General features: G+C 48.7%; 1 long non-coding RNA gene across 3 annotated transcripts; it reads right to left on the reverse strand.

Annotated features, from left to right (window-relative positions):
- Positions 1 to 32,135: 32,135 nt before the first annotated feature.
- LOC121669079 lies at positions 32,136 to 60,581 on the reverse strand. 3 transcript variants are annotated; one of them, XR_006017608.1, is made up of 14 exons: positions 60,312 to 60,581; positions 57,463 to 57,695; positions 56,832 to 56,885; positions 56,265 to 56,436; positions 53,280 to 53,351; positions 50,295 to 50,359; positions 49,466 to 49,632; positions 48,335 to 48,521; positions 46,673 to 46,840; positions 43,183 to 43,276; positions 41,159 to 41,312; positions 38,852 to 39,130; positions 38,283 to 38,510; positions 32,136 to 32,194 (listed from the first exon to the last, which is right to left on the reverse strand). It is a non-coding gene; the product is annotated as an uncharacterized LOC121669079 (long non-coding RNA). The 3 variants fall into 3 exon arrangements; XR_006017609.1 differs by lacking the exon at positions 32,136 to 32,194 and adding an exon at positions 36,376 to 38,129; XR_006017610.1 differs by lacking the exons at positions 46,673 to 46,840; positions 48,335 to 48,521.
- Between the last annotated feature and the right edge of the window lie 10,864 nt (positions 60,582 to 71,445).

Genomic DNA, 71,445 nt, shown 5'->3' on the forward strand with positions numbered 1-71,445 from the left:
TCACTGGGGCATCCCTCTCACCTCTTCACTCCCCACCACTTGTGCAGGTGACATAGAGATTGTGGTGATTTTCCTGGTCACCTCAGGCAGATGAGACCTGCAGTGTCCACAGCTGACATATGGGATGGGACATTTCAGCAGCAAATGCCAGTGGTCTCTCCCACTTTGCCATGGAAGTCATGGTTCAGAGCAGATTTACCCTGCAGGGCTGAGAAAAGGGCTTTAACCTTGTGGGGTTGTGCTCTTCAGAAGCAAGAGATACTTTACTTATCTTCTAGGAGTAGTACTTAATGCCCTTAAGGGGCAGTGCCAGGGGCCTAGGCAGCTTTCAGGGACAAAATACTCCCTGTTTGGTCCTTCATAAACTTTTCCCTTCCTGCAGAATTGTGCACCTCTGCCAGCTCTCGCCCCACCACTTCAACTTGGATGGAGCTCATCTCCATGACGCCCTGGCCAAGAAAAATCCCAACTCCACCAGGAACCACAATCTTCAAACCACGCCTGGCTCTGTGAAGCCCTTCAGAACCAAGCCCTGTTGCCCACGTGGGCTCCTGCCCTCTCAGCCCAGCACCCCTGGAGTGGCACCAGGGGGATTCTCAACTCTACCAGGCACCGCCGGAGAAGTGAAATCATCACCTCGTGTGGCTGGGCTGGGAACAGGTGTGTGAAAAGCAGCACCCAGGCACCCGCTCGACCAACGTTGTTTTTTGCTTGCGTGCCATAAATCAGAGTGCTAATCTTTCACTGTCCGGCGAGATCTCTCACTGGGAGGGTGATAAATTGCCCTCCAGCCCCTGACAGCTGCTGGGAAATCACTCACAGCCCGAGACAAACCTCTAAATCTGACATTATAGAGTGTTGAAAGGAAGAATGTCTGTTTTTATAACCTACCTCAGTTATAATAAATATTTAAAATCCACATTAACATCCTCTTATAGTTACAATCTGCCCTCTATGGAACAGTGTCCAACTTAGATTTAATTAGCAACTGAACCTTTGCAGTCCAAGCTCCTATTTAGGCTGAAGATCCAAATCTCCAGTGAAATGCTTCTGTTTTCTTAAACTACCTGCACTGTAATAAATATTCGCCATGTCGCCAGGCAGCTCTGTTGGAGACAGTGCTCTTTTTGTCTTCTCAAAGGCTAACATTTAATTTAAATGATAGGGTCTTTCCAGACTCCAGGGGGAATTTGTTTCCTGCTCTCCATAAACTTTGCCATACTTCACCTCCAAGGCACCAGGAAAACACAGGAATGGAAACACCTTGATGCAGGTATGAGACTGGAGTGATGAAAATAAAATCTGGGCACGACTGCTCTGGCTTTTGGTCATGGACACGTGCTAGAAACAGAGACCTCCCCTTCTACAAAACTGCAGAGAATTTGGGAGCTGGATTCCAAACTTCCCCAGTTGGCTTCTCTTGGAGAGAGGGAACTAAAAATACCTGCCCAGAAGTTTTTCCATGTTCACTCTTTCTCCCACCTGTTTTTGCATGTTGCCTTGTTTCCTCATTTATTATTTTACTCCAGTTTTTTCCAGAAGACAACATTCAAACTGGCTTCTCCCCTCTCTCTTGACTAGTATTTCATCAAGGTCTTTATCAAAAATATCACAGGAATAAACACAGGCAGAAGTGTTAAAAAAACCCAAAGTTTCCTGCATCTCCCGTCACAAAAATCCTACACTTGTCCATTTTGAATTTTGGTGGTTTCTTCCCTGTCCTGCCTATTTGCTGCTGCCCTATGACTGTGTCAGCCTACAGCAGAGGAACGAGGAGTGTTACATCCAGAAATCATCCTGACCCACATGCCTACAGCCCCCTGGCTCCAGAGGTGCCCTGGAGCTGCTCCACCAGCCCATCTGGATACCCTCTCTGGGCAGGCTCAGAGCGGCTGTGGCTGCAGCTCCAGGGCCAAGGTTGGCAGGGAGGTTTGCTAAAAATTCTGGAGGTGTCAACCACCCTGCCAGCACCCTGCTTGGGGGTTGTGGTTAATAGGAGAGGGGTCAAGAGGCTGCAGGCAGGATGGGGAAACAGGACAGCTGCGGTGTGTGCACATGCTTCCCCTTGGTTTCATATTTGGGCGCCCTGCGTCCATCCCAGCTGCTGCTGGAATCAATAGCAGGGTATCAATCAAGGCATCCCAGAGGAAACCCGCTGCCCACACAGAAATAAACAGACATTTTCCTTCTGCATGTCACAGAAAGCTACAGACATCTCCTGGCATTGTCTGAACTGAGGGTAAAAGGGACACAGCATCTTCAGCTGCACCATCAGAGAGTAGCTTATGGAAATTGGAGTGTGTATTATGTGCATTGGATATAAATATACATGCAGACACAGCTTGGCCTGTGTTAAAGAGACAGATAAGGGTTCCTGTTTCATTTCTAACTCTCCAAATGATGGCAGAGACACCAAAGGGTATGCAGCTTTTAAAAGAGCATCCTCTAAGCCCTGGTATTTTGCCTCCTGCGTATGTCCTGCACTGGGAGCTTAATCCAGATGCCTCCAGCAAAGGCAATCTTTGTGAAAGAAAACCCATGAGCATCCTGGTGGCACTTGCATGGTTTGATGGCCTGATTGGGAGCTTCTTATCTCTAGTATTGCAATTTATATTGTGTTTCCCTTTCATTTCCAGTTTGTTTCTGGCTTAGCCATTGCTGAGTCACTGCTGTCCTGCCAGCCTCCAAGGATGGCAGGAGATGAAAATGTAGCTGATCAGCTCTCACCTACCCTCCAAAGCAAAAGCAGAGCCTGCTTCAAACATCTCCTCACCCCAAACCACTCCTGCCTTGGTATCTGTTTGCATGAGCTGCCTGCTGTGAATCTTGCTTGGGTTTGTAGAGATAGCATCACCCCCCTTGGGAAACAGCCAGTGCATTTTACCAGGAAACCTGCTGTTTTACAAAGGGTTTACAACCAGTGGCTCCTTCCTCTGAGAAAAGTTACATTCTCGGGCATTCGAGGTTTGTTTTTTGATTATGCGGGAAGTGGTGTGAATGGAAGTCACAGAGTCCTCATGGGAGAGAGGTAACACGAATCCCCAGCAGCTTTCTTAACCTTTGCTTTTGCAGATGTTTTCAGCTTTGCACAAGGAGCTCCCAGGAAGTCTCAGATGCAGAGCACATGGGAAGAAAGATGCTGAGACGCCCACAATTCTCTCAATGCTTGCACTGTGCTGGAATGGCAAAGATGTTAGGAGGGTCTGCCTGCTCTTCCTGCCCGAAGGACCACAGAAGGATGTTCAGCACTTCTGGGATGAGCAGGGAAAGAGGTCTGGAAGAAACTGCTCTCTTACCATAGTAGAAGAGAAGGGGTTTTCAGCTCTTCCTAGACACCAAACTACTGTTTCATGCAAAACTGGTGTCCAAGGATGTATACCTCAGGATAATTCCAGTCTTCCCTGGGATTGCCAGCAGAAGAGGGAAAGCAGGAGTCTCCCTCAGCAGCAGCACAGAGTGGTGTGTAGATTTCATCACACACTGGTGTGTGGGAAAATTGACTCCTCCTGGAGAGGGTGAGGAAGGCTGAAGGACCACATCCAGGCAGCCTCAGCTCCAATTCAGCTGCTGTGCTGAGCATTTGTCATGCCTAGCTCAGCTAGACCCCCAAGGAGGGTGACCTGGAGCCACATCTCAGATGTGCCTATCATTGTCCACTGAGGAGGGACAAGGTTTTAGGTGGAGCTCAAGTCCTCAGGCCATGTTTAAATTTCTTTAGGATGACAGATATGAACAGTTAGACTCCTAAAAGAATTAAGTTCTACAACCTCTTCTCTACCTTCTTGCCCACCTTTTTGCTCCTGCAGTTGGTATTATGCAGAAAGATGGACTAGATCAACTCATGGTCTTTTGTAGCCTCAGCCATCACCTGTGGAAGCTCAGGGAGGAGCTGAGAAAACAAAGAGAAGAAGGAAGATCAGCTTTCCTGGCAGAAGCACTGCTTCAGATTCCTGAGAGCCAGCATACTGCTCAGTCTGAAACCAGACCCAGCTCAAAACAAGGTTGGTCCCCAAGGAGCAATGTGCTCAGGAAGCTGAAGGCAAAACACTGGGTGACAATGGGTGAGCAGGTGACAAAAGCAGGCAGAGATGAGGTGTGGCTTTGAAGCTCCTGCAAGCTGCTCGCCAGTTTTGTGTCTGGAAGCCTCTCATGGACAGTCGGCACCGGCTCGTTGTGAACACTGGTGCTCAGTTCCTTTAGACGCAGCTATTCCCCACGGATGGCATCAGCCGCGCTGCCAGCCAGCAGGACAGAGCTGTGCACCCCCATTAATCAACACCACGCTTCGGGAGGAACGCTGAGTTCATTCTCATGTGTCTCCCCAGACCTCTGGGGACTGACTTGTCTCTAGCTGAGGCCGGTAGTCACCTGGAACAGTTTTCCAGCCCCCCCTAAGCAGCAGGAGTGTCCATTAACTACCACGGATCGGTGGGGACGGTTTGTAAACTCCGGATACATATGGAGGGGCCCGGGCGCTTATTGGCTGGTGCTTTCCGCTCTCAGAAATGGGTCATTTAAACAGAAAACTGTAAAGTGTTCATGCCTCTGAATGCAGAGAAACTATCAAAACAAGCTCCTGTCTCCATGCCACAGACCCAGCATTCAAACAGAGACTCGGGGCATGTTCTACGGGAACGATCCAAGTGCTCCCAGCAGATTCCTTTCCTTTTTCTGATGTCTTACACAATAAACATTTCAACTCTCTGGCTCGAGAGCAGACCTACCCCAATTACCAGGACAGCTTGTTTTGTTTGGAGTAATAGTTAAGGGTCCAATCCTGCATCCCTGGAGCCAGTGAGAAAACTTTCCTTGCTCCCAGTGGGCCTGAATCCAAGGGAGCCCCACGGTACATTAGAGACACCGCTGTTACCAGGAGGATATTTTTGTCTTTCGTTATGGAAACAAAACCAGCTCAAGCAAGTTCTGCCATGGCTCCACCTACACAAGGGTGGAGACATCGTGGCTTCCCAATGAGATGCAAGGCAGAAGCTGGCATCACGAAATGGTGCTGCTGTAGGCGCATCTGTGACAGCAGGCCACCAGGGCTTCACCGTGTCCTACAGCTGAGTGACCTTTTGTCCTTGTCACTCGGACATCTGCAAGCCAGAGTGCAGCACCACAATCCCTAAGGCCTTGGAAATCTCGGCTCTGAAAGGCCACATCTCAGGAAGCTGGAGAGGGCAGGAGTCAGAAAGAGATTGGAAAGTGTTAAGGTTTGGAAATTAATGACCAACCAAAAGAAAAAAAGTGGATTTAGTAGATGAGATCTGAATATGACCAGCCAGTCAGTAATTGTTATATTCAGAGTGGGTGTTATACAAAGTTGGGCTGTTTCTCCCAGCGTGGTAAGGGATGTACAGCTGGGAAGTTCAGTGACGTGGAGAAGTGAGCTCAGGGAAAGGAGATTGTGCAGGGACTTGAACAAAGAGACAAGAGTCCAGAAATGAAACATGTCTTCGTGAGTGATTATCCAGCTCTCCTGGGGAATGTGTTAATAGAGAAGATATTTTTGAAGGGCCACAATGCCAGAGTGAAAAAGTCTTGGAGGGCTTGGAAAGAGGAAATAGGCAGCTACAGCTGCCCTGAACCCAGCTGTGTCATTTGAGCAGGTACAGTGAGAGCTTTTCTGTGAATAACCTCCAGGTCACTCAAACTCCAGGGCTAAGCAAACTCCATCTCTGCCTCGTCTGAAGGCTCCAGTGAAGCCTATCAGCTCACTCATTTACCTTGTTAAGTGCCATCTGTGCGTTATCAGCCACGTGTCACATCCAGTTATTCCTCCCAGCTCCATCACTGCGCTCAGCAAAGGTGCGTCTCTATCTGAATATTCACGAGTGAGATGAAGTCCATCTGCCCACACTACCAATATGTAGCTTGTCAGGGTGTCTTCTGTAGTATCCCACACTCATGAGGCTGATTTTTATTTTCTGAAATTTTTGGAATTACCCCTCAGCAATCCAATCCACCTTGTTATGGTCTCCAGAAGGCAGGATCAAGATAAACAGTACCAAAAGAGAGTAGACAGCTCTATGCTGTCAGAGTATCTCAGTGCAGAGAGACTTCAGGATTTTCCTCCTGTCCTTTCAGCTCTTAGGATATCCCAAAACTACACAAAATGTACCTCTTGCAAGATCCCATCTACCCAGAAAGAGAATCCAGTGGCTGTGATGTGGAAATACTCTATCACTGAGCATCTCTCTGATCCTGCTCTGGTTTTGGGTTTGCACCTGGATGGACAAATAGATGTTATGAAGACAAAGTTGATAGATATCTCCAAAACTTGTTAAAAGGAGTATGGCTGGTGCTTGTTAAGACTACAAGCAGGATATCACTACCATGGGGCTGACCCTGCATCAGGCAGGAGCATCCATGCAGCCTTCAAATTCTCCAAAATCTGTCTCTGAAAAGGGAAGGGGCAAGCATATTTTAAAAAGGAAAAATTTATAGCAAAATAATTAAAAATTAATAAAAGTATTTCTGCCTTTCCCCAATGTTTTCAACCTTTTTTCCAGGAAAGAGCTATTTTTCAAAATTTTCCCAAAAGCCTAGACTGTTTCTGAATACCCTCCAGCAACATTCTTTCCATTATTTCTTGGAAAATACATGTTTCCAGAGGTTTAGGTGAATAGCAGGACCAGTGCTGAGCTGGCAAGAAGTGGGGAGCACAATGTGAAACCCTCTGGGCCTTACCTGGAGGAAACCACGCTGCTTCACTTTCTCACACAAGCTTTGGGTTTAACATAAATCTCCTTTGTAACAGAGGCCTGAGCAAATGCCAGATGTGGGATTTAATCTGTGCATGGCCTCGACCCTCTGACCCTTGGCAAGATGTTGAGCTGGAGACCGGCATTGGTCCTAAATATCTAAAAGGATGAAACCATGGTGTGCTAAACTGGCATAAACCCTATTGCACATGCCCTCTGGGGCCATTTCTGCTTATTCTCCACTGCAAAGCAATTCTCCCAGGGGTCTGGCTTGCAGCTTGCTGCTGTCTCCTTTAACCACACGTGTTTTTGCATGGAGCAGGAGCTGCTGGGTGCTTGGGCTTGAGCATCCTCCCTGGCACCTCTCTTCCAGCACCGTGCCAGATGACGGCGTGTTGATGAGTTCTGGCTCTGCAGCCTCCATGGTCACAGGCAAGCAGGAAAGGGGCAGGGAATGATGGCTTGGACATGTCCTGAAGCTCTCTGCCCGCCTGGGCAGGGCAGACCCAGTGGCTCCACACTTTTCCATGCTGTTGGCACTGCCAAAGCGAAGGGGTCTGATGGCTGCACTCCCCTGCGCGTGCTGTCAGTCTTTCTGTCCGCCCAGATCCGTCTGCCTTTGTGCACCTTCCCTTGCAAGTGGCAATTTCTGACAGCTAATATTTCACAGAAACCGGAGCCAGCTCTCTCCCTCCCTCCTTTTTTTCCCTCTCTCTCTTCTGTTTATGAAGCTGAGGGTAAGTGTTTAATTAGTTGCCTAATTGCCTGGGTAATTGGTAGACATACTCAGCTCTCCAAGTAATCAGTCTGAACAGGCCTTGAAAATATCTGGCCCAATATTCATTAGTGCAGTTAAATCGTTAAACAGTTACTGTGTTTGGTTCCCGACAAAGCCCCGCCAAGGGCTGCGCTGGCTGCGGGGCTGCTCTCCCAGCGTGGGGGACACCGGGGACACCCCGCTTCCAGGGAAAGCTGCTCCGGCCACGCCTGCTGCCAGAGGGGCTGGGGATGCTGGAAGGGAAAACCCCAGTAAGTGCAAAGGGCAAAGTGGGAGATCTGTCCCCTGTGCAGGGGACATTGGCAGTGGGAGAGGTGCCTCCTTTTCTCTGCTTGACCTCTTGCTCCAGCCTCCCTTTCCCGTGCCGTTGGCTTCAGTCCCCTCTGCGTGTGGGCAGCTGCCCCTCTCCCTCCCTTGGCCACCGCAGGTTTGGAAGCCGGTTTTGCCCGAGCATCAATGTGAATATTGTCTCAGCAGGCTGCCCTGACCAGAGTAACTCATTAAAAGGGCCCTGGCCAGTCGTGCTCTGGCTCAGGACAAAGTCACCGTTCTGCCAAGTGCTGCCAACCCACTGCCTGCCCGCCCATCGATCTGTCCCTCTCGGTGGATGGGGTTGGCACTGGTAAGGAGCTGAAGCCTTGAAGGTGGTCTCCAAAGGGCTCCCCTTCCCCACAGCCGAGCTTCAGTCAGGGTCTAGCAGCAACTTCAGATTATAGGAAATTCCAGATGCAAATTCCTGCATGACCATCCAAGGGGCTGCGCTGCAGTAAGGAGAAAGGCATCAACGCGTCTCGCTCTGGAGGCAAAGGATTTGAGACTCAAGCAAATAATGAGGAGGAACCAGCCTCCCTCTACCTGCCTGGTCCTTGTAGTGGGTTGATTGGGCAGCATAGAGTCCACAGTAGATGTGATTAAAAGCAAGCAAGATGCAGTTGTAGCCTGGTGTGGCTGGACAGGGCTGCCAGTGAGGGAACTGCTCAGAGCGCTCCCAAATGGCTCCGAAACACATGGAACAGTGAGCCCTGAACACTGTGCCCAGCTCAGCAGGTGGTCGGCAGGGATATATGACCTCGAAGTTATTTCTAGCAATGATTCAAGGCAAATGCATGTGTTACGAATCTCTCCCTCGTTAAAAGGTTACTTGGCTGCAGATCCTTGTGCAATTAAGTGCAGAGGGGATGGGAGCCGGCTCTGCTTTCCCAGCCCAACCTCTCCAGCCAACACCCCCTTCCTTCCCTTGGTCTTGCCAGAAGCCTGTGTCCAGCAGCTCCACGTGCTTCATTTCCCACTGAGCTGGCTCATCCCCCTTTCCAGTGCTTGAGGTCACCTGTTTAGGGTCTGAGCCCATGAGTTTATTGCTCCCTACCAACTCCTGACACTCCCCAAAAACCCTGTGCAGGGCAACTCAAAGAAGGGACTGAAGTCCTGGGCAGTGGCAGAGGGGAAGATGACAACATCCAGGCATGTAAATTCCTAATCAGATCTCTCACCTTGGCTTTTGCCAGGCCAACAGTTGGGTTCCTGGCAGACAGGACACTGACCTGAAAACGAGGACAGGACACGCTCCACCAGACCCCAGGGCAGCCGGGTGGCCCCGTGCCAGCACTGCCAAGTACCAACCTCCCTGCACAGAAGGCAGGGCGGGATTTGGGGCAGGGCAAGAGGGAAATTGGAGGAAGGCACAGAAAAGATCCAGAAAGTGAAAGGGGAAATAAAAAGGTAAAGAAGGGAGAATTTGGGTGTGAGCTTTGACCCAGGGGTGAAGAGGAAATTTGAGATGGTAAGTTAAAAGGGAAAGGATGCTGAAGAGATCAGAGAAGCTTTTTGTTTCTGTGCAAGAGATATTGACAGCTGGAGGAGAAAACTTGAGATGGTAATGTAAGGATTTAGGGGAAGGCAAAACACCCTGCTGTGCAGTAAATCCAGGAGATGTGCATGTACAGAGGGTGGCATGAATGTTACCTGACCCCAAACCCCAGGAGAGCTGGCAAGGAGCACTTTGGTGTAGCTGTACCTGTTGGAGCAACCAGCCCACCAGGCAGGAGCCCTGTGCTTCATCTGCATCAGGGGCATCTTCCTCCTGTGCCCTTTCTCCTTTGTTCATGTATCTTTTGGGATTTTCAGGAGAACATCCCATCCCTTTTGGGGATGATGTACGACAGTTCCTAGAGCCTCTCTCCGCTGGGAATGGGGATGAGTGCCTGCCCAAGGGAAGGTTTTTGGGCACTGGGGAGCACCATGCCCCAATGAGTCTCCTGGGGAAGAGGAAGAGCATGCAGGGGGAGGAATGTCAGAAGTGACTAAGAAATAGGTCTGCATCCATTACTCTGCTGGGCGGTCCTTTCGAGTCACTGGCTGGCTTTGTTCTCACCAACATCTGTAAGAGATTACGGATGCCTTCCTCGCCGAGGACATGGACAGGATCTATAAATACCACGAGCCAGGGGTTGCTGCTGTCAGAGGAGAGCTCTGCCTGGGTGGCCTGGAGGCCAGCCGCACACAACAGGCCCGGGAATGCAGGCTGTGTCCCTAGCCAGGCACCTCGGGGAAGTCTGGAAGGACTAACACAAGGTGGTGACACCACTGGCAGGGTCTTCCCTGGGATGTGCTGATGCATAGCCAGAGACAGCTGGGAATGCAGCCGGGCAGTGGGAGCACAGGGCTGGGGGTCCTCAGCACCAGCTCCAGCGCAGATACCTGCTCCTCACTCGCCTTGAGCCGTTCATATCATTTTTCACCTAAAACTAAACTGACCCCTGCAAAGGGACAAGGTTTATTCAGCATTTTTAAGTGTTTCTTTTTTATTTTCGCAAGGACCTCAAGTAGCCATCCCCTGTAAAGCTGAGATAATACCTGCCCAGACGCCATGGCATGGGCACTGTTTAAACAACACAGAGCAGAGCTGTTAATGCTCCATCCTCCCAACTTCCCTGTGTCAACACCACTCCCCCGAGACCATCCTCTAATTCCTGACTCCACCCCAGGCTCTTGCTCTGAACGTCACGGGACTTGGTTCGGTTTATGCGACTTTAGCACTGTCCAGAAGGAACTGAACTCTCCAGTGACTCATTGCTTGAGCATGTCTTTGTTCACTCAGCTTTTCCCTCCAAAAACAGATCCTGATTTTATAAGCTATTAGAAGCCTGAAGATCCAGCACTACACTAACATGTTGTTAGCCACAATTATCCCCTTTCTGACAAAGGATTCCTGATTAGGGCTGTTGCATATTCATCGGTAGACTGCAGCCAAGCCTGGCTTTGTTTTTCAAGGTCGAGGATTGCATTTCTTTGGATTCAATTCCCATCCTAGACATAGATTACAAGGCAGGAGAGGAGGAGGCAGCTGAGGTTGCTGGAAGCGTTGAATCCTCCTGGTATTGCTCAGAACACTCACCAGTCGCGTGCCAGGCTTGCCATGCGAGCCAGCCGCCCCCCCAGGCTTCCTGGGCTTCCTTAGGTGAGCTGGGCAGCCTCAAAACTGAGCCTGCCTGAAGGTGTGATGTGCTGAGATCAGAGAGAGGGGACCCCTAAGATTCCCAGGTGTAAAGTGTGGCTGCTGGGCAGGGATTTCAACCCAAAACACGCTCCCAGCACTGAAGGCTTCATGAGGTCCAGTTCAACATCCTCCTGAGGGACCTGTCCCGTTGGCTACCATGGGAGAAGGGGCAAAAGGGGCACTTGGGCAGGATGGAATATTTCACAGAGGAACTTCAGCTGGTCTCCCCTGCTGATTCCACCACAAAAAAAAAAAAAAGGAAGAAAAGGAAAAAATAATTACTTCTCAGCCTCTAACCTTTCCAGCAAGTGACTTTGTAATAAATAATCCACATGTCTCTCCAGTGCAATCCATCAGCAGGAGTGCCTAATTACTTTAGACTCACTTTGAAAACCCTTCCAGTGACACTTTCAGATAAATAAAAAATTAACATGGAACTAAAGCAGTAACCGAGAGAAAGTTTCTCCACTTCTCTCAGTTCTCTCCAAGTCTGGGCTGATGCCTGGAAGGCTCCATGCCCAGGGATGTTTTCCCCTGTTATGCTGTAAGGTGAGCGTGGGTTGCAGCTCACGGGAAATCAGCCATGGAGTGTCCATGGGGACACCCTACTCCAGACATGCAGATGCTTGGAGAAATACCTGGGGACAGAGTTCAGTGCAGCTTCTGCATATGAAGACTTTTTTTTCTTAATCTCTTTCCTCTGGAAGTTTCTACTATTTGTTTCTAAGAGGCAAGGAGGCTCCAGTTTCCTTCTTGGAGTTGTTTGTTGATCCCCAGTTGCGCTGTCTTCTGCGTCTCCCCTTTCTCTCCCATTCCCAAGATTACAGCCGTGAGAAAAGCACCTAAAGGCTTGCCTAAAGTCTGGCTGAGAAGACTTTCACCCCTTGTACCCCACACCCACCCCACCAAGGCTGAGAGACACCTTCTGTGTGATTTCTGCAGTGATTCTGCACCTCACGTCTTTGGCAGCTGAAGGTTGGAGCCTTCTAAGAAGACTTTGTCCTACATCTTCTTCCTCATCTTCACACCCCACTTCTGCATTCCCTTCTTTCTCTTCTCTCATCTCTGCTTGGAGCCTTGGGCAATACCCAACAAGCATTCAGAAACTAAAAAACAAGCAAACCAAAAGCAACAAAATTAAATATCTGAGAAAAGCAGGCCCAGAACCAATAAGTTCTGATTTCACTGTAGGTTACTGCAGCCGAGGCAGTCGTCTGTCAGGGGATGAAGATGCTTAAAAAACCTCCACAGGAGAATTAATTAAACGAATTTCACTCTGCCAATTGTTTGTTATTTTTGCTGACCTCACCAAGTGGATTAATATTTAATTAGCCTTTAGGAGAAGTGGAAAGCACTTATTAACCTGTTATGTCAATCTGTCAGGCCTGGGGTCTCAGGACAGGCACTGTTACCATGAAACAATAGAAATATCGAGGTCTGTTTCTCTCCGTCTCGGCTGTTTTCCCTGTTGGAAAATGGCTTTTTGGGGGGAGCAGAGGGAGGGAACTCACTGTGCCTAACTGAGGGGTGTCTAAAAGTGAGTGTCACAAATCTAGGTGTCTTTTAGAGGCCAGAGGAAGAGCTAAGGAAGCCATATGTGCTGTCCCAGGTGCAGGTGGGAAGCACATATGGATATATTATCCCCTTGGAGGTATTTTAGAACTCAGGCTAGATCTCATTCGGTGTGATGCTGGTGACTAGGGAAAGGTTTGGGCTTTCCTTCATTTTTCTTGCTTAAAGCACTGCTTCCTTTATACTGTGTTTACAGTTATCATAGTTTAAGAAGTGCTAAACTTGGTGTTGACACATCCTCATCAGTGGGGAGATGCAGTCGGGCACTGCACGACACAGAGGTCTCGGGTGAGTCTCCATTAAAGAAAAGCTCTAAGACAGAAAACAGGATGAACACAGATGGCAGAACAAGAAACCCGTCCCCACCAGCAGCGAAGACCAGAAGGTCCCTGTCCGACGTCTGAGCTCACATAAAGCTGGTGAGTCCCACCCCGGGATAACGACCACGTCCGCTTGCCACGGGGTCTGGGTCTGGCCCAAAAGAAATAAAACCTCAAGCACAATTAAACCCATAGGAAACATCCTCAGCAAAACAGTTGCATTAATGTTGTGTACAGGTTAGTGAGGCTGGGAGGGGCTTGGAAGGAGATAATGGCTGAAGTGCCAAAGTGGGTGAATATCTTTGGTGGGAATTCTCCCAGGTGCTGGGCATGGCCACAGCCTGACATCTTCACTTACTGCTCAGAGAGGAGCCAAAGTGTCTTCTCCAAACCTCCCCAAATCCTCATGACCCTGATCATCACACACAGCTTCGACTTTGATCTGGTGAACCAAAACTAAACTTCAGGTTAAAGTAACCCACTGGGTCTCTCTCAGCATATCCAAAACCTCACCAGAAAACCCAGCAGCATCCACACCCTGGATTTGCTGTCTAGCAAGGACACCAGAGAAATGCCAACCACCACAAGAGCCAACCTCCCCTCAGAGGGGCTTCAGCAGACAGCGAAAATTACAAACCATGATCAGGACAATATGGGGCTGTTGGCAGTGGGCAGGGAGGGACTCCTGAGTCCCCTTCAGTCTCTGTATGAAGAGGCAAAATGAGCGAGCAGAGGCAGGAGTGCCTGGAGGTGAGCCCTGGGCATGTGGCATCACACAGGCTGCCAAGGGTCATGCTTCCCTCCCTGCAATCTGTGCCAGCTCTCCCAAGCTCTGTCCAAGCCTGGCCATGTCCTACCTCATCCCCCAAGGCAAGGACAGGGACAGGGACTGCCTGCAGAGCCCTCCTGCCTGGACCGGGTGCCCTTACTGCCGCTCGGTGACAGGCCGTATCATTTATTATTATTATTTTTTCAAAATTAAAATCCTCCTGAGCTTTATTAAATAGGGATGCTGATAGGTAATTAAATCGCAACTTAATTAAATCTGCCGGCTCAATCCAACCACGGCATGCTGGCTACTCTGCAATCCCTGTGAGAGGTGCTGTCGGTGGAGGAGAGAGCATTGTGAATTAAACAGCATCACGCCTGGCACTGCCACCTCCCTGCCAGGCCCAGTGGGAAGGGCACCAAGGGGCTTCTCCACACATCCAAGAACCCATTGCTACAGGGGGAGCTGGGCACCCACAGAGGACCTGACCTGCCTTTGTTAGAGCTTTTCAGGTAGGGGCTGATTCCTTCCAGTGTGGCAGGACCAAACCAAGGTGCTGGAGGCAGCTGAGGGTTTATGCCTACCTGCTTTGACATGATGTGATGTGATAGTGCTGAGCTTGAAATGGTGGGCAGGTAGGGAAGGAATTTCCTTCCTTCTGCAGCACCTCTGTGGGGTGAAGGGCATGGTGACAGGGATTGCAGAGAGCTTGCAAAGACAGGAATTTGGATGAGAGAAGGGCTCTGGCTGGGACACCGTTCCCCTGAGCTGCTTGTTCCTTCTGCACTTTGGGATAGAGCAGAAGGTGCTGTAGGATGCTGTGCATATTGATGGTGAGACTGGTGGATGCTCACTCCAAGGGTCAGGGGACAAAAAATCTGCTGGAGGAGGCTCCCGTGATCTTCTGCTTTTGCTGGTGTGTTTTGCAGATACAATCCTGCCCTGCAAGTGCCAGCCCCAGCCCTGGCTCTGCTCGCCAGACTTTGCCTTCCTGTCTCTCTGGCTCAGCTGCTCCAAACAAGGGGCCAAAGGCAGCGACATGGAAAAATAACCAGGCAGTCTTGCTAAATCATCAATCTGCTCATCCCAAGGAAAACAGACCTTGGAAAGAATTTCCCTTTTCTCTTTTCCCCCTTTTTCATTTCAACACAGGCTGAGCTCGTTGCCTTTCCCAAACCTCAGATGCTGTGGCTGCCTTTGCCCAGCCCTGGCAGGCACCAGGCAGGGATGAGCAGCCCCAAGGACAGACTCTCTCTCTTCCCACACCATGGGCTCCCCTTTGAGGAGGCATCACCTCACCTACCAGCAGAGAGTCCCCATGGCTACAGGGCTGAGAGAAAATCTTGCTCTCCACGTCTTGGTACCACCCACCCTCCTCAGATGAGCCCTGTTAAACCACACTCGTGGTTATTCCTCCACCCTACCCACTGGGCAAAATAGCCACTCCTGCACACAGAGGATTTTTTTCTCTCACACAGCTATGGCTTCCTCAAAGTGCCAGCAAAACCCTTGAGCTCTCCTTTGGCTGTGGAGCCCCATAGCAAAGGCACCTTGCTTTTGAGGGAGGTCTCACAACCACTGGGATTTCCCCAAATTTGTAAAATACTTGAAAGTGCTCCAGGTCCCCCTGTAATCCCGCAGGAGGTCATAGAAGAAAACCTAAAAAAAAAAAAAATTAAAAAAATAAATAGAGCTCAAAGGGCAGCAACATCTAATGAAAGGCAAAACCCCACAGAGATGGACAGGCTACAGGGAGCCTATTCAAGGGCAACTTTCACGCAGTAATCTTGGGAGATCAAATTCCTAATCTGCTTTCACCTCAGAGACAGAGGAGTGAGAGTCCTACCGGGATTAATGTTTAATGCTTGAGTTGGCAGGTGATGCCCCGTGTCGGGACGCTTGGGTTCCCTGCTCTGCTCTGAAAGGGGCTGGGACATGAGCTCAACCAGCACCCACCCCGGATATTGGGGATGACCCTGCTCTCAGGCAGAGGTCATGGAGGGGTTGCCAAGTTCAGGATTCCCCACAGCATTACAAAGCGTTGTTCACTGGGGCTGCAATAACAGATGAGTTGTCCTGTCTCTCTCTGCTGGGGCGTGTGAAACTTCAAACCTCCTAATTATTTTAGAGCCACTGAGGGGAACTGCTGGAACATGGCTTTGGACAGGGCAGTTGTGAGAAAAGGCAGCTCATTCCCACTGCTGGGCTGGCATTTCTGCTCCTGGTGGGGGCACACGTGGCAGGGAACTGCTCTGCCAGAAGCCCACACATGGCAGCCTCAGCTCCTGTGCTCCCCACTAGGAAGAGATAGGGGTTGAAGGAGAAATGGGTCAGCTGCAGAGGGACACAGGGGGACACAGCCTGTGAGACAAGAAAAGACCTTAATGAAGATAAAGGCATAGGCAGACTCCAGGACACACAGACAAGCAGCTGTAAGCCCGGAGTAACTCTCTGAAACAAGGGTCATGTTAACAGGGCCACCTGTGGAGAAGACTTTATTTTCACTTCTCTACTACCAGTAGACTTTCTCCCTTGGGACTACATAGCCTTATTTTGAGGGTCTGCTTTGAAGACCAGACATCCAATGTTGCAAGGTTTCCAAAAATATTTTACAGGGATTCCCAAACCCTTAACTCTGGGGCAGCAGATCACCTTCAAGTAATGAATGGCCAGCAGGTTCTCAGAACAGAGTTATTTTTTTCATTAACAGCTATGTGTGACCTGAATTTAGCTTCTCCAGGAAAGCAATGGGAAGTACCAGAAGGGCTTTTCTGAGTATGTGTCCTACTGTGCTCTGAAGCTCTGGGAGACACTGATGATGAACCTTCTTCTATCTCTTGAGAATAGATGTGTGCAGAGTAGCTCAGACCTCTAAGCAGTAAGACAGAAAGGTTAGTTAATAGGCAGATGTTTTCTGAACTTCACAGCCAAAAGCCTTGTTGAAAACAGGGTGCTCAAGTCACATTTTTGAAATAAGAAAGTTCTGATCTGTGTCTTAATGTCACCATTGCTCTATCACATGAGAGCAAATCTATTAAATCTTGATCCAGGAATCTGACAATTAGGGTTTAGGTCCAGAAAAGAATCCACATTCTGCAGAGTAGCCCTTCTCTTCTTTGACAGATTGTTTTGTATTCTTTCATGTGTCCCAGGTGGTGCTGGGACATGTCAGACAGCAGGGCAGCTGGAAGTTATGGGACAAATCATAGGTAATTTGGCAGGAGAACATTAAAAAGCAAGAGGAGGAAACTATAAATTCAGAGTGTAACCACCATAAAGTATTCCCTTAATTCCCAGCCAACCTCTTAAAAGCATAGATAGCTCTTCCCCCTTCCCACAGGATGCCTTTCCCTCCCTGTAGGGTGTCATGTTATGGCTCAGACAACAGAATGCCATGGGAATGGTGACCCTGATGGGTTTCACATGTGTTGTGAGACCTGGTGGAGACTCTGCCCTTTCCCATGCTGGGCTTCCCTTCTGTGCAGTATCAAAGGTTTGTCCTCTCAAGGCCCTGCTTCATTCCTCCCTCTGCTGAAGGGCTTCATCTCATCCCTCCTCTTCTCATTGGTGAAGATGATCCATCTGCCTTTAGAGGTGGGAATGTACCACAACCCAGAGATCTAAACAGGCTGTAAATCCCATGACGACATCTATGAACATTTATGAGGCTCCTTTCTGAGAAAGTAACACAGAAGAGCCATCAAAACCTTGCTTTGTCTCCTTCTTGTGTCTTCCCAGCGCTGTGGACCCTGAAGAAGCTGTGTGTGAGGCTGAGATCTGCTTCCAGAAAGTCAAGACCAAAAAAGTGTCCTAACTTTATTACAAGTTGTTCATGGAATTGTTCCTTCCACTTAACCAGAGTTGAATTTCTTCCACCTAAAAAGCACTGAAGTGCCTAAATCACATTTTCAATAGTCAGGCATGTCTAAACCCAAATCTCACAGATTTTCCTTCCAAACTGTTACCCTAACAAAGCCTTTTTCTCCCAGCTAGACCAGTATCTTCTCATTTGCACTTTCTCTCCATTTACCCCCCTTCTGGTTATCTTTTAACCAAAGATCATTGCCTGATTCTCATTCTTGGTCATGCTTTAAGGGCCAGCTTTTGCTCTGTGAGGAGAAACAGGAAACACTCCGACCATTTCCATCCCCTTTTAGCTGGTCACTTCCCTGTCCCATGCTGAGCCAAACCAGTAAACCAGTGCTCTCCTGTCTTGCAGGCACATCTGCCTGGCCCTGTGACCATGGGGTCAAGTGCACAGCAACCACTGGTTGGGAAATTAGCCATATTTCTTGTGAACTTCATAGTATGAAATAGAAAATGAGTTTCTGAGGGAAATTGATGGAAATCTGTTTGTAGTTTTGCTTCAAAAAGAAATGATAAGTAGTAACTTAAAAATGACACAAAAGGAACTGCAGTGGAATTAATTTTTAAAAGGCCCCTTTTTAAGAGAAATTTGAAAGATTTTTTCAAGAAAACACTCCACTGATCTGGCCATCTTATCTCACTTGCTGAATATGACTGGTGAGCCTTCCATTTCTGCTTCAGAGCCTATTTATCTCCACTGCTGCCCTTAAAGGCAAGCACCTCTGATGAGGATTTAGTTCTAGCATACAGATTGTTGAAGAGGAACTCACATTCAAGGCTTTCTTGTGAATATATAGATGTTTTAAACCTGGTCATATAGCTGAGACAAGTTTTCTGATATCAAATATTAGCTAGTGCTAAAGAGTTGAGCATGCACAGGCAACAGCAGAAGAATGAAAAAAGTCAGGGAAGACCAAACAGAAGGGGACTTTTTGAAAGCCAGAAACAGCTGGAGCCAAGCATGGAGGAGCAGAAAGATAGTAGTGCAAGGCAAATGGAGTATGACATGAGAAATGGTGATTGGAAATAAGAAATGGGACCTGGCAGACTATGGGGAAGGTAAAGACAGAGAGAAAGAGTGAGAGCAAATGGATGGAGTAGCCAGGCACAAGAAAACAGAGAGAAAATCTGGTATTTGTTGTCTTTGGAAAGCAACAAAGAATTTGCTTTCTGCAAAGCTATTTTTGGATGTAGGCATGTTGCAGAAGAGTAAGAGAAGATGTACGAGAAGGCAGTATGTCTGAGTGCTGCCAGTAAAGGGATGGTATGCTAGGTGAATGTTCTCCACCTAGGAATTTCTAGGTCTTCAGGTTCCAAATCGTGTTGGGACCTTGTATCTATCTCACTGTAGCTGGTATCACCTGCTGCCATCACTGACTTTGGTGTTGTTGAGCCTCTGAACCAGCTGCTGGCAGCGGGGACTGCCCTGTGTGTGGAGCACAATGTCTCACAAACCTTGAAAAAGTGCAGAGGCCTCCCAGCTGCCCGTGTGCATGAAGCATGCTCCTTCTCCAACGCCGATCCCAAGGGAACAGCCAGGAGGAGCTCCGGAAGGTCAGGATGCAATTAAAACCCATGAGATTTTCTGCTACTTAATGGGTGCATAAGAAAATGACTCTGCCTCTCGGGTCGTGCCTCTCCCACCCTCTCCAGCCACCCCAGACTCTCCTGAGTCTCCTCTCTTTCCCTGTTGCTCCTCTTGTGGCCCTTCTCATTCATAACATCAGCCCCTCTGATGTCCAGGTGCAGTGACTGTGGGGACAGTTGGGTAAATGTATAAGTTCTGAGGGGAGGGGATTTACACCTCCTGTTGCCCTTGCAATGAATTACCAGGGCTGTTAATGGGCTGGTGCCCCAGTGCCTCGTAAATCGTGCGACTGTGGCCGAGCAGGGACGGGTGGCTTTGATCTGGACACGCTGCCCTGCCATGAACAGGAAAAGGAAGAGGTGATTTTTCATGGGTTACTACTCCTGCCTCCAAGTTTTCCACTCTGCTGAAACTTTGACAGTGCCTAATAATCCATCAGTGAGTCTTTCCTTGTTCTGCTTCCACTCCATTACCACCTTCGTGTTCCCATTTAGCCTCTTTCTCACAGACCCCGGAAGAGCTGGCTGTCTCCCACCATTCCAAAGCAGTTTGGAGGGTGGGAGCAAGGGCTGGGGTCACTCCACACACTTGCTCTGAGGAGAGGAATCAAAAGGTGGATGCTGAGATGAAGGGAAAGAGTTACGTCATGTCTACAAAGCTGGGAAGAAACTCATTGGTGAAACCTTTAAGAGTCTCAGAGGAAAAGCAAAACAAGGCTGGGATGTGATGATGTGATGATGTGAGAGGGTTAGATCTCTTAGGGTTCATTTGAGCTGCTCTAGAGCATCTGCCCTGCTGGGAGAATATAGGTTTTGTACAGGTCTCGTCACATCTTCCAGCCATGCCTGGTGTCTTGGATACTTTAAGATGTCTCGAGTAGTGCAATCCATTTGGGTACCTGAGCAGAGTCTTTTGTCACCTCCTTTTTCACCAAGGGCTGCTGTTCAGATTTATTCTCCAGGCTCATCATTTCTCTTGACTGTCCCTTCCTTCTACCTCCTATGGATTAGACCGAGAGGTCGCATGCATTCAATTTTGTGCGTTCTGCCTTCTGAATGGAACTGAATCCTCAGAACTGCACTGTTTTCTTAGACTAATGAATTCTTTGAGGGGAGTAAAAACCACCTCAGTAATAAATCCAGACTGTGAAGGCTTGATGTATCTGTTTTTCTGTTCGTCTCCACTGCTGCTAGACAGAATTAGCCCTCACCTAATACAGAGTGCAGACTTGATACAACCTTGTTTAGCACAATTGGTTTGAATCCATTATATTGACAATATCAATTTGTGTAATTCCTGCATTAGGATTTTGTACTAAACTGTATTTGAAAGGAGCTGTTGACCTTGATTAGCTCTTTAATTGTGGTTAAAATCCAAAGTAATTCAGATATCAGCCCTGACTGTGGAAGGAAAGGGCCACGCCACGAGACAGTGCAGTCAATATCTGCCACGTTCCCCACGGACACAGCTCCCCTGTTTTATGGGCTCTGGGTCTCACCACTTTCAGAGTGCATCCAGTTGCCTCCACTTTGACCATACCCTTGGGGCTTCACCTCTCAGGAGCGTGTTGTAGGAGCAGGCACTCCAGGTCTCCTGGACACATTCCAGCTGAGTTATCCTTGTGGCTCACACCATCACTGCTTCTGCATGCAGGTGGGATTTTTTCCTTCGTTTTCCATCCTAAACAGGACTGTAACAAGGCTGGGAACTACACAAGGGCTGCTCAGGAAGGGGTAGGGAGGGGCCTGTCTACAAAGAGAAATTTCAGTGGCAAACATTGCCTGACTCCCCCCGTTGTCTCTTAGCGTCAGAAGAAAGAGAAGAGCATGATTAGAGCGCATTGAGAAGTCTGCACCTGCCTTTCAGAGCCCAGGTGACTGCAGGGGATGTGCAGTGGGGTTATGGACACCCTGGAGAAGGGATGGATGGGCCTGCAGGCACCAAGCTCTTACTGAAACTCAGCAGGAGATGGGTGCCTCATTCTCCCAGGTCTGCAGGAGAAGATCAGCTGTGTGCCCTGAGGTCTGTGCTGCTGCAAGTTTTCTGTGTGAAAAAATGCCAGGCGGGAGGAAAGGCCATTTCCAGGACTCCCATGTGCTGAAAGGGAAAATGGATGGGATGAAGCCTGGAGGGGGGGGGAACCCTTTTAAGTCAGTGAGGAATTCTGCCAGAAAACAGCAGAAGGAGCAGTTCAGCAGGAATTACAGAGAAGAAAAAAAATCTGGCAAGAGATACGGCCTGGAAGATGGAGCACTTCATTTTGGGCAAACTGAATGTTTCAATTAAAAATGACAGAGCTGCGATCCTTTAAGAGCAGTCAGAATTTAATAAATTTTTCATGAATGGGAGTAGTCCATATCCTGAAGACCTGACAAACTCTCTGCTCTTTGGAGATCATATGCTCTCCTGGATCTATGTCTTCCTGGCATCAGATGGCACTGCCAGCCACAGATCAAAGAAAAAAAGCACAAAAAGGCCCACCAGGCATCTTGTGCTACATATGTGTGCAGAATAGAGTGTGCAGAGAGGAGATGGATGCCTGGTGCTACAGCAGGCAGGGGGAGGGTTCATGGGAAGGAAGAGTAAACCAGCAGTGGAGAATAGGACATGGAGACGAAGGAACAGGCTGTGAAGAAAACTAATATCAAGGAGAAGAGTTTGTGAAAGACAAGAGTAGAGCAGTGGAAGTGGAGGGAGGGAGGAGGGAGAAGGGGAGGGAGGAATGTCCCCTCTGTGCCTGGGAAAAAGACAATAAAAGCTGCAGACTCTTGTCACGCAGGACAATCCCAGCACTATTTACTGTTTGCTCATTTAACCTGGTTAATTTTTAATAATGTTGAAATTTTCATTTTAATAATTTAGGTAAATTATTTATTAAACCACAGGATAAAGGAATCATAGCAATTATGAATTGACAGTGTTACCTGAGGCTCATGAAAAGGTAAGGGGTTTTGCAAAGTCCTTGTTATTGGATAAACATTAAATTAGTAACAACTGCACATCCAATTCAAATTACCTTCTTCCAAGTCTAAGATTGCTCTCTCTCGGTCTCTCCTGGGAAGGAGCACTGTGGGCAAAGAAGGTGGCACGAGTCAAGTCCCGTGTAGGGCTAGGATGTTGCTCCTAGATGTCCTGGAAGAGGGGGTGAGGCTGTCTGTCCATCAGGGGATGGCAACAATTCACTGCTCTGACCATGTAGAAAAAGCCAGTCTGGTTAATAGAGAGGATGACTGGATGGGTCTTGTCTGGCTGTGATTGCCAGAGGAGTGGTGGCTTTTCTGGTGCAAAAAATGCCAACAGAAGCATGCTGGTACTTCCTACCCCTTGCTTATATAAGTGCTCCTTACAGTGTTTTGGTGAGGCAGACTCCCAAACCAGCCCAGTGACCAGGGGAACAACCATCTAATGCCAGCTCCCTCATGAAGTGTTCCTGAGGAAACACAGACCCAGTTCTGCAAGATCCCAGGGATGTTCTGGAGATGTTTGTGTAGAAATCTAGAGGCTGCCACTCGAGGAAAGCAACCTTTGCTGAGCAGAAATGGATGCTCTGCAGACAGACACAGCTCTCTGCTTAAGTAATGGTATTGGGATTGCAAAATAAAGCTTTAAGTGTTTGGAAGGGTGAAACTGATGAGCTTTAAAAACACCTAGGGAAGGTGGCATCCAGATACTCTCAGAAAGAGCAACAAGTTTTGCTTTAGAGTAGAAATCTAAATGGAGAATGGCGAGAGCTGGGAAAGGGAAGAACAAGGACAGGATCTGGAATCTGGTGGCCTCAACCAGGAAAGCCCTGCAGCATTTGCCCAACTTTCAGCATCAACACAGACACACAGAATTCAAACCAACCATCTACAACTTAATAGCAATCCCAAATTTTAAGTGCTGCGATGAATCAGAGCCGTGTTTGCAGTTTCATATTTTTGTGATGTTTAATTTTCAAGCATTTTATTTTAATTACCAGTTTCCAATCATTTTTATGTTAGCTCTGAGTGCCTTTCCTACATTTTCTTCTCAATAATTAAAACTTTTTAATAACATTACTTTCAATCAAAGAATTTCAATTTATCTTCTTCGTTCTATCCTAATAAGTTTTTTTCCCTGGAAATTTCCTAGCATTCAGTAAAGGAAATAAGCATTTCTGAAGATAGTTTTTTCCTTCTAACAAATTGACAGCTCAGTTGTCTTGAAAAAGTTATTTGGCAAAGCAAAAAAGACACAGAGTCCCAAGTGTTTGTACACAGGGTGGCTCAGATACAAATCTGTTCTACCTTCTCTTTGGTTTAAATAACAAAAGCCACTGACCAGCGTGTGAAACCAGTTGATAAACAAACAAACATGTCCCATAGGCTTGAGAAAACGCCCTCTCCATTTTGAAATCTGCTCAATCACATTTTTGTATCATGCCTGACAGGTGAGAGAATACAACCTATTAACTGAGAAAACAATGTTAAGCACAGTATACAATAGTGAACAAAGGTTTAATTCAACTGCAAGGCCTGCCTGGTTTATAATAAAATAAAACAGCCTCATTACAACAAAACAGAAACAAGTGAAAACACAATTGTTCAGAGTCTCTAAGCCTCAAATGATTCTAAACTTGCCCACCTCCAGGGTTTATAAGCTGCCAGTTTCCAAGCTCTGGAGAGTTTAGCAAAGTCTCTCTGAGGGATGCTTGCACCTCTCAGATGAAATCAGAGAGAAACCTTAGAAACTCATAGGCAGAGAAGATGTGGGAGATAAATATGATTCATGGAGATCTCACTAATATGCTAAGGCACTAATCAGCCTTGTGGACAGTCCATTATACCTGGATCAGCATATTCCTGAGAATATCACATTAACTGAAAACAAACAAATCACCAGCCATGGGCATCTCAGCTCTCCTTCCTTTGCCCTCGATGCTCTCTCAGATTCTTCCTTCAGGAGATCAAGTGATAAATTTCAAGTGTAAAAATATTTTGTTACTGCGACTCAACGACAAAGAAAAAAAGCTGAGCAGCTTTTCACCAGAACATGCTTATTCTGCAAAGCCATGGGGTTTGTTAGGGAACCAAGTGTGCTGAACATTTCAATGAAAATTTAGCAGAACCCTTCATGCAGGTGAAGTCCAAGTGTATGCTTCAAATTAAGCAATTGTTTTCCTCTTTCTTGGTGCATAAGGACACTAATGCACAGGACATTATTTATTTCACAGATCTCTTCCAAGATCGTGGTATTACAGGAAGTATTAAAGTTTGCTCCTTTCATAGTAAATTTTTAAATTTTGGCTTTTCACTCCAATATTGAAACTTCCTACAGAAAGTCTGAGCTTTTCCTACTTTGGAGCCTAAATTCACGTTGGGAATGGCATTACTGCCATGGAGCTGCAGCCTCTGTAAGCAGCTCCTGATCCAAGAAGCGCCCAAGAGCCAACCCTCTGAAACCACAACTGATTGGGGCAGGCAATTTACAGCCTCTTTAACTTCCTTTCCACAAAATTTCTCTTCAGTCTAAATTAAGACAATTTGACTCCTTTGGGTGCTCCCCAGTGTCTAGGCAGCTAACGAGCCAGGGTGGAATGAGGTGTCCTTTGGGTGGAGGCTCCCATCAGCTCTTGGAGGATGGAGGAGCTTCTCTACCCCCAGAGCACCTCTATCTCATGTGTTTTTGTTCAGAGAGTGTTTTACTTGCAGCGTGGCTGCAGCCAGAAGAAGATTCTGCAGGTTTACAGCTCTCACCATAGGCAGAGAATGTATATACATGAAATTATCTGACATGTGAACCTTATATTATCTGACATGTTTTCTGCTGCCCAGCGGAGGCTGTCAGCTGTTTGGTGGGGCACACACTAAGATGAACATGTCAGAGCAGGAAGCAATTAATAATAACATCTGATTACTTAGAGCAACTCTTCCCAAACTCCTCTTTGGCTAGTAATAACAAAGCTCTCTGTGCTCTTCCATCTTCCACCACTCTTGGATACCCAAGTTAACAGCTGCTATTTTTCAGATGTTTTCCAAAGCCTAACAGAAGATGAGAAGTCTTCAGTGGTCACCACTTGGCTTTGGTTCAGTTCACGGGCACACAGAGGACATGCAGAGAGATTCAGATGGGCGTTCAGGAGCAGCACACCTGGGAAAGGCAGCAAGGCCATGCCTTTCCTGCAAGGGCAGCTGGGGAGCTCCTGAAAAAGCCAACGTGACTAATGCTGCTGTTTCCCAATGCAAGATACCCCCATCTCCAACCCCACATGCTCTGTAGTGCAGCCCCATCTTCTGCCATCCCTCCCATCCCTCGCTCAGGTGGGGACATTGCACATGTTTGTCTTTATTTTTAAAGTTACCACCCTTTTTTTTGTTATTAAATTTTTTCAAAATGGAAAAAAAAATATATCTCCCCCTTCCCTGTCCCTCCCTGCCATGTTCCCAAGGTGCCAGCTAATCTCCGATGCCCAGCTTGTACACAGCCACCTCTAATTGCTCCTGCATTTTCATCTGGTGTAAGTTCAGCCATCGCTACAGCTGCCCCTCCTCCCTCCGGGAATTCACACCTTCATTATCACTCTTTACTGCAGAGCCGTCCGCAGGCTCCCGGCTCCGAACAGCAGCTCCGATAAAAAATAGAGCAGCTTTTCAGTGGTTTCAATTTTAATTACCAGCATCAAGGCAGCTCGCATTCTCACCAGGCTGTTTCGCACTAATTAAAGTGAGGAGGAGTTTATGGAAGGGACACCAACTCCACTTCACTCCCTCATCTATTATTTACAGACAGTAATACAAATAATTTCCAATTTAAACAGTCTGAGCTGGCCAGCAAAGAGGAGGGAGAGGTGGGGAGAACGCTAAGCAAGGAGAAACTCAAATAAAGAGCAGAAACTAAGAGAAGGGAATGGAAAATCGACTCCCAGTGCCCTCTAGTGGGATGATTTCCTGAGGGGTCGCAAGGTTGGAGGTGTGAACATGCCCAGGAGGCCCAGTGAGGTGGCAGACGTGGGTTTCTCCTTGCCCGGCCTCACCAGTGACCTTCAAGATGTGATGAAGCAGCGGCAAAAGATCATTTTGGATGAGGGTCCAGTTTGCTCCAGCTCTGCAGCAGTGCAGGGGGCTTAGTCCCACAGAATTGCTGTTCATCACTGGTGGTGCTTCATCTCTCCCACGGGCATGGCAAGGTGCTCTTGGAAATGGGCTCTGAAAATCCAGCCCGGGTGGGCTCTGAGCTGGCAGACACCCCGTTGTTGGGTGCCCAGTCCAACCTGAAAGCACTGGTTCTGATGAGGTGTGAACAAAGGATGAAGTTGGGCTGTAGATCATGAATGGGATTTTATGGGAGCCGTGGGAAAATCCCTTTTTCTAGAGGGTGGGCTGCCCACACGGATGATCAGCTCCATCTGCCAGCAGATAGGGTTCTCTGAAGCCAGGATTGTTTTCCTGCTTTCTTCTTGGGTGGGAAATGTTCTCCATCCCTCAGACTGGCTCCATTCAGCCTCTCACAGTGCAGCGTGTGTCAAGCCTGGAAGTTTTATGGATTTGGAGGACGAGCCCTGAGGATGGGCCAGCGCAGAGGCAGGTGGTTCCATACCCATGAAAACACTGTCTGTAAACAGGGAATGGGGAAGACCCCACAGCACAGTAAATTTTACCATGTCAAAGAATGACAAATGCAATAGTGTCTCATCCACGTTGCTTTGTCCTGGTCAGCGTGGATGAGGGAGCTGGTACCAGGGAACTTGGGTTATAGCTCTGGTCTCTACAGGGCCCTGAAACCATGTCATCTGTGGGTCACATTCCGATTTCATTTAAACCAGTGCTGATCAGGAATAACTCCAATAAGAACAGCGTTACCCTGGATTTACACCAGGCTAAGGCAGATAAGCCTGCAGATCAGCGACTGAAGGAGAAGAAGTTTCAACATAAATGATGTTACTACAGAAAAGTACCTTGATTGAAGCACAAGTGTTGAATGTTAATCACTGTAGGCTTGATCCAGCATCTGTGTGAGTCAAAAGCAATATCCCATTTACTGCAGCATCTCAGGATTAGATCAACAGCAGGTAGAAACTCAGAGACCAAATCATCTTTCTCTTGTACCACTTCTAGAGTGTGTGAAGTGCCTGGGACTTCAGTAAAGGCACTCCTGATTTATGCCAGGGTGCAAAAAAGGATCAGGCCTTAACTTCTGCTTCTTGGGCGCTTCCAGGGAATAATGATGGCATTTGGAGCAATTTTACTTGAGATCATCAATTTAGACCTGGGCCAGGCTGGGTGCCAGAAAAAGTTGTTGCCAAAGGCCAGCTTCTGAAATGAGTGGGGCTCTGAAGTATGATAAAATATTCCACTGGTACAAGAAGAGCAGATATTTCACAGGTCCTTCTAACAAAAACAGTTTAGAGACTAGAGCTCAAGGTACACTGCTGTCTCCCCTTTGGTAAACACAAGACTTGGGGCAGATGCTTTTGTTAGAAATGTGTGAGCTCAGCCCTGGTGAAGTCTCCCTCTCCTTCTAGGGCTGGTACTGAGGAGACCATAGTTACAGACAGGGGATTTTCCCAGGACGAGCATGGAATCAATTTCCCCAAACTTTGCAATTCCTTTGTGCTAGGAGGGGTCAGATTGGTGATCATTCCTGGGGCCCAGGGTCAGTCTCCATGTGTTTTTTGCTCCACATCAGCCTGTGCCTGTCCAAAGAGAGGGGAACAGGCTTGCTCACATGCCACTGACTGGTCAGACCCAAGGCAATGCTCACTCCACACAGGCTGGCAGAGCCCAGCTCAGCTCTAGCACGTGCCAAATGCAGCTGGAAGCACAAATAATTTCATAACTGCTGGTGTTTGTATGGCTGCGCCCGGGTACTCCTGTGGCCAGGCCTGTACATCTCTGTTACGGGCAACTATTTACACTAAAAAAAAAAAAAATACAGTGTCATATTTGCTCTCATCTGGATTGATGAGATGGATTTTGTTGTGAAAAACCGGTCATTCATGTCTGCAAATAAACCATTTTGGCCTCAATCAGCTCATCTCCAACAGCATCAGTTAATTGTACTTTGAAATCCCTTTTTTCTCTCCTAAAACGTGTTTTCTGATCATCCTCTCAGAGCAAATATGGCAAAATAACTAACCAGTGTGAGCAGCCACAAAGCCGTAAACATTTTACAGATGTTCAGCCAATGTCCATGAATGCAGACAAAAATTCCAAACTCCAGCCATGTGCAATGAGCCTGGCCCAACTTGGAGGGCGATGTGCAGCTGAGTAATTGGGTGCACTGTAAATGTGCCTGGTTAGTAAGAAAGGGCTTTTCACCACAGATCACAGGGAGCCCCTTCGTGGAGCTGAAATGCCTTTGCACCAGGTCTCTCGCTCCCAGCCAGAAAGTATCTCTCTCTCTGATGAGAAAAGGGGTTTTTCTAATTTATTGCTTTTATGGGATTGTTCCTCCACAGAGGCACAAATAGCAGCATATCAATAAAGCCAGTCGTTTGAAGTTGGATATTTCCACCTCTGTCACAGCAAAATAATTAAAAAAGGATTCACAAGATCATAAATTGCATGTCACCAAGGACACAGCCTCCTTAACCCTTTAAAAGCCAGGCTGTGCCCACCCACGGCCCATCTTACTCAAGGCATGAAGACACATTTGTTATTTTTAGCATCTCAGTCACAAGGGCTTTCTTGTCTGGAAAGAGATACAGTAAGAACCTGTCTGCACAGGGAATGAACTGGCTGGCTGGTGGGATCCTAGCCCAGCTCTGGTATGCAAATGCACATGCAGGTTTGATTTTCAGCCAGGCAAACCAGGAGCTGTGCTGCAGACCTGCAAGAGCCCAGCTTTTAGTCACATGGAAGTTAAAACACGTTACGGGCACATCAGGCATTGGGGATAACATTTGCAAACATAGTTGAAGAGTGGCAGCATGAAGAGGGCCTAAAACCATTTGCCCTCAGTTAAAAGCTGCTCTAGCTTCAGCTAGGTAGTAGAAAAGGATGGAGGCCATCTGGGCCAGAAACCCCTGTTGTCCTGCAGATCCCTCTCCAGCACAGGCACAGCCAGAACACATCCTGAATCATTGGAAAAAAATGTGTTCATGCCAAAAAAGAAATGAATGTTATTTTCTAGGTGGGTTGCAACTTAGTTCCCGGTACAACAGCCAGTGCTCCAGCCTAATTTGATTACAGTCGAGGTTAGCACCCATTGTTAAATTCTGCAGGTCACATCCTGCCCTCTTACAAATCCAGAGAACTCTGTGGAAAAGGCTGAGGGTGTAAATCTGCAGGTCTGAGCCCTGATGGCACGTGGGAGCTGCACTCCCCAGAGCGTCAGGGCTCAGAGAGGCAGGAGGGTAATGCGTGCTGTGCTGTGGGCAGAGGAATGGACCAGGGTGGCAAGTGCTTGTTTGTGGGGGGAAGCACAACCCCCAGACAGTGGCAGGTTGTTGGTTTGGTGTTGCTGTCAAAAAGGCCACTCTTGGAGCCTGTGGAGTCTGCGGCGTCAGGAGAAATCCCACTGGAGGTGGATTAGTGGGAAGAACGGAGCTGAGTTAAGCATGGTTTATCACAGGGCAGTGTAATTATATTACACATATCCCATGGCTACATCCACTATCACCAGCATGAGCAGGAGGCATGTCTGTTTGCCTCCTTATGCCCTCCCAATCCAAGAGAAAAATCCCTGGAAAAGAGTGGGTTTTTCCTTTTTTCTTACCCCAGCAAGAGGATGGTGGATAGGGTACGGTGTGGGACCTATTTTTCCCAGCCTGAGATTTCTTGTGTAAGCTCCTTAGAGGAAGAAGTAAAGAAAACAGCCATTCTGGTATCTGCTTTTGGTAACACAACCGAAGTTTTCCTTGGAAGAGTGAGATTTGGGACATGTTACTCCATTATCAGAAGCTCAGGCAGAAGTAACACAGGTACAGAGGGTCTAAAGATGGGTTTTTTTCCGAGCAAAGAGTTACTTGCTCTATTACAGTCTCAGAAAGCCAGAGGAGCTCGAAGTCTTTACTCCAAAATAGCTTCAGTTTTTTAATGATCATCAACAAACACAATAAAATGGAAACCTTAAGCCAGGATATCGGGAGGAGGAAAGCAGATGTAGAGCAACAACAGGGCTGGTGGGTGCTTAGTTTTAACTAATACCCTTTCCCAAGCTCACACTTTGCATGGTTGTAAAATCAGGAGCAGACCCCAGCCCTCGGGAGCCCTGCCCTGCCTTCTGGTCCTCTCTCAACTTGACACCAAATTAGGACCCTTCAGTGGCAGAGCCACAAACCAGGCAGACAGGACTAAACGGCCCCTGGATGCAGGATTACCACGGCTTTGCTGGAGGATGGGGCAGCACAGGGAATTGCAGCTCCCTTCCCATCACAGCCAGGCAGAAAGGGCCTGAGGAAGAGGCTGTGCATATGGAGAAGGGCAGCAGCTGAGCCCCATCTGGAGATCCCTGGGGATGTGCCAGAGAGGGGTGGGAAAAGCAGAGGATGAACTGCAGTGTCCAAAGCAGGAGCGATAAATGGATGCATCTCGGGGAAGGAGAAGGTGCCTGGCATGTGGCTCTGGTTAAACAGAAGGAACAGAGGAGACAGAAAAGATGGCTTCTCTTCAGGCTGACACCAAGTGTCTGCAGGAACAGCTATTTTTGCTGACCCTCTCTGGTTCCACCATGGGGCAGCAGTTAGTGAAACCCTGTGGGCTTATTGAGCCATTGGGAATCCTACAGAAACACCAAACCCAATTCCCTCTCCTGTCCTCGTGGCCTCCAGTCTAGCCCCAGGTTGTGAACTGAGGTCCTCAACAGGCCACGAAACAAAGAGATCTGTACTTCCACTGGAAACCTCCATTCAGGAGTCCACAGACTGGAATAAGTTAAAATCCCAGTTTTGTTCCTAAATGGTAGGAATAAATTGCTGCCCTTCTAGACAATTTTTTTCTATTATCTATCCAAAATAAAACATATAGATAAATAATGAGATCTAACAGTACCTATCAGGCCAGCTATAATAAGCATTTGAGCAGGATGAAATACTGTCTTATTAGGAGAGCTGAAGGTGTGAAGTTTGCCACCAGCGCCAAAGTGCAGAGATGCTCTTATGACAACTCTCTCTTAACATTCATTAGCAAACTGATGGCTAATGTAAGAAAACCCTTCATGTTATCACTAATCCATCAGTGGTACTTGTGGGGCTCCCACCACCATAGCACCCGAGTACCTCCAGCATCCCTGCAGCAGATGATTATCCACAGAGAACCCAAATAATTCATACCTGAAGCTCTGAACAAGTGATGAGGAGGTCTGAAGGAGGGGGGGAAATCCTCTTCCATGCTGGGCAAAGAGTCGTGATGACATCTGTTGGTCTGAGGGCCTGGTGACCTTCAAGCTGGATCCCAATCCCACAGGACGTGGTTGTTCCAGGGGAGGGTTAGCTGTGCTCATGCTGCAACACCAACAGCCAGCCTGTGTTGGGACAGAGGGGTCTGAGAAAACCTGGGGGGAGATAAGTGAAAACGAAATTAAGAGAATGTGTCTCTTCTTCAGGTTTTTCCTAGTCGTCCTATTTGGTCTTGGGGTGAGCTGGGGGTGAGGGTGTTTTGGTCTTGAGATGGGCACTGGTCTCTGCCTCACAGCCCATGGGAACTCCGAAGAGGCCAAAGCAGAAGTGGAGGAGCCACAGCATCAACCCCGTGCACCAGGAGTGGGGCCAGAGGCTGAAACCTTGGCTGTGATTTCAAGAGCTGTGGGCTCCCCAGATGGGGTCTCTCTGGGCTGCCAGGGACCCTGCTGGGACCCACAGTGATGTCTGCAGCAAACCAGAAAGGTCAGGAGATGGAAAGTGGGATTCAGACAGGGCCAAGCCCTCCAAGCACACCACAAGCACACGGGACACTCTCCCTTTTAATTGAAGAACAGGGAAATGCAGTTGTACTGCAGTGAACATCAACCAGCCCCCTTAAAAAATAACTCCAACCTCTGCCTAACTCACAGAGCACACTTTTCCCCTAATTTCATCTCTGGGACCCAAGGGAGGCAGCACAGGGTTCCCAAGGGAGCCCAGAGCAAAGCTCCCCTCACTTGCCTTGCCCCAGGAGAAGTCAGTGGAAGATCCTTTTCTGTCTCCAACCCTTTGAATTATGCTGCAGAGTAGAGACAAAGGAAAAGAGAAGGGAGAAATTAATTCCAGGCAGTTGAGTGTGTTCCCTGCTCTAGCTTAGTTTGGAGTAGGTACACATAATAATAACATTTTAATAATAATTTAATTTATAACACGCCCCCCTGCCAAGGCACTCAAGGCACTACACAAACAATTAAAATATGATTATAATAAATAAACAGCAATAATTAAAACATCATAAACCAGACAATATTAGAGGCAAACCAAATGCTAAAAAGCAAAACAAAGCAGCATCTTTGGAGGAAGGAGATCCTTGCACAATTCATCTTCCAAATCTCCTGTTGATGTTAGATTGAAATTCTCCTGTGAAGCTGTTTCTGCATCTGCAAAGATTTTGGCAGTGTCACTGTCATTAAAAAAATGGATTTTATACTACCATAAATTAACTAGAGTTTTTCAAGGCTGTAATAATGCAACATTCACTTCCATTTGAATAAATTCAGAACTCAATTTGCTCAGGAAACTCAGTTTATGGCGCCAAATTTGTGTTGACTGCCCTGAGTTTGGGAAAAACACACACTCATACAGCTTGTGGTTCGTACAACGTGCCTCATTACAGAAACCAGAACATATTAAAGATTTAAAACCAAACCCCAAAACTGAATGGCAGACCAGCCTTCCCCTGGCTGTCAGCTCCTCAGAGCCAATGGGATCAGCTCGTCCCAGTTTACACAACTGGAACCAAAAGACCTAAACTAACAAAAGAAGCAATCTCCCTCCAAAACAAATGAGATTCCAACTTGTGCCAGGCGAGAGCCGTGCACTGAACTCTAATGATTAAAGGAGACAGGCTCTGTCAAGGCAGAGGTGGAACTGAAACACAGCCAGTCGGTCCCTCCTCTGAAAAACCTGGCACCAGCCCTCAGACAATTACATCCAGGATCCGTTCACTCGAGTGCCTCAGCTGATCTCAGTGGTTGTGGCAGCGCATGAAGGGAAAATCCTTCTCGCAAACCCAAACCACACAGGGATTTCTCCATACTAGGGGAAAAAAAAAACCCAAACAAAACAAAACGCGTTAGGAAGATGAAGCTGGAGGTTTTCATCCAGCACAGAGAACCAGGAGGATGTTTTTTATCTTGTTCCTCTGAGGTTTTGTTCTCGTGTGTTTTACTTTGAGCTTCAGATCCAAGAATCTTAAAAATCAAGGGGACGGCAAATGACACCACGTGGTTCTCGCACACAAAGCCATCTTTGGGTCTGGGCTCATTCAAAAAGAGCCTTCAAAAGGGTTCATGAACCTTAGCGCATGATGCCACAACTTGGGAGTTTTCAAGGCAGGTAGGATGCCTGCAGTGGAGGAACTGCTACAGATTTTGGGCACAGAGCAAGTCCTTTCATTTGTTTCGATAATCTCTTATCAGGACCCTCTAGAAAATGAAGTGAACCACAGATTCCTGCACTGCCACCTCCAGGAATGGCCCTGAACTTTGCTGCAAGACTGTGCTGGGAAGGGAGCTCTTTGTATCTGCAGGGAAAAAGGAGCTTTCGAGGAGGGGCCCACATTACCAGGGTTGGGGGTTGATTGTTTCTTACCTCTGTTGAATGCAACCTCCTCCCCTTGCAGATCTCATGTGTGCATTAAGGCTCTACTGCCTTTCATAGAGATGGTCCTTCCTGGGTGCTCACCTCTTGAAAAGGAATTTCCAAGGGCAAGAGAGCCTCATCACAAGCTATTGTTCTGGCATCTCCCTGTATCTGGGCAGCAAGGACCATTCATCAATCAGTATTCCCATAGTTTACCCAAATCCTTCACCCTGCATAGAAGTTGTTGAGCAAATTCCAAATTTCCACTCTGTGGAGGTAACTGGAAATTCGTAGCTCTGGAGCTGCTCAATGGATGTGGTTGGTCCACCTTCTTCTCCAGTAGACAACAGCATTTGGACTCCAACTACACATGAATAGTTTCTATTTTTCATGGAGATGGAGCACACTGAAATGTAGAGCAGCTCATCCAAATCCTCTGTTCTTCCTCATGCTGGGCCACATTTGAGCTAAAAGATTCAGATTCTGAGATGAAGCACAGAAAATTTGCATTCTGTTTTCTTTATCACTATCCTACAAGTATTCTGTGTGACCTTGAACAGGTGAATCAGACACAAACTCTCAAAAATGTCAGATGTCTCTGTCTTTGGGATTCAAAGAGAGCCAAGCATCTCATGCACTGAAGGATGTGGATTAGAGCTCTGTGCCTCAGTTTCCCTATGTGCTTTGCTGCCTTCCAGGACAGATTGGACATCAACATGTCAGTGGCTTTTCTCTTCAGCTTCCTCATTCTCTCAGTCATCAGTATTTTTAGCTCAGATTTGGTCAATCGTGAGATGATGATTCTGCCCATGTCAGCATTTCACCACAGGAAAAGAACCTGGCTGGAGATTCTCCCTGGATTTACACACAGGGTCTTCTTTCCAGACGTCACTCAGGGCTCTGATTCATTTGGAAAGACCTCCCAGATCCTCCAAGATTGGTGTAGCTCCAGCACAGGGGTTTGGGAGTCATTGGAAACGGCTTCAGGAGAGAACTCACTGACACTTGAGAGCAGAAATGAGAAGACAGAGGTGGCAGAATTTATTTTATGACAAATCCTAAAAGGAAATTATGCAAAGTAATAAAATAAAGAAGAATTATAAATGAGGACAAGAAATGGGTGAAATATAGAATAAATTATGGGAAAGCAGGAAGGTATGGGGGAAGAATTGAAGGCAGAAGTGCTGAGTTAAAGAATAATTATTAGAAACTGATGGATAGACTGAAGGGAAGAGGGCATTTGGGTTGGGGATTGGTACAAAAGGAAGCTGCACATTTTTGTGCACGGTGGCATTAGCAAAGCATCTCCCTGTTAGATGTGCCTTGGGGATGCAAGGGGTGACAGTCACTATTCATTATTTGGGTGCAAAGCCATAAATCTGGGGACAAGGTTGCTCCTGCTTTGACCTGCAGTCAAAATAAACCAAACGTCAGGAATAAAAGGACTGGGTGGTCGCTGCTCAGGTGGTGTTGCATCCTGCAGGAGCTGCCGGCATAGCCACGGCCATCCTCCCTCCTGGCAGCAGTGCCTTGTTCCCTTCTCACCAGCCTCCCCCAGCCCCGCAGCACCTCCTGGGGACTGGGTCTGGAAGGGAGATGCTCCCCACAAAACCCCCAGCAGAGGTTCCCCAGTGAGAGCAGGAGGGGGACAGGGCGAGCCGAGCTGCCGCTGGGTTTGTCTGGGGAATCCTTTGGAGAGTTGTGAGCCCCAGGTGCGGGGAGGGGGCGAGGGAAGCCCCTGCTCTGGCCAGGGACTCTCTCTGGGTGCAGCCGATGGCAGGAGGAGCTGGTCCCAGCCCCACGGCCCCAGCTGTCACTCTGAGCGATGAATTACATGCTATAAGAAGGTGTTGACAGGAGCAGCTGGACATCAGGGAGTGATGAAAAGGGAACAAAATTCATTCCGAGTTCAGACAGACTGGCTCGTTAGGGGCACCGGCGGCAGAGGCCACAGAAGCACTGCTCCATCTCCTGGACATCCACTGAACCGGCTCCCGAAGAAGCCGAGAGCCCCGCAGCCCCTTCTCGGTGCGGGCGCAGCCTCCCGCACCCATCCCGTGTCGCTCCAGGGGAGACACCGGAGTTCCCCCCTGTCCCCCTCCTCGGCCAGCCCGGGCTGAGGTGTCCCCAAGCACAGCACAGGATTCAATCTGGATATCTTCAAAAGGAATCAAATCAAAGACTTTTTGTCCCTCTTGTTTGAGGCTGTAATTTGTATAAACTGTATGAAGAGGGATGGGGGAGGCGAGACGGGAACATTTGGCATCGAAACAATTATCTCCATTTTAATGCAAACTAAACGACATGCTGAAGGGGAATTGTTTCGTACATATGTACAGCAAGTGAACATTAAACCACACGGCTAATAATTAACTGGCTCGACATTACCCTTGCTGTGCGAAATGCGAGGGTGTCCCCTTACATTTAATGTACGGGGAAGTTTGAGGACACGGAGGTCCCGTATGGGATTATTCTTAAAGCTGTGAAAATAACAAAGAGGTTTGTTTTTTGGTTTTTTTTTTTTTTCTAAGCCAGGCTACTTCTTGGCATTGAGAGAGAAAAAAGTGTCAGTGCTTCTCCCACCCCTTTCCTCCCCCTCTCCCTCCCTTCCTCCGACTCTCCTCCCGTTCCTGACTTCCACTTCTTTCTGCCGCTGGAGAAAAAGAATAGCAAATTCAGAGAAAATTTCATTGACGTTATTCAAAGAGTTTTTCATGGATTATTTACACAAGTGCTGTTCAAACAGCCTTTGTCTGAACATCCCTTGAAATCTGCACCCAATCCTTTCAGATTCAAAGCAATAGCTCAGGGGAGACAAAGGGGAGCGGCTGACATGGGTTTCCTCTGCAAGTGAATGAGAGGTCTGGCTAAACACAGAGGGCTTTGGGATCACAAGCTTCCTTTCAGCCTGGAAAATAAACACTGATCTGAGGCCGGGCAGCTGTACCTCCGAGCAGCCTGCCCCATCCACTGCCACGGAACGAGTGGGGCACACACCTGGCTGCCCACCCCTGGGGCATGGCACCTCTGTCCTTCACCCTCTCCTGCCCTGCTGCAGTGCTGCTGCTGCCCAAACCACGTGTGCCAGCCCTGGGGACCCCGCCTGCACGATGGGGACAGGGAGACCCAGCACCCTGAGCCACCCCAAACCCAGCCCTCTGGCCAAGGGACACATGGAATCCCCCACTGGCCTCCTGGCTGAGATGGTGTCAGAACTAAATGTGCTCCTGCAAAAGCCATGAGTATAAACAAATAGACTCTCTAAGCAGGGAGAGGAAAGAGGGATGGTGGAGGGAAAAAGAGGCAAAGCCACTATAGAAATATTACAAGGGGCACCCATGTTCAACACCGACTCACAGCCCTCTCTCCATCCCAAAGCTTCTGCACAGCACTCCCTTCCCCTCTGGCAGAGGAACAGCGCTCCCCTCCCTCTGACCTGGGAAACCAGGCACCACAGGCTCATGAAACTCTTGAAATGCCCATAACAGAGTCAATTAAAATCAAGGGAGTAAGTGAAATATGTAAGAAAGGCCAAGTTCTGCCTTAAATTACACCCATAGCAATGGCCAGCTGCGAGGCGGGGAAGGCAGCACAGCCCCTGCCATGTCTGCCCGTCCTCTCTGCACAGCAAACACAGCGTTAGCTACCTCCTCTTCAAGCCTTCACTACTTTGGGTTGTCACCTCCTTCAGATTAAGACATTAACCCATCCTACACACATAGTTTGATCAGTCCCTCCAAGTGCTCTCTACACTCTTTGCTTACATAAAATTTTTATTTCCTGCACCCTTCTCCCCAGCTCCTGTTTGCCTGTTTCAGCTTTCTTAGCTCACCCACTGGCCCAGTACCAAACGCCAAGTTACTCTAATCAAAAGAATCAACTTTTCTGCTTTGTTTGATACATTGTAAAAGACTTGTCCCAAGTAAATACTTTTGGGTTTCAGTGGGAGGTTCTCATCTGCTGGAATTGGCCCCTGTCATCCTCCTACTGCCTGTCGAAATTAATTCTTTTCCTTCTCCACCTGTTTCTCCTTTCTTTCAGATATTCTCCTTCCTCCCTTCTGGCTTTCCCATGACCACCATAAACCCAATCTTTTCCTTCCCTGACTTATCCTCTTCCTTTCTCATCTTCATCTCTATTCTGGATGTCTCCACAGAAGTATGTGAACAGAAACACGAAACTGGAGTGCAAGTTCTGATTACAACAGTCCCATTTCCAGGTGCCCCAGAGGTCTCAGGGTTCGTCTCAGCTCCGCCACTGGAGGCAGCAGAAGTTGGTGGAAGAAACCCTGTTTAGAGAGTAATGAACTTCGCTGGTTCACGGAGTCCTGGTACAGGCACGCAGAGATGCTCTCCAGACCACCACCACCACTAGTAACAATAATAATAATAGTAACAATAATAATAATAGTAATTTCTTCATGCAAGTCTAGATATAGCTATCCATAAAAAAGCTGAACCTCCTTTTGAACTCTGTTCAGCTTTCAGCATCACGCCCTCACGGGGCAGAGATTTCCATCCTACCTGGGTGTTCATGAAGACGTGATCATCTTTTATTTTTCAGCAGCTCTGAACTGTTCTGCCTTTCCAGTTTTGTTCATCACTAGGAGACAGAGGAAGGAGAGCCCCTGCAAGGCTGTTTTATCCCTTTGAGTCCCACACAATCCTTGAGTCTTGTCGAATTACCACTTTTAACTTTCCCAGAATTATGCTGCTTGTGAGTCACCTTTAGTGCTGAAGAAGTAGCCTCTCCTAGCAAGAAGATTAAAATCCCATTACTTGTTATTCATGTGTTATTTAATGATATTTTTTACATTATGTATTTATTTATTTTTAAGTTACTTGCTTTGAATCTCGAGTTGGTGTTTGTAATACTAAGTCTAGTTTCTAGCTTGTTTTTCTAATGGGAATAGAATAAAAATATAATATAATCTTTTAGTGGTTATTTTTATATTTATTAAAGGAATGACAAAAGCCAACCTCAACAGCTGGTGACCAAACCCAAATGCCAGTAATGCAGCTGCACAAGATAAGAGCGACAAGGCAACAAAAAGCCCTGAAACTCCAATGTGTCCCTCCTAGAGGCCCATTACCTCTCTTGTAATGATTTGGCATCCAAGTGATGGTCATATAAACTCTGGCTTGAGGACAATCCCATCTCCACACACAGGTATGTCTCCATCCATGGGGAAGGTGGGATGAATGAACGTTCCATCAGTTTTTGAAGGGGACAAACTTCACTTTGGGGCAGGACATATCTTCTTGATAACTGGATGGCTCTGAAGATGAAATTCCACAACCTCATCCAACAGAGAGCTCATATCAGTGAGGAGATTCCTCTGAGAAAACCTTTTCAGGGCCTGGAAGGAAACCTGAGAGAAATGGGTCATATTGCTGAGATGAAGAGCCAGATGGAAGATGGATGAAAGGGAAACAAAGATGGAAGGAGAAGAGAGGAAACAAGAAGAAGGCTCCAGAAGGAAAATGAGTCTGTGAGAAGGGTAGCCATAAAGGTGGATCCAGACAGAGCCAGGGAAGTGGAAGGTAGTCAAGTGGGAGATCAGAAAGGAAACTGCTGCAGAAAAGAGAAGACATGATCAAGAAAGGAAGGAATAGAGTGACAAGGAGGAAGCAGCAGGAGAGATGAATGGGGTAGAAGAGGCTTGGAGAGACAAAGGAAGCAAGAATGGGAGAGAGGGAAGGAACAAAGCTGGCCCCAGAATGAGGGGCAGCACCCTTCCTGCATCTCTTGGATGCTTTTAACAGGCACCTGGAAGAATCTTCGTTTATCAGAAATTCAATTAAGTGGAATAGTCCTTATTAATTTTATAGGAATTATTTGTACAGGAAAGCCTGGAGCGAGGAAAGGCCTCCTGGAGCCATTTCTCCTGTCAACACCCTGGGTCAGGTAGGCACTGGCAGTGCAGTCTCACCAGTTGAGATATTAATGAGATGCCTCTAGGTGCAAATGATAGTTTAATAGGTGTTAGTTACCAGGAGCGCCCCTCGCCTGCACACGCCAGCACGCACAGCTCCTGACGAGGCTGCCTCCTTGTTAGAATAAGTAATTAGAATGTAGAAACACTCACTCTGACACTTTAATAAAGTGTCAGCCATCATCAATTTAGTATTTAATAAAAATAAAATTAAATATTTACTACATTTTTTTCATAGCATCGTATTTAAAATACATATTCCTCAAATTTGGGGGATTTGAAATGAGGTCCTGCCAGGGCGCTGGTCACAAAAAATAAGGTCCAAGATTTCTTCTTGGGTTTTATTTGCCGTGTGGAGCAGGGACTTTTTTATGGACAAGAAAATCCTGCAGAGAAGTGTTCTCATATGGAAGAAGAGGTTTCCTCCTCCATCTTCTGAACCTCCCTGTGCTGTCTGGAGACTAAGGATGAGCTGAACAAGCCCAGCCCACACTGCCACTGCTGATGGCAGGCGGTCCCTGCCAAGGAGTGGGGGAAAACACAACTTTGTTCCTATTTCATCGGTAGAACAGCCTTCCAAACCAGATGTTGGAAAGAAAACAGAAGAAAATACTGAAAAGGAAAGCATGATTTAATCCTGGAGGGAATCTGAAAGTTAAAACAGCTTAAACAAGTTTATTCTCTTCCTATCCCACCATCCCATGTGTGCCCTTCCTCAAGGTGCCCACCTGGCCTAGAGAAGCCCAACACTGATCTGCCAAGCTGGGACCCCAGGTGCAGATGGCATCCTGGTCACAAAGCTGAATGGACTGGCCCACAAGATGCTCAGTGGTCCAGCAAAATAGTCTCTCCCCCATCTCTGCCTAAACAAAGAGCAAAGACCCGAGGGTCCATGGCAGAGCAGAATTCTTTTGGGGTGCAGTCAGCCTTGTGCATGTGTCTGTGCCCACAGAGCTGAGATGCTCTGCTGAGCCAGGGCTGCTTTGGAAAACAAAAGGCGAGAGGGAGGAGCAGAAGGAGGCGCAGAGAGTCCCTCTGGTCAAGGTGCCTTGGCAACACGGGGCAGGGGGTGTCCCCAGATAGTGCCCTGCTAACAAGGGATCCTGTCTCAGAGACCAAAGAGTCACTGCTGAAAGCCTGGCAACAATTATTTAAATTGAAGCTGCAGTCCTCTTTCTCCTGGATGGGGAGAGTGGTGCTGGTCCCTGTCTTTTGGGGTTCCTGCTGGGCTGCCTGCAGGCTGTTTGCCCCTGGGGCATTGCTCCCGGCGGGCTGTGAGTGTTGTTGCACACACCTGAAAGTACCAGGAGACCTGTCCAGTGTCACCAGCCATCTCAGGTCAAGGCCAAGTTCAGCTCCTTGGGTTTTTCTAGGCTGAAAAAGCTCTTTCCTGGGCACAATGCATATTTTAACCCAGGCATCAAACAGGGATTTTCTGGGGGAAGGCGGCTGGGTGTCTCTTACCTCTGGATTGGTTTGGTTGCATTCCCATCTTCTGGAGCCTCAGCTGTCACATCTGGATCCTCACTCAGACTAGTACATCCACCGTGAAAAAGCAGATTATATCCCCCAAAACCAAGGGAAACCAACAGTAACTCCAAGTCTCATCCAAACTGTTCTGCCAGGATTGAAAACAAAGTTTCTACTCCCCTCTAAACTATTTTCCACAAAACATTCATGATACACAGGCACACTTGTTAGGCTCTGAGCAGCCATAAAGCATCCCCTGAACACAGTCCTGGGGCTGAGCCCTGCGGTGGCTCAGGTGGCTGCAGGTCTCTGTGATGCCCAGCCCAGCACCAGCCTCAGGCTGGAGGGACGGTGGCCAGAGTGGCCAGAGCAGGGTGCACAGGGGGACCAGAGCAGGGTGTGCAAGGGGCGAGTAGGGCTGAGAAAGCACCGGGGCCCCTGAGGCTGCTGGCGAGGTCAGGAACGGGATCTGGTGTGGGGGCAGGCTCCCACGGGCAGCAGGCACGGTGCTGTGGAAAAGAGTGCCACGCTGTGTCTGTGCGAGGCCTCACAGCACGGTGCTCCACGGGGAGCAGCTGCTGGCTCCAGCTGTCCTCTGTACCCGCAGCATCCCCAGCACCCCGGGTCCCTGCACCACCAGCAGCCACGCCAGGAGCAGCCAGGAGCATCCCACTGGGAAACAACGCGTGCGGCAGTCAAAGCCGGGGAAATCTCCTGTGCTGCCGGCAAGAGCGAGGCAGCCGGCAGCGATCCCTGCGGCTGCAGCAGAATTCCTGCGCTGCTGCCCGAGGAAAGGGAGCAAAAAGGGAGTGGTTCTGGGTAGAACCACGGCAAAGCCCTGCGAGGGGCAGCTGCTCGTGGCAATGCGGCAGCAGAGAGACCTCGGCTTGCATCAGATGCTCTGCCGTGAACCCGGGTATGGATCAACTGCTGCTGCCCCCAGCACCCAGAGGGGGTCTGCAGGAGAGCCACAGATGGGCTTCGGACAAGGGAAGGGAGTGACGAGACAAGGAGGAATGGGTTCACACTGACGGGTTTAGATTACATATGGGGAATAAATTCTTCCCTGTGAGGGTGGAGAGGCCCTGGCACACGTTGCCCAAAGAAGCTGTGGCTGCCCCATCCCTGGAAGTGTTCAGTGTGAAGTTGGATGGAGCTTGGAGCAACCAGGGATAGTGAAAGGTGCCCCTGCCCATGGCAGAAGGGTTGAAACAAGATGATATTTAAAGTACCTTCCAATCCAAACCATTCTATGATTCTATGCCCTTAATGACATCTGAATGGGGGTAACACACTTGGGCAGTGATTCACTTGCTTTCTCCTCCTCTGGGTCCTAATGATGACTGCCTGCCCCTACCCAAACTAAAACCCATGTCTGTCAGGGACTCAGCAAACCCTGTGCCACCAGCAACATCCATCCCCCAGCAGCAGATGAGGCCGCTCTGCTGCCCCAAACACCTGCAGTGAAGCTCACTGTGAAGTTTGTCTGATATAGGTGAATCAATCAGGGAACAGCTTGGAGATGAATCTGATTTTGTACTCCACCACAGGCTTCCTGTGAAGCCTCAGAGAAGAGAGGAACACCAAGAGCCTCTAAGGAAACTGGAGCTGCCAACAAGTCCTTACTGGAAACCCTCACTGCCCACGAGCAAAGTGAGACCTACAACACTCCCATTTTGTAGGACCCAGCCAAAACATAACTCCTTGCAGAGTCTACAAGGTGTTGCTCTGATGCAGAAGTAAAGGGGAGTCTAAAGACAGCCAGTGTGAGCAGGGCAGGAGCTCTGTGGGTTCCCAGCAGCCTGGGCAGACAATGGGGAGTGCTCAGCTCCCGGCCCCACGCAGGGAGAGGTGTTACCGCGGAGAGGAGCTCCGTGGCAAAACAGCTCAGCAGCTGCCCACACTCGATTCGCAAACTAACACCACGTCATTTGTCACCAAGAAAAGCACCCGGCTCTTGAATGGGTAATGCTGGCAGCCTCGCATCAATGTTTTCACAGGCAAATTCATACACTGACCTCCTCGGTGAAACACGCAGCAAATGCCTGGAGTCTGGTTTACATCTGCCATGGGATCCTGTTACATTCAGAACAACCCCTGTCAACGCTGAATCTGTAACAATCAATAAAGAGAGAGAGTTTGTTTGTTCATGTTTTGTTGGTTTGGGGTTTTTTATGTTTTCTCATTCCTAATTGTGTTATTTTGCTACTCCAAGTTTTGCAAGTTTTGCAATTGCCTCCCTCCTCCCCTTCTTGTTTTCTTTTAGGACAAGCTGTCATCTTTTCACATCTTTTCACCAGGCCATTGCAAATGTAAAACTGTAAATTGCAGGACTGTGCAAATAGCACTAATAGCATTTGCATAAAAATTGGTTGCAAAGAGCAATTAGCACTTCATTAATAATCAATGAAGGGCCAATTTACACATTGCCCAAAAGCAAATTGTAAGTTCAATTTTGTCTATAATTGAGCATTTGATGCTGGGCAACTGTACAATGGTGCCAGGAGAGACCAGCACAGCACTTTTGGAGTCAAATCTCCCCTGAGCTCAGGTTTTCAGTGATCCCCAGCATGGCTCTTCTGGAGGCCAAGCCAGCATCCCCTTCCCAATGGAAGGGAACTCCAGGAGGTAGATTTGTTCAGACGAAACACACAAATGTCTGCCTGCTACCAGTCCTGCTCACATACACCTCTAGTGCCAAGAATATGGGTGATGCTTATCTGGAAGCCTTGGTCCTGCCCAAACATACCTTGCAGTGATGCTGAGGGGAAGGGGAGATGCACAAAGGACATCAGAGAGGTATCATCACCTCGGTGCTAAGACCTGAACATCCTCCCACTGCAGTATCTGCTACTGCTCTACAAGTGACAGCAGAGCTCTTTCCTTTACTTCTAGGTGAAGGTCTAATATAATCCTTGTGGATGAAGGATTCCTACTAAGCCAATTCATCCAGTCTCCCCTTTGTCACTGCCATCCACACATGACCTTTCTGGGATATCCCAAATTTGTATGCAGTCACTGAGGTCAGAAAGACCAAACAGCCCCTGCTTTATCACTTTGATTTCGGTGTCACAGAAAGGTTCCTGGTCCTGATTTGGCCATTAGGCCATGCATCCCCCAGCCTTCCCCTCAGGATAAATGGCGGTATCCAATAAACCAGGGCAGCTTAACCACGGCAACAACTTTCCCAGCCCCAAATTCTTTGCTATCTCATCCTCCACTTAAAAGGCACAGCCAGCTCCATTTCATGAGCAGAGCCTGACTCTAAACCACTTGACATCTGAAGTTTTCTTATCACATTTAACACGGATCTCATGAATCTGGTGAAAAGCTAGACGATCATTTAGCAGGGGTTGGTCGCTTTATCTATTTTCCATAATAATTTGAATATTATTACAATGGCACCTTTCATCTGGGGATATACATGCACTTTACATATGTTACATTAATTTCACCGATGAGCTGGGGAAGCACTCCTTATCCCTATTGTGCACATGAGGAAATGGAAGCACAGAGATGATATACTGCTTGCCCAGGAAGCACAGGAAGTTTCTGACAGAGCCAGGAATAGAAATCGCATCTCCCATGTCTTATGCAGAAGAATATCTTTATGTCCCTGCCCAGTAACTGAGCCCTTAATCCAGACTAAGACACCCACACAGGACCCACTTTGCTGAGAGCAGCACAGACACCCAGAAATGGCAGTGCCTTGCTCTGGGAGGAGACTTGACTGATCCAAAATTTCCCCCACCATGAAGGTTGGAAGTGCCCTCTGCAAGGAGCAGCTTTGGGGGCTCCAAGGGAGGGAGGCTGGCTCTGAGAGTGGTCTCCATCTGAAGTGGATGTTATTAGTTGGTGTAAGCAGATGCTCGATGTGGGATGCTCAGGACTTCTCAGTTTTCACCCAGCAACATCCCTGCTCCCTTTTTCCTGCCTGTTCAATCCACCTTTACCAAGAGATTGAATTTACAATGGACTTGAACACATTTAAATCCATTTATTGCAAAATTACTTTTCAATAATTACATCACTGTGCTGACTGTGTTGCATAATGAAATTAGCATGAGAGATATTAGAAAGAATATAAAATTATAAGACATATTGAAATACCTCTTTCCCCGTCTGCCTTAGCACAGCCCATAGCTTAACTGGAAAACGAGCACTGCTCCTGGATGGGATTTAAATGCATCAAGTGTAATTTTATAATGTCTTTTATATAAATTAATTATAATGGTTATTGCTGCTTTACATTATTAGATTGAAATTTGCCTCCACTTCAGTGCATTAAAAGAAAGCTGCACCCATTTTGCTCCACAGTGCCCTGAAAGTTCTCATGGCATGGAGCCATCCTGCCCACACTAACACCATCAACACATCTGAGGTTAAAAGCTTTGGGCTCGTGTTGGCTTGGCACTGCCCACCATGGGTCCCAAACCCACAACCAGAGCCTTGGGGGCGGGTGCTGGGGTCCCCATTGCATCCTTCTAAACCCTGCTTTTTCTGCTTCGTCTCTGAGCAATAATAGGGATGCTCAGGCTGGTTTTAGCAATCCCACCCCAACTGTTCATCTGAAAATAATTGGAGGTGGTAAATCCATTGTCAAATCCATGCCGTGGCACGGGTGAAGTGTCTAACTCAGAGCAAGCACAGCCCATTAGCTGACCATGGGCTGCTATCAACCAAGTGCTGCTGGGGGCATGTGGGAGCATCTCTACAAGAGCTGGGGCCATCCTCAGGAAAAGCTCTCCTTTGAAAAAAGAGTTTGGACACTGTGCAGTGATTCCTTTGTCACACCTCCATATTCACATGAACAGTTGTTGTTTTTCTCATCTAACTCCTGGGCTATACCTGCCAAACCAGCTAAGGAGAGGAGGCAGTGAGCTATTGGGTGGCTAACAAACCCCTGGCTACGCTGGACAAACCACAGTCACGCAAGGCACAATGAAGACACAGTGATATGCTTTTACTGCCTCTTAATCCTCAATAGAAGTCTACTAATATTCAATTTGTGACATTATTTGCACATTGAATTAATCCAGAAACTAAATGGCTAATGAGTTATGGAAAGTAGCACACGGTTTAATTGCAACAACAAGGGCCTGCCGGCCTCCCTCCAGTCAGGAATGCCTGGGTAAAAATAAAATTCTGCATGCACTGGTACACACCAGATGGGCAGGGAACAGCAAACTAAACAATGTGAACTATCTGAATGACTGTTCTTTTAAATGCCCTGAGTTTTCCCTTTTTTCAGGCATGCTCCTCGTGAAACAGCACAACATTCATTAAGCATAGCACAAAAAAGTCAGGATGACCAAAGGAAAAAAAATTGACCATGAAAATAATCATAGAATCATTTAGGTTGGAAAAAATCACAGAGTCTAACCGTTAACCCAGCAATTCCAACTTCATGAATAAACCATGTCCCTGAGTGTCACAATTTCCTTACAGAAAGACACCAGGCCTTCAAGGGATATGTTGAAAACGAGAAAAGTCACTTGAAGAACTTACAGAATGAAAAGGACAGTAGATATTTTCAGGACATGATGCCACCAGCCTTTGGCAAAAGCTGCTGCTTCATTCCGTATGCTCAAGCCTCAGCACAGCACTTCCCCTGCAGCAGGACCCCAGCCTTGGTCCACACCCAGATGAGTAAGAATTAGGACTTAAACAGTCAAGCTACAAAAAGAAACAATCATAAAACTTTCCTCTTCCTCAAGCCCCCTTCTCAACCCGCTCTGCAGAAAGGTCTCTCTGCTGTTTCACACCTTTCTGGAACACCTGAATATCCCAGAGTGGTCCCAGCTTCCAGCCAGCAACGCAGCACAGTCACATTCTATGCATGCACCTGTTTTGGGGCCAAATGATCTGAAGGAAGAGGCTGCAATCAGTTATGAAGCTGATGGAAAGTATGAGGGAAAAGAACAGGCTCCCTGTCTGGTTGGTTGCCATTTTAGATGATTTAAAGCCCTTCCCAAAGCTTTTTACTGTGAAGAAAAGCCAGGAAAAGCATCTTCTGCGTGGTCTTGTAGACACTGTCCCTTCCCCAAATCCCTGTGTGGCAGAAACTCAAACATTTATGTTATGTTCATAGTGTGGAAAGATGGCCTTCTCTAAGGTCTCCTCCAAATCTGGTTTAACAAACACATAAAATAGCAAACCCAGACAAAATGCCTCCTTTTCCTTGCCTGAGCTTTGTTAATGGTCAACCCAAGCCAAAAGCTCCTGCATTTCTTTTCCCACTGCTGCTTTCCCCAGCTGCTGAAACAAAAGCAAGATGGAGCTGCCAGTGAAAAGGGTTGGAGACCCTCCTCTCAGACAGAGCCTGGCCAGGAGCTCAGGAGTTTGCATCACTTAATAGAAAAAGTGGATAAATCTAAACAGCAGTTAATTTATTGATGAAGTAAGAAAGACTGTTTAGTGGGGAAAACATAAGCAAGATCAATAGCAGAGAGCACAAATAACTAAGGCTATCGACACTTAAGTATTTTAAGCCTAATTGCAGGCATATGCACTTTCTAAGGGTATCTCACCTTCTAATAGCACCCTTGAGATTATGGGGTTAATTGATGCAGCTGTTTACTCCTGGCTCACGTGGTCCAGATTGGGATTCCCTGGAGGATGCTATTAAACTAAAGTGTTTAATGAAGTGCTAAAGAGTGGAGTTTCTAATATTCTCTTCCCTTGAATGAAATTGAATAGGAATTGGAGCAAACTTCTCCTCCCCAGGTGGGAGCTGCAGCTCGGCATTGGAGTAAATCACCCTGTGCTGCTCACAGGGAGCCTTGTGATGCAGGAGGGAAAGACCAGACCTGCTCAGGTTCATTTTTAGACCGGGAGTGTGGGGATACTTGTGGGGTTTTTCCCTCCCAAATCACAGAGGGAAGAGACTTACAAACATGCTCCGTTTTAGCACTGCTGTTGGACAAGGAATCCGAGGAAGCCAATGCCACTCCTGTGGCTTTTCAGTGTGATACTGGGCTTCTTTCTTTTGGGGTGGGCTGAAAGAGGATTTGATTTTCATTTAGGAAGGAGAACAGATAACAGCACCTGTGATATCACTGGCCCGGGTGTTTCAGCTCGATGGCAGAGGGGGCAAAGCACGACTGCCAGAAAAGAGGCTCTTAAAACCAGTCTCCTTGATTTATAATTTGCCCCAGTCTGGTTTGGTACCTTTGAAAACCAGGCAGATGCCTGCATAGCGTGTGTTTCCTAGGCTGACATCCCTGGTCAAAGGGCACAGCCTCCCTGTACCCATTCTCAAGTGCACAGCACAGAGCTCAGCTGCCTTTGTCTCTGCAACGGGATGGTCTTGGCTCCTCTTCACTTCCTTATACCACCAGCTTCTCCCGAGTGAGGTCTGGCAAAGCAAAGCAAGAAATGAAGGAGATTTCATCTCTGCAACCCCTCACTGTCACCTAGACCCTGCCTGAAGGGACCTTGAAGCCTCCTCTCCCAGGGCCCATCCATCCTGCCTGTGATATTCCCCAGCCTCTCACTCTGAGCAAGGATGGTAATTGCTGCAAGGCAGAAATTGCTTCCTCCATTTGGCTTTTCCAGCCTGAGAGGGCACACAGACAATGAATCTGATGAGGACAGGGCTGTCCCTGGAGTGAGGGGCACGGGGCTGCTCTGCCTGGGTTCAGCAAACTGGGCAGCACGTTGACCTCAGAGCCTTCAAGGTCCTCCCATGGAATCAAGTGCCATGCACAGACCCCTTACAATCATCCTCTCCCTCCACAACAGCCTTTCTACTGCAACTTGAGATTTTCTTCTCTTTTAAAATCAATTAGTTTGAAGCCATTTTTCAAAAGTCTTTCTGCAGGACGGCTACTCCCAGTGAAAATGCTCCTTCTATTGCCTCCATCCACATTGCACCTCCCTCGGGAGAGCCACAGAGATGGTGGGAAGGAAACATAATGTTTGTAGCCCAGATAATGTTACCAACTCCACTGAAAATGCTTCCAGAAACAAGCACGCTGACTGGCGTGTGCTGGGTTAACTGGATTGGTGGTTTCAATGTGTTTGCCCACAGATTCCAGAGGGAACCATCAGGAGTTGTGGAAGGTAACCGAGGAAAGCTGGTTTGCTGTCAGTCAGCACAAACTGTAATTATGTGGAGAGGTCTGCACATGCACTGTGAAAACCTGTGGGTTCTGTGAACCCAAAAAGGCTGAAATCATGGGTGAAGTGGGTTTGGGGCTTTTTCAGCTGTTTCTATCCCACCTGTCAGAAGGAATGTGAAACAGGTTGTGAATTCTGCAGTTGGACGGAGATTATCTGCGGGAGAAAACCATAATCTACCTCAGGACAAATCTGTGTCTGTTTCCTCCTCCCTTTGTGTCCAGGACCTCATGGTTTTGGGACAGTGTGTCTGGAGCTGGAGGAGAGGAGAGTTTCCTGCTAAGGCAGCATGGCCACACTCAGGCTTCCAGCTCTCCACCACATTGACCAGGCTCTTCTGGGCAAATCTGAGGGAAAGAGGGAAATAACATGAGAACAGTGAAAACCCATTAGGCTGAAGAGCTTGGCTGTGTGCTGAGGGATGTGCCTGAAGGCTCAGTGCCTTGCAGAGTTGGACATCAGAGGGGCTAAAGAGAAAGGAAAAGGTCCCTGTGTGGTGTTTCCCCATCTGCTCCTCAAGTGTTGCCTCACCTCTGAATAAATATTTCTAATACCAGGACTCCCCAAGTCTCTTGCCCCAAAGCCCCCTGTTCCTTTCTGGTTTTATTTCTGCCCTCTGTACAATGCCCACCTTCCTCCTTGTGTGCCTTTAGCCAGCTGTGCCCTGCAAATGCTTCCCTTGCACCTCAACCCTCCAAATTAATGTCCTGGACCTAGAAAAGCAGCTCTTCTGGGTCATTTTAAGCACATCTTTATCAGCCTTTGTCAGGGAGCAAGATCAGTGTCAGCTCTTCTCTCCCTGGTCTGTTGCAGCCCACCTAACTCCAACCCTGCCAGTGACATTCCCTGAGCTCTGCCACCATCCAGTTTCAGGGCACCTTCACCATCTTCACAGCTGTACCCAAAAAGGGGCCATGAGTTTATGCCCTGGACAAGGGCACCAGCTCTTGCCCGGGGAAGGTGTTAATTGCCTCCTTGCTACCAGCCTCCTCTCGCTGGATTTACTCACATTTGCCCATGTGCAGCTGATTCTCCAGGCTCCAGTGGTGTCCCAGGCTCCCAGTTCAATGTCACCTGCGAATGTCACAAAGGGTGTTTTTAGCAGGGTGGCAGGTGGGCTGTCTGGGTGCCTCACAGCCACCTCTGCCGTGGGGCTCCTGCCCACGTCTGGGACCAGCAGCTCCTGGGAAAGTCTTCCTGGGACTTCCCTCCCAATCCAGCAAGCCACAAGCACTCCTCCAAACCCACATTTCTCTTCTGCTACAAACACTGTGAGGGCAGGCTTAAGCTAAGCTGTTTTATTTCACAAATGCAGCCAGGCCAGCACACAGCCAGACAGGGAGGCTTTGCTGATATGTGCAAACTCATTAAACCACTGTAATTTAATTGCTTGCAATTGTCCATCCATCCCCTGACCCCTGCACTCTCCGCAGTGCAGGGCACAGAGGGTCTCCCATCCCTGCAGCCTCCCCCTGTCCCTGGCAGAGCAGGACCTGTGGTGGCAGGAGGGACAACCCACAGTCCCCAGCCCAATTGGGCCATCAAAGCCCCCAGCACCGGGAGAACAAAGTCATTTATGGTGCAGAAAAAAAATGAAAACAGCCAAAAGGCTGCAATGGAAAACCAGCGAGAGAGGAAAATTAACTAAGAAATATTCAGCCTTGATGTCGATTCACTAAAGAATATTTATTGTCCTCTCCCACGTCTTGCTTGCTCTCCTAACAAATACAGTATTTTTGAAAGAAAGTCTCTCTTTACCACTGCTGTCTCTCTCACGCTCTTTCTCTGTCTCACCAGCTCTGTCTCTGCCTCCCTGATACCAACTCTGACAAACCGTGCGATTCTGATGGAAAATTCATTAGTCGTCCTTTTTTTTTTTCTTCCCCATTTTCCCAGTCAGCTTCGCGCCTGATCTGTCAGCCTCTTCCATCCTGATTATCTGGAGATGCCAATTTCAAAGAGACATCTTAATAGTGATGTCAACGAATTAATTAGATGTGTTAATGAGCTAAAAGCAACCCAAATTAAATTAATGCAGTAATAAGCACAGACAGCAAAATTAGCTCCAATTTCTGTAAATGATTCTGAACTGTACACAACATCTCATCCTGCTAGAGCATTACCATCCCCCAAAGCTAATCAAGAACTCCAGTGCAATTAACTGCTTAATTACAAAACACACACACAGCTCATAGATCCAGCAGCAGGAGGGGTGCGCTGGGCTGCGGAGCGAGCGGGGAAATTCTCTGCAACAAACCCCGCACATCGACCCTGCCACAGAGGCTCTGCTCCCACCAAAAGCACCCCCCAAGCTCCTCAGATGGGGTGATCCGGAGCAAGGGCACGCACAGGGGAAGGAGGAGGGTGGCCAGGTGTGGTCCCCAGGAGGACCCTCCCTGCTGGATCCCACCATGGGACTCCCAGCGTGGCCAGGGGTGTTCGCTGGGCCAGTGGCAGAGATGTGCCCATGGCCCCACGTTGGTTATTGTGTTTATCAGACTGGGGGCTGCGTGGAAAAGCCTAATTGTCCAGCTCTGCTCACCTCCCCCTGGGATGATCGAGGAGCCACTAATAGCTTTGCAGAGCTGCTCAGGTATCTGATTAGCTCTAATTGCAGCTGGGAAGACAGAGGGAAGGAGCAGGATAGTGCTGTGGACAGAGGAAAGGGGAAGAGGATGGTGGAAATGGGGAGAAAGGAAGGGCTGGGGGGAATGGATGGAAATCTCTGGAGGCACGTGTGAAGAAGGAAAGAGAATGGTGCATCCAACAGAGAAATGATGGATGCAAATAAAAAAAAAAGAGGATAAAACAGGCAAACAAAGAACTGAAGGCAGAAACAAAGGGAAGGAACGCAAGACAAAGAGGGCTGCACACTGCCAGGCCCCACGAAGCAGCCGGGACAGGAGGCTTGGTGGATACAAGAGTGGGTCTTGGACAGGCCCCATCCCAGCCCTGCACAGCTGGGATGTGCTGGAGATGGTGGGAAACACAGCTGCCTCATCGTGGGATGACACAACCCATTTGGAGGTTGCAGAGTCATTAGTCCGCCCAGTAAATGAGGAATATTTGCAATCAAGATGAAGGCTGAGATTCGCTGTGACAAATAACATCTCCGTGTTTCCCCTTTTTTTCCTCCACCTTTTATTGCAATTAGTTCAGTCTGTTAATAAGCCAAGGATATTTTTAGTTAATTTCAGTTCCAGTTAATTGATTCAAAAGCAAAACCCAGCAACTGAGTTAATTGATCCATGCGTCTTACGCTGTAGCGGCGAGGTGCTCTCTGGGCAGCTGCCGTGGCTGGGGCTCAGAACAGCACAGCAAGGATGGGAAGCAGGGAAGCAGCAGAGCCCCTGCACCGAGCATGGGGGGCAAGCACCACCCCAGCAGCTGTGCCACTCACCCCAGGGTGCAGAAGAAGCTGCAGGGCGATGGCCTTGCACGCGTGCCATGGGGACTGCGCCAGCCCTGTGCCGCCACCACGCACGCGCTGCAGCAGAAATGCTTGTGCCAGAGAGCTCGGTGCATGGGATGCCCTGGCTGGCTCCATCCAGAGGGATGTCCAGCCTGGCACACTGTCTCTGATGGGCACAGCAGGAGATGGTGTTTCAGAAAAGTGTGCTACCCTTGCTGCTTTGCACTTCCCTCGTGCTCCCTGAGCTGTCTTGGCAGAGATGCTGGAGGGCGCATCCCAGGCCAGGGATTTTAGCTGCTACTTATAAAGCTGTTTCCATGAGTTTGTCTAATCCCCTTTTCCTCCTGTGGCAGTAAGTTCCCAAAGTTCATTACCTGCCGTGTCCAGAAGAGCTCTTTTATCTATCTCAAACCTAATCTCTTACTGTTTTCAATTGAGTGCCTCTTGTTCTTGTATTTACAGGATTTGGTGAACGACTGCTCTGTGTCCAGATTATCCACTGCCTTCAGGATTTCCTAAACCTAAGCCAAATCTCCTTTCAGCCTTTTCCACCTCTGCCTGGCAGTCAGCACCATTCCTTACCTGCCTTGTGTGTTTGCATCTTGTCACAAGGGTCTGGTCCATCTTTTCCACTGGAAGACTGGATCGCCTTACCTGTGAATTCAACACAAGAGTCTCCTGTCCCTACACTGCTGGTGCTCAGGGTGCTCACATCCATGAGCAGCCAACACTTAGCAGCATTTTATTTCATAGAATCAAAGAATAATTTGGGTGGGAAAGGACCTTTAAGATCATCAAATCCAACCATTAATTTAGCACTGCCAAGGCCACCAGTAAACCACATCTCCAAGTGCCACATCTACACGTTTTAATTATCTCCAGGGATGGTGACTCCACCACTGCTCCTCGTCCATGCCACGCTTGGGCACAGCAGTAAGTTCAGAACTATGAGAAAAAATATAAAGTTGTTGTGTTCCCTGTTGATGAGTAGAAATAAAGTTGGAATAAAAATCTGCATCGTTGAGCGTACTGACTACTTTGTACCTGGCCACTTCTTTCTTACTCTCATGCAGGAGTTACATTTTTAAGACAAATAATGCATTTTCACAGGGACATTAAGGATGTTATTTCAGTCTCTGCGGGCTACATGCCATGGCACTGAGGACTAGTGATAGAGAGACAGACAAATTCCTTGCTCTCTGCATCTGCAGTGTAACTAAGGACCTTTCTAATGAAACAGCCCAATAAAAAAAAGGTTTTTCAGGAAGTGCATGCTTAAACAATCTCCTGCAATAGAGCCTAATAGCAAGTCCTCCGTGCCAGGAGCTCAATGTGATGCAGTTCCCCCTCTTCCCAATTTTTGAAATAGGATATTGCAATGCACTATCCACGGGGAAAAATCAACAGATGAAAAGCTAGGCAGGGAGCTGAGCTTCTTTGGTGTGCTTGGCTCTGAGAGCCCTCAGCATCTCTCAGGAATGAGGTGCAGGTCCCAGCCTTTCAGCCAGAATTTGAAATAAGAGCAATCCTTCCCATGTCAGAACGAGCAGGGACAGTTTGGTTTTAGTGCTCCTTGGGAAAAGCTGAAGGGAGAGGGTGCTCTTCAATAATGCTGCAAACTACCCTCACTTTAAAATGCCAGTCCTTGATTTGTCAGCCTATTTTTGAATAATTTGAAGAATTTGGCAGGTTGCTGTGATATACAGAGTAATATGCATGTGGAACTCTTTCGAAGCAGAAGTTAATACTTTCCAGGAGAAAAGGGAAATAATTGTGTCAAAACAAGCCTTAACCACTGGGGTTTACCTGTTTCCTAATACACAGGAGTTTGCAAACATGACTCCCATTAAAGCAAAGGAGACACGCACATATGAGTCTGTCTGCCTTGAGAAGAAAATATTCTTCACAAGTGCCTTTCTTGGTGTTGGATGATCAATCCACCATCTGCTTTTATTTATTCATGATTCCTCAGACTACTACAACAATATTGACATTAAATACAGCTTCGGCTTATTAATTTTTTTCATTCATATGTATTTTAAGTCAATTTTATTGACTTCCCTTGGCTTGCTCTTTTAGCTGTTTGCTTGTTTTCCTGGCCTGCTACTTTGTGCCTACCCTTACATCCATTTCCAATATTTTCTTTCCAGCTTCTTGCTTCTGTTCCAGGTAGCCGCCAGAGAGTAATTTTCTGTGGATGACCTGAATTCAGACCTGTTGACCAGACTGAATATTTCCCCAGCTCAGGCTGCAGGTTTGGGGCAGTCCTGCTTATCCCAGGATCACTGAGGCTCCAGCAAGATGCTCCCAGCCCATGTAGCTGTTCCAAGGTGGTGGCATCAGGACATCCACATCCCGAGTAAACCATCTGTCTCCCCCATATGCAGATACGTCACTTGTTCTAAGCAGCATTTGTGAAACTCAGGACAGACAATTGTTAGCTATATTTGTCCCCTTTCCAATCTCATTGCCCCCAAGATTCAAGTCCTGGCTAGGACTGCACATTTGACAGCCCACCTCTGGCTCTGACCTGCCCCTACTCTTCCAGCTCATCTCCACACCCCCTTCCTTCACCCCTTCACCGCTGCATCCCAGTTTCAGCAACACAGACCACATCAACCAACCAAGCCACAAAAGGCTCCCAGCCAAGGACCAAGTCTCCATTCAGACCTTAGCCATTAATTTCACAGCAGATTTTTCCCACAAATGTTTTCAAGTTTTGGATCTTGCTCTTAAGATGTCATCCCTGTGAAAGGGCACAAGTCTCATTCTACCCCAGCAATTCACAACCCTACACCCTCCAAAAGCTCCATGTCCATTTTAGGGTGTATTGTCACTCTTTTCTGTAAGATGTTTCCCCTGCCTCTCCAATAATCTTCCTTTTTCCTCTGTTTCTGCAGCTTTATCTTGCCCATGTCCCTCACAAGTCTGTACTCGTTCCTCTTTGTGCTCTGCTCTCTGATCACTGCTTCCCCCTCTTGTCATATTCTGCACTTGTGGAGTAACAACCTGTCACATCCATAACCTCTTTGCAACAAAAATGTTCTTTGATCTGTGTAAACTACATTTGATGCTGAAATCCTTGATATTAATATCTTTTGTTTGTGTGTCAATGTTCTCTAGAATCTAATTAAGCAATGTTTTGAGAGCATTGTATATGTTTGAACAATTTGGCAGAGCAGACAATATGAGCTATTGACCTGCAAGGATAAATTGTGCTTGCAGATTCTAGGAATTCACACGTGCACGCTTTTTTATGCTATTTCTTCTGATATATGTGCATTCAGAACGAGGCCTTGCCTTGTAATAATCTCTGCAAGGCTTAATCAAGTATCTGCTCGTGCTCTTTACTGTAATTGCAGTGGCAGTTACAGCAGGGCACAGCAGAAGCAGGTTTAAGCTACCAACACACCCAATATTAAAATACAACAAAGAACAAGTTCTACCCATACACTAATAACAGAGATTATTCAATCAATAGCTTCTCGTTATAAATGAATAGGCTAAATTGCCTTTGAATGATGTAAAGATTGACAAGGCAGGGGTCAGCCTGATATAACTACTTACCCTGATTTGACTCGAGTGATTTGAAAGGTGGCACTGAATGGCAGCGGGGTCAGGGGTGCAGGGCCGGGCGGGAGCAGCTATGACACCGAGCATGTCCTCAGAGGGTGCACAGTGGCTCTGGGAGATGCTCAGGACCTGGTAGCAAACGCTGCATACCTCTGCTGGATTGGACCTGGAGAGGGGTTTCAAAAGAGGGAGGGAGGGAGGGAGGGAAAAAGAGAACAGCAAATTGTAGCAACGAGAGGCAGAGAGATGGCTCAGCAGGGTGAGGAGCTGTGGTCATGCTCAGTGCTGGCCCCGCTCACTGGGACAGGTCTGGTGGCTTAGGGCACGAAAATCAGGCCATTCTGAGCTTATGCCACCTTGACACCTGCTCAGATGGAGCTCCCAGGTAAGAGCAGCTCCCAGTCCTGGGTTTGGGGCCCGACTTCCCCATCCCCATCCCTGGTATTTGCTGTTCAGTGGAGGAAACGATGCCAGTACAGGGGCCTTACCTCATTGCTTAGAGCTCTTTAGGGAGCTGGAATCAAGGAAGACCAAGGTATCAGTGATACCAGTGGTACCTACCAGGTGGGACTGGGAACACTGCAGAATGGCTCCACAGGACTCCACAACACTGGCCTGGAAACAAATTAGAGATTCAGCTTGGAAGGCAGGCACATTTTGAGTGGTGGGGATAACTCACCCTAAACCACCTGCCCAATGCTGCTGCATGGCACAAACCTATGGCTGGAGCCATGAACATGTCTCTGCTCCTGGAGCAGCAAGCACAAACCTCAGGATGTATGAAATAAAGAGCACTCTTGCACAGGGGAGGTCTGATGGAAAATCAGGCAGGGGTTTATTGCCAGAAACCAACCCTCCGATCACCCACCTCTGTTCTGCTGGTGCTGAACAGCCAGAGGCCCCAGGGCTAAAGTCTTACTCCAGATAAGGGCCACCAGCTGACCCAGCTGCCCTCCTGGGGAGCCCTGCAGCTCCTGCCAAAATCGTCGTCTCTCCACAACTGATTTCCTCAGCTGGGCACTGGCACAGCCCCGAGGGGTCCGGTCTGCCTGAGCCTGCCACAGAGGCTGCAGGGAGAAAAGCGTTCCCTGATGGGAATCTGAACTTTAGTAACACTGACCTGGTTTGCTGGGTGGTTCTGCCTCCTCTTTCCTGTTAGCAGATAATGTCCCATGGCTCTGTGCAGACATACCTGCTTTGCACAGCGCTTTGGGCCAAGGGCAGATGAAGGGCCATGGGGCTTTCTGCATGGTGAGGCTTTGCTTGTGCTTCTGCGTGGGGAGAAACTTCCCTGAAGTTCAAGGCTTTTCCAGCTGATTCAGGCATCCCATCTCTGGCCTCCAAAAAGGCTGGGCTCCTCCAGAAACAGCACAGTGCCATCTGTTGGCTTCCTCACCCCGCGATGGATCAGAACCCTCGAAAGTCCTGGGAAATCAGAGAAAAATGAGGGGAAAAAAGTTATGTGCACCCTGGCTTTCCCCATGCTTCTGCCTGTCCTTCTCACTAACTCTGCAAGCAGAGATGATGGGTCTGGCAGTGGAAACACTTTGCTTTTCCATCTGATGGCTGGCGTTACGTGTGAGCGGGGCTGTGGCGCTGCCCTCCTCGGGGCCCTGCTCCTCCAGCCTTAGTGGGGCTGGTGACAGCTCAGCCCCACTGGGATCCTGGATAATTAACTACTACCACCACCACCACCCACCAGGGCTCCTCCAGCACAGCTTCCCAGAGTTCTTTTCCATGTGGAAACGAAGAATTTATCAGAGATGCCATATGACCCTGCTGTAACTGTTGATGTCCAGAAATCCTGGACAGAGGGACAGCACAGGCAACCTGTGTCTGGGGCTCATGTACCTGCATGGGAAATCCTAAAAATCCGACTTTGGCACAGCAAACTGAGCAGAAATGGCCATTTCCTGAAAAGGCTTCAGTCCAGCATGCTCCTGGGTGTAGGAATGAGTATCCTCCTGCCATCCCTGGGCTGTCTTGCTGTGTTTTAAATGGGAGCACCTACACTGATGTGGTGGGTGGATTTATCACCGTGCATGGCTTGCACATCAGCTTCAGTGCTTGGGGATGAATCAGGTTGGATGACTCTGAACAAATGAAGATTATATTACCACTGTACAGGATTAAGGAACATGTCTCTGCTCCAAACATTTTTCATTTTATTAAAGAAATAAAGAAAAAAAACACCAAAAGAAAGCTAAAATTCCTAAAGGGGGGGGGGAGGGGGAGGATTTTTTTCTAATATTTTTTAACCCCTTTTCTTGCTAGAGGAGAAGATTTTTGTAAGTAAGCCCAGAGACGGTGTCTCCAGAGAGGCACTAAGGGGTGCTGCCTGGGGCCAGGCAGGAAATTCAGGATCCAGTGCTGATCCTGCCCAGCTTCCTCTCCTGCCTTGAATTTTCCACTGGCAAATGCAGAAGTCAACAGTGCCATACCCCACCACCTCACAGGAGCAACCCAAGCCTTCATTAGTAATACCTGGAAATGGAATTTGAAGATGTAAAGCGTTCCATAAATGTTAAATATTATTATTCTTGCTACAGAGCGAGAAGTGGAAAGAGACAGGGATAAAGGTCAGCTGAAGAGCTCTCTTGTTACTGATGAAACAGTGTCCTGAGTGGTGTATGGATAGAAACTTTACATCATTTCCACAGAAGAATGCAATTGTCACCTAGAGTAGTTTCACTTTCTAAGTGCACTCGTATCCAGACCAACCATGTTTGGTTTGGAGGTGGCCTAAGCAGCAGAGGGGACAAGAGAGGCTGAAGTGTTCCCATCCACATCTGTCCACCCCAGGAGCTGAGCTGGGGGCTCTCTCCCCATCCTCAGTGTGCAGTGTGTTTGCAGCAGCAGCTCTTTGCTGCTCTCTACCCAGAAATGGCATTTTTCCACTCTGGAAAGTGAGACTGGGGAGATCCCTGCAAAGTGTCACCGTGTTATTTAATAATCCAGGATGGTGAGCTTGGCAGCACGGAGTGAAGGATGGGCATCCTGCAGATCCCAGCCCTGGCACCAACTGCAGTGAGGAAGGGTCCTGGATTTCACATCCAGGCAGATGTCCTTGCACTCAAGACGACAGCCGTGGGGCTTTGGTGGCCACAGGCCAGACACCAGGGAGCCAGCCTGAGAGAAATCTAAGGCTCCTAACATTTTCTACACTAATACTATGTGGAGGGAACATTTGAGTCACTATTTCCGAGCTGAGATGTTGTGCTTGTTTCTGCACTCTCCCTGGGGATGAGCTCCAGCCACCAGGATGTGGCAGGGGCTATTTTTTTCTGGACTATTCTCAATAATTTTTTCAACCTAAGTAGACCCAAATTTTAAAGAAAGTAATTTCCTTATCTCCTTCATAAGGAAACCTTCAATTATTTTTTAAATACACAAAGGGCAGCAGCAGCCAGTGGTCCAAGCTGCATTTTGGGAGTGAGGATGCTGCACACCAGGGTCAGCCTGAGCAAGGCAGGGGCCAAATGTGTGCCTCAGTTTCCCCTCCCATGAGATACAACCAACACCTATTGATTCATGTGCAAAACACTTCCTAAACCATGCATGAAAGGCCTTACACAAGTAGTTATTAATATTAATAATAATAATTGTTGTTGTTCCTAAGCCAACTATAAAAATAATTTTTCAGAGAAACAAAGTGCCCTGTCTCGTGGTGATAGATTACATGATGCTAGAAATTACTCACAGTATGAAGCTGGTTTCCAGTCTGGTTCTTTTCAATAAATTATAGACTGAGCCCCGAGTGAGTACAGTTGACCAAAGTAAATTCAAAATAGGCAGAAAGTCTATTCTCCCATCAATTGTGCTCACGACCATTTGAGGTTTGCTCCTGAGAAGTTAAATATCCCTCAGCAGTTTCCCAGAAGCTCTTGCTGGGGCTAGTGGGGACACGGCTGGGCAGATGGCCCCGGGCTGTGCACAGGACAAGGGGGATCCTGGTGGGGACGGGCTCTGTGTGAAAGGGGACATGTCCAGCCACCCCCTGGGCGCTGCTCAGCCCTCGCCCGCTGCTCCCCACGACCTTACCGGGCACGGCTGCATCTCCCGCCTTGCACCACCGCTTTATTTATTATTCCCATTTTTCGGGTTCTACTCCCTTCTTTATCCGCTCAGTTCCTTCCAGATGGGGCTGCCGCTCCTCCTCCTCGCGGTGCCACGCGGCGCTGCCCGTGGGCAGGTGTAGGGCAGAGCGCAGCATATGCCGCGGCTTTGGCAGCGCCGGCTGCGGCGGCAGCTCCCGCGCGTCTCGCCGGGCAGCGCTCAGCTGGGACCTGGCGCCGCTCGCAAACACCATCTGGCCTTGGCAGGCCCGAGGAGCCTTCCCCGGCACCGCCAGCCCGGTGCCAGCCGCGCTCGGCACGGCCACGGGGCCGCCGCGCCGCTGGGGACAGCGCGCCGAGAAGGGACCGGGCTCCAAGGGGGGGTCCGCCCCTCCCGGCCCCATGAGAGCGGGGAGGCTTTGGCAGCCCCCAGGTGTGTTAGAGAAGCTCAGGCATCATCTCCTGTCGCCACGGGAGCCGCCGGGGCCCTCCAGCAGCAGGCGATGGGGAGGTGGCACGTGGCGGGGAGCCCTCCCTGGGGCTGCAGCGCATCACAGGAGGCAGCAGCCTCTGCTTCCAGCACCTGGACCTGCTCGGTGCGGGCAGGACAAGAGCCACAAATGGGGAGCATTTACGGCAAAATGAATCTCTCTGCCTGGTGGGTCTGCCCTGGAAAGCTGCCCTGTGCCTCTGAATGGCACAGCACACCTGGGACAGGTGGGAACGTGTACAGTGCCCCATCTTCTCCCTAAGTACCAGCACTAAAACCATTGCTGGGTGTCTGGAGTAAGGTCAAAGGGAGAAAAGAATAGAAAAAAGAACAGAACAGAACAGAACAGAAAAGAAAAGAGAAAAGAGAAAAGAGAAAAGAGAAAAGAGAAGAGAAAAGAGAAAAGAGAAAAAAGAGAAAAGGAGACGTGAAGCCTGCATGGCATCCTAACGAAGTCCATGAGGGCAGAGTCTATGGCTACTACAAATCTGTGCAGGATATGTCCCACTCGAGGATTTTAGGATAAATGTAAATCCATTCAGTTTGCTTTTCATGATGCTCACACATTTTGTCTGCACCTTGATCACAGCCCCCTGTGTCCCACCCACCGTCCAGGAAAGCCCTGCTCCTGCCATCACTCCCCAATCCCCTCGCACTGAGGACTGCCAGGAAAAGGGTGGCATGACCTCGCATGTGCAGTGCACAGCTCTGGGACCAGCTCTAGCCTGGAAATACCTGAGCTGTGGCAAGAGGTGCTTCTGCTCTCACTGAGCTGTCCAGCGCTCCCAGCTCTCTGCCAACATGTGGTCACAATTTACGAACACATTTGCAAAGGAAAAGGGCACAGGAAGCCTGCAGGGAGAAGTGCTTCGTTCCCTTCCATGTGCAGTGAGGGGCCATTCCCACAGGCTGGCACAGCCTCTGCTAAGTGTCTCTCCTGCATTTCCTGGGGGGGAAATGCAGGACACAAAACTTCCTGGAATGAGTGAGCTGTGCTTGCAAACATCCTACCTTCCCCTAGGAAAAAGGGTTTTCCCCACCTCTCCTCAGCTACAGCAGCAGCAGCGGTGAATCACCAGGGCGATGTGTATTTTGGCTCGCATGGGGATTCTTTCCAACCTGCTCGCCCACGTGAGTGGCCTCACCGCAGCAAAGCAGTCCCTGAGCTCTGGTGCTCCGGAGAGCAGGCAAGGGGTGCTGGCCATGAGGGCAATCCTCACCTACCTCTCTTCAGGCACCTCTCCCAGCTCACAAGAAAACTCTCTTATCTTCCCAGGCAGCTCCACCAGAAACTGGCACACCCATAAAAGAAACTTGCACCCACAGAAAGTGGCAGTGTGATATCAGCACCTGCAAGTGACTTCTTTTGTGTGTGTCCAAAGCCAGAGAACACAGCTAAGTGGCTTGGACCCCAGGACCCTGCTGCCCTGGGCAAAGCTGTGCATCATCTGTGCAACTGCACAGAAAATAAGCATGCAAAGTCACGGCTGCAGTGGAGCAGAGCATCTCGCAGGGTCCATTTGCTGCTATTTGCCAGCAAATTCTGGTTGCAATTGCGCTGACACAAACCCACTGCAGACAAGTGTCAGTGACACTACACCAAACCTCACCAGCTCACCTGCCAGGACCCATCAGTGTAACAAACCCAAAGCTGACCTCTCTTTCCCTTGCTCCTGTGGAGGAAATGATCTCGTTTCTTCCTTGCCAGATCCTCATCTCCAAATGCAAACAAAACCCAAATTTTGCCAGACCCTTGTGTGCCAGAGGCTGTGAACCCCAAACAGCAAGGCGCTGCCTGTCCTGCAGACTACTTTGTGTAGCACAGATGTATCTGTACCTATATAATCTATATTTATATATATAAATGTACTACACAACTGGCTATTTTGCATGTAGAGCAGCTTAAAGACAGGCTGACCCCAAACTTACTTGAAGCCCTTTAGCTCCCAGGCCTCTCTAACAGTGTGGCCATCCCTCTGGGATCCGTCTAGCCTGGGAGGATGCTGACAAAGGAGAAAGAAGAATGACAGATGCTCCCTGTGCACGGAGGCAAATAAAGACGGGATGAGGGGAAAACGGGAGCCTAAAGAGAAAGAAAATGAGTGTGCATGCACACACACACACGCACATGCACACAAAGACAGGCAAGACAAAGGCAAGGGGGACAAGCAAAAGGAGGGGAGCTGGAGAAACCACCCGACGTGCTTGGCGAGGGCTGCTTGCAGCAGCATCTCGTGCTGCTTCGTGAGATCCATCCAGGACATATCTGCGTCGGTGAACCAGAATTCTGACACCGGTCCCTTTGATAAATATTTGTCGTGCCTGGCTCTCTATCACTTCAGTTTCCACCAGATTAACCTCGATTCTTCCAACAAAAAATGCCCTGGTGTTCTGCCTGACACACACACACGCCACACTGACCTTCCTCCTCCGGATTCCCCAAGGCCCTCGCTCCCGTTCAGCTAAGGGGAGAATTTGCTCTCATCAATCAGGACCGGATTTCTCCCATGCCATGTAAATAATTTAGAGGCACAAGCATCCATGGCACTGCTTATGTGCAGCCCAAACCCAGTGCCAGGAATCTTGGGAAAAGGGCCCAATAATATTGTACCAGTCCAAAGTAATTAAAGTGCATCATTACATATAAATTTGTAATTAAACACTTTAACGTAATCATCCCGCACAGCACGATTCCTGATGAATTAATTAAAAGAACTCCAGAAATTAATGTTTTACTTGTCACCATTGTTGTGCTAGCTGTAGCCGTCTCCCTGACTATTCCTGCAGCATGTTGTGAAGTAATTATATAATTACTGGGGAACGGGAAGGCCCAAAGTCCCAACAGAGGAGAAACCTGAAACAAAGTGGAAACAGCAACCACAAAAGGCAGAAGCAGTGCCAGTCTCCCCCCATTCAGCCCCAGCAGAGGGGAGTTTGCAAGAGGAGGGGGATGATGAGGTTTCCATCAGCTCCGCTTCACAGATGTGCTCTCCCAGGTGGGAACACCTTTCTTGCTCCCAGATGTGCATGTGGAGGGGTGGCTCCCCTGCTGTCTCAGCCTGGATTCCTTCTCCCTGTACAAAAGTCCTTGTCATGCAGAAGCAGGGCAGTCACACCAACAACTGCCCCCCTCCATAGGTGCTCATCTATTTCCCTGCCTCAGTTCCCCCCCCCCCTTCCACACCTTCCTCCTACAGCTCAGGGTTGGTGCCTGGAAGGGTGGCTTCTTCCAGTCCCACTCTCCATCCAACCCTCCTTCCACCCAGACCTCCTAAAATCCCTCCTTTGTGCCTTACATTGCACTGGGCTTCAATTTCCTTTTGCCATCCTCTACTTCAGACACAGCTGAACAACCTGGTCCCCCCAAGGGCCGGCCACATTCTTCCCATCTCAATGGCTCCAAGTGCCACCAGCAGCGTGTCCCCCACTTCTGACAGCCCTGAGCCCCAGGACTGGCCTCCTGCAGCAGCGAAGGGGCTAAGGCTGGGCTCAAATTGAATCGTTGGATGCAGCGGGTGTTTGTGCCAGGCCATCCCTGTGTGTGTGTGTGTGTGTGCCTGTATCTACACACAGCGTGAGCCTCGCTGGCCACCAACTCCCCTGGGGATGCACACGGGGCACTCCTGCAACTCCAGAGCCCAGGCTCTACCTGTTCTGCAAGGAAAATACACAGATGGATGGAAGCAGGAGCCCAAAGGTGCCCCTGCCCTGCTCTGGAGCTGGGTGCCATCAGCCTGCATGTGAGGAAGGGCTGCCGGGCCGGCTCACTGACCCTGCCGAGCCCTGGCAGGACCCAGCCCAGGTGATGGGTGGCACAGAGCCACGTTCAGTGTCCCTCAGCAGGGTGCCCTTGTTTGAACAGGATTTCCAGCTCTGAGCAGACACGTGGCTTCACATCCCGCTTTGCTGCTGGGGCTGCCGACAGCTCCAGCCACAGGGACTGTTTGATGGGGTCTGCACAAGAGGGGACCCCAAGGTAAACCTCCCCCTTCTGCCACCCCACAAGCTGGGTGGGGAGCAGCAGGGCTGTCAGAGTGACCCTGTGGGGTGCTGGCCCACATGCTCCAGAACAACACTGACTTTCCTTAAAAAAACCCTAAATTTATGGCTATAGCAATCAGTCCAGAGTTGGAAGCCCCCAGCAGGGCAAAGGATCTCCTGCTGTGCATTTTCCATGAATGATATTCCCAGTACTGGTTCCTACTGCTCACTGTGCCCCAGGAATATCCCTTATTATGCCGGGCACCATCCCTGGTCTCACCTGGATGCACCAATGCTGCCACATGGTGACAAGTCTCTGCTTCCAGCCTCTGCCTTGGCATCGTGGCAATCAGTGGCTTTGGGTTTTCCCTTTTTGTTATTTTCTGCACAGCCAAAAACAATTAAATACGGCTTGGTTTTACAGCAGCAAGGTAAGGGGATCAGGGAGAGTGGGGAAGGCTTGGAAGAGATCACAGTGCCTTCTGGATGAAGCATGGGACAGGGACCCAGCAACTCCCCATCCAGGCTAAGGGACTCCTGCAGTGTGACTCTGTTTCCCCATCTAGAGATTACGCTTAACTGGGGCCGTATTAGTTAACATTTGTACAGCTCTTTGAAAAAGTAAAGTGTTTGAGGCTTTAAATCCTGCCAGTGGGAACAGATCAACAAGATTTCTAACCCTTCTGAAAAATTAAAGCTTTTGCCAATTAAGCTGGCAAACGCATGGATGTGAATCTAAAAACCTCTCGAGCTCAAGACCAAGACTGAAACCTCCTGAGAACAGCCTCTCCTGGCTGCTCCTCGCTCTCCTCCTGGTCACCCATGTCAGAAATATATCAAGTAACCAAGCTCTAAGCCCTTTCAGCAGACACAGACTTGAAACATAAGCAGGCTACAGGTAGAACTGTGGTGGGGCCACCACTCTGGACATTTAAAATGGACAATGTGGATGTGCAGATAACATCTTCTCCTACATTGCCTGACCTGACATTACAAAAACATCATAGTAAGGAATAATTGACTTTAATTTTGCAATTAGCCCTGTAATTTGAGTTGCAGCTTTGATGCCATGAGCTATGGATGACCTCCACGCACACATCTGTACCAGCACTGTCTGTGCCTGGGGGATGTTCTGGGGGTTAACTCACTGCTGGGAGGTTACACCCTCCTGGATGACTCTGGGATTTAAGCACAACATTGTATGCCACATAAAGCAATCTGCACACCCTGTCTGTGCGTTCTTTTTTGAGCAGATTTGCACCCTTTGCAGGCTGAGCTGATGAGCAGCAGCACCAAGGCAAAGACCTAGGGAAAACCACAGCTTGTCAAAGGGAAGGGCACTGCCCACCATCACACACACGCTTGGAGAGGGACGTGGACTTACCTGGGGTCATGCAAGCCAAAGGAAAACCACGTAAGACAGTGGCAACACCACAATGAGTGATGGTGAAGCAAATCACTCAGTAACTGAACGTTCCCTTCTAGGCTAACTTCCAAGCTGGGATGTCCCCAACAACACGGGTTCAGCTTGTGATAGCTCACCAGCAAAAAGCAAACCCCTGTACCTGCTGTACCTGCCCTGTGTGCCTATGAGGATGGATGAACAGAACAGGCACAAGGTTTGCAGTGCACATGTGCCCAAGCAGGGACACCTGAAGCAAGGTCAAGGGACACTTGGGCAGCAGTTTTTGGTGAAGCCATTTATCCTGCGGGCTCAGCCCTCAGTGCCTGCCCAGCACTGTGTTGTGGGGAAATGCCTGTCAAGGCCCAGGGGAGGGTGGCTCTGGGTCCAAAGGAGTTCGGAGACACCAGCTCAGACTTCTGCTCTCTGACCAACCCATGCAACCTGAAATGAGTCACTCGGTGTCCCCATGGGGGTGGGAATAACCCTGACATTGCACCCTCTGAGCTGGGGCTGGGGTGCAGCCTGGAGGGCGTGCTCCATCCTCCTCCCCATGCTAACCCCGGGAAAGGTCTGGCTCACAGGGCCAGGGGCCCCTTCTTCACCCTTCCCCAGTCCCCAGTGGAACAATTTACCTTTCGGAGCAAGTCCAAGATATTAATTAAGATAAATCTACCTCAATTTTGAGATTCTCTTATCATGTAATTTATCAAAATTATGTTAATTATTTCTGTAGGGCAGCAAAATTATTACCTCTTCCGTGTCTGATTTGTATTAATATTCATAATTTAATAATTCAGCATCCAAGCCATCTGGTTTGGGGAGCCACGCTCCTTCCCCTCCCTCTGCCAGAGCCAAAATGCTCCCCCCCTCCCCACTCCAGCACCCATCCAGGCAGCCCCCACCGGCTCCCAACTAAAACTGTGCCACCGGCTCCTGTCGGCATCGGTGTCGGCGTCCCCCCGGTGTCGCTGAGGCTGTCGTGGCAGGATCCTGATGCCCCGGGGAGGGGGAGCAGTCCTTCCCCTGCGCCAGGCTGAGCCTCTGTCACCGGCGCTGTCTCAGCCCGGCAGGTGAGCGCAGCTGAATTGACATTTTCCACACTTTGTGATTTTTACACTGTAATTTGACATAATTAATGCCTACATTACTGCTGATAATTTAGCTAGTTAATTAAACTCGGAGGAGATAATTAAGGAGAGGCTACTGCTTGGACTGCTAATTGTTTTTGTCATTATTTTAGGGGCCCGACAGCTGCCGGCTGAGTCATCCTCCCCATCAGCTGATGGCCACACGTGACAGCGGTGCCGTGGGCACCGGGTGCCCGGTGAAGCGGCTGAGGGCTGCCGGCAGCTCGGCCCTCCGTGGGCTGGCCCGGGGCCAGCGGCCGGAGCCGCGCAGATGGCGAGCGGGGTCCCGCGAACGCGCGGCCCCAGCGCTGCTCCGGCCCGGGGTGGGAGCCCCCGGTTTGGGGCTGGAAGAGATGTGGAGAGATGCAAAGAGGGTTTTGCGGAGGAAGAGTTAAGTGGTGGACAGGAATCAGCCTCCGGGGAGGGCAGAGAGGGAGGATGCTCAGGCCAGTGGTCCCTGAAACGCCTCAGGTGCTGTCAGCTCATGCAGCGAAGGGGATCCCGGCACACTTTGGGGCTCACGTAGAAGCAGAGATCCTGCCCACCCAGCCAGCTGGAGAGGAGAGTGAGACCTGCAATTCCCTGTGCAGCAGTGCCAAGTGCTCTCCCTGGCACTGGGGAAAGCCCATCTGCCTGCAATCCCCAGAGCAGGAGGGGAAGGAGGGCAGAGGAGGGTCCCTCATCCCCATGTCAGTGGCTTTCCCCTTAACCCCACCCCAGCTGCCCTGGGCTGTGCTGCTGCAGCATGTGCCTTCTCCCTCTCAGGTGCTTTGGCTCCATCTTTAACTGTGAATATAACCAAACTCTTACTGCACACAAAAGCAGTGGGCGACAAACCCAGCTGGTCCCTGAAGACAAAAGCGCATCACCAAGCCAAAGTCCCTGCTTCCCACTGTGTTCCTCATCTCCTGGAGCCCTCTGCCAGCCTCATCCCACGCCACCCACCCTGCACCATTCCCTGCAAGACTCCAACCAAAGCGCCAGCTCCCCACGGCACCTGACACAGGCACAAAGTTCAAAATGACTTGGTCAGTGCCTGCATCTCTTCCACACCAGGCCCCTTGTTCTTCCATCCTGCTCGGCAACAACCTAAAACCCCATGGGAGCAGAGAAGCCCTCATCCTGTGGCCAGCTGGGAGGTGCAGGTGCTCTGCACATCCCAAGCATTCCCCCTTCTTTCCTGCAGCCTGGTGGGAGGAAGGTATCTTGAGGCACAGCCATCGGCTTATTCCTGCTCCACGACAGCTAGAGAAGCTTTGTCCAGCCTTCCTGACATGCAAAGCTCCCCAGCCTCCCCCAGCCCACTGGGCAGCACCAGCGCATGGCCCCTGATGGCCAGTTTCCCTCCCCACCACGGGCAGCACTGCCAGGCTGTTTGCTGCCGGAGATTTCTTTCCACCCTCTGCCTCCTGGCGAGCTCAGTGCTCCGAGCTGGAGGCCGGCTTGACATCTCAATCCAGAGATTAGGACAGAGACTGGTCACTGCCCAGTTCTGGCAGTGAACGCCCTTCAAATAATTTGATTAATCATCTTAGCTCCACTCAGCGCAGTTGGCATCCTCCAGAATCAAAGCCTCTCCTGAAATGCTGTGCAGAAAAACCATAAAGCTGCTGTAAAGGTTCAACCAAGCATGGACCAAAGCAGAAGCCGGGACTCCAGAGGCTGTGCACTGGGTTGGCTAAATACTCCCTCTAAATATGTCTACAGCTAGCAGTCAGAGATATATGAGATGTGTAACAAATTGCACAGGGGCTGCTTTTCCTTCTCTCACTGTTAGGAGGAGATTTTTTTTCCCCCCTCATGCATTTCTATTTATCACAACGCAAAACAGAAATGTGCCAAAAGGATTTTATATTTTCATTTGGAACAAAAATATTTGGACAGCCCCAAGGATAGCAATTGCAGCAATCATGAAAAAGTAATACTCTGCGCTTCTGTGGTCCCTTCCATCCAAGCATCTCACAGCACTTCGCAAATGTTGGCCCTGATCCCACGGAGGCCCATGCACATGGATCATCCAGTATAGGAATTCATTCCACTGGGTTCAGCAAATCAGGACTGTGGGGCTCTGTGGGGCTCTGGAGTTGCTCACCTCCACGCTCACCGAGTCAGCTGCTCCATCAGCACTCACACTGCATCCTGAGTTATTTGTTGATATTTAAGTCTGAGCTCCTGGAGTCAGGGGATTGTGTTTCCATTTTGAAAACTCTCTAGTTTGTCATCTTGGTGCAATCCCTGCAACAGGAACCCTAAAATCCCAGAAAGCAAAAGAAAATTAAGACAAACCAAACATACTCCCTTTCCAGCGCAGTGCTTTTTTTGCAGGCTCATCTCTCTTTGGAGTCGTGCTTCAGGATTTCTGTATTTATTTTCACCAGAAGACAGCAATTCCTGCACTCCAATACTCATAAAAGAATAAACCCAGCTGATCTCAAACTGCTCAGGGAAAAATATGGCAGGGAGAGTGATTTGCCAAAATCTGCAGCAGTGAAAAGCATAAACCTCAAATGTCCTTGTTCCCAGTGCCTCCCCTGCCAGAGAGACAACCACAGTCCAAACACTTGAGGGTTTGGTTGGAGTTTCTACTGTCATTGTTTTCTTGCATAAAATCAAAAAAACTTTTCTTTCTTGCTATATCCAATGCCCCAAAGCTCCACCAGGGATGGGAGGCCAAGAGCTCCCACAGACAACATCCCTTCATCTCCCACTCATGCTCCAGTGCCAAAGAGTGGCCAACATTCAAGACAAAGCTCAAGCCACAGCCCTTGCAGGGCTCCTGGGGGTCATCCCCCCTCAAATGGAGACCTTGCACGTCACCCCTTAGGCCTTGGATTGACACCTCCATGAAGGACATGCTAATTGTCACTGCTAATGAGCCCCTCTGCCACAGTGAAGCAGTGGGAGATAATCAGCCATTGCTGTGAGAGCAGTTTCCTTTAAGCATGAAGAGGTGGCCTCTTCCTCTCTACACCCCAGTCCTGGCCTTATCAGGTCACCAGATTCCTCATAAGTGCACAGATGCTTTTGCAAAGATCCCTGGAGAAGCCACTGCCAGTGCATCACCGGGACAGCTCAGCTGAGCGGGAAGCATTGTCCCATGGACGTGCCAGGATGTCATCCAGTGCTTCACTGGGCAACTTGAAGGTGATTATGGCCCCAGGTGACCAGCTACAAACCGGAGCTGATGGCCTTTCAAGGCTGTTTTCTGCTCCTGGGGGCACTTCCAGCAAACCATCCAGTCTCTCTGTGTCCCACCCCCTTCCCCTACGAGGAAGGACACGTTTGCTGCACTCGGAGAAGTGCGGCTGAGCAATGCCACAGCCTGCGGTTAACTCCAAACCACCCTTTCACCTCCCTCCCCTCCATGCTATCTCCTGGTGAAATGAATCTCTGCTATCTGCCCAGTCCAGCATCTTCATCCCAGCAGAGACAGCCTCAGCCTTGCCTCCCCTGACCCCCTTTCCCCCTGACACGCTCGTGCAGACACATGTGCGCGGGAAGAGCGCCCTTAGCACCGGAGGGGAGCGAGGCGCAAAGGGGGAGCATTAGGTGGAATGAGAGATAGCAAAAGCACAGGCATATCAGACGTCTCCAGGCAAGATAACACGATAAATAATCAATCCCTACAAAATCCTTAAGTGCTTGATGTATCCTCCTGCAAATTGAATCACTTCTTCTACCAGGAAGTTCTCTCTTGTAAATAAATGAGAGCAGAAATGGCCCATATTGAAAAATAATGTTGTTAAAACCACTGATTAAGTTTTACACAAGCATATGAGAGCAAACTAAAAGGTTTTAGCTTTTTAATTTAAGAAATGAGGAATATGATATAATTTCAATTTGTGATGAGATAAGATGTTCTCGATATTGTGGCTTCAATTGGATTATATCCTAATGTACTTTTATAAAGTGTCAGGCTAGCTGCAGATTAAGGTATGTGTGTAATATTCTTTATTAACAATTTAATGGACCTGCTTTCACTCTATCCATCTTAATCAGTGTTTCCAGTCCACCTGGGAGATCTAGTTAGTGCAGAACCTGAAACTCCAACCTGATGAAAGAGGGAACTCAGTGATCCGTCAGTGTCAAAAAACAAGAGGGAAGTACTGATAAAAGA

Source organism: Corvus kubaryi, unplaced genomic scaffold, assembly GCF_017639235.1.
Source record: "Corvus kubaryi isolate FWS band 111438036 unplaced genomic scaffold, C.kubaryi_AGA036_p1.0 37387, whole genome shotgun sequence".
Lineage (NCBI taxonomy): Eukaryota > Metazoa > Chordata > Aves > Passeriformes > Corvidae > Corvus > Corvus kubaryi.